The sequence below is a fragment of the Euleptes europaea genome, chromosome 15 (assembly GCF_029931775.1).
Source record: "Euleptes europaea isolate rEulEur1 chromosome 15, rEulEur1.hap1, whole genome shotgun sequence".
NCBI lineage: Eukaryota > Metazoa > Chordata > Lepidosauria > Squamata > Sphaerodactylidae > Euleptes > Euleptes europaea.
In genome coordinates this window covers 14,444,143-14,516,231 of record NC_079326.1, presented here as the reverse complement: position 1 = coordinate 14,516,231, position 72,089 = coordinate 14,444,143, and the positions used below count along the sequence as shown (strand labels likewise).

The following is a 72,089-nucleotide window of genomic DNA, read 5'->3' as shown; positions in this document are numbered from 1 at the left end:
TTCTTGGCAGTAGACCTGGACTCCGAGGAGGGGAAAAAGTCCCCCTTCAGAGGCCAGGTCTACCAATTGGCTTCTATAGGCCTCCGGAGGCCAGGTCTACTGCCAAGAAAGCCAATGGGTAGACTTGGCCTCCCAATGGGACTCAGCTGGAAGCCAGGTCTACCTATAGGCTTTTATGGCGGTAGGCCAGGCCTCCAGACGAGGATTTCAGACGGGGAGGGGGAAATGGCAGGGACTTACAATTTAATTTTTATCAATAAATAAGATCACTATTAAGTATGATATCAAGTTTTATTCAGTGTACCTATAGTTTAATTAAGACTTAAAACTTTAATTAAAATTTACTAAGTTAATAAACAGTGTACCTACCTATACAGTTTAAGTTTAAGAAATTTGGCTCTCAAAAGAAATCTCAATCGTTGTACTGTTGATATTTGGCTCTTTTGACTAATGAGTTTGCCGACCCCTGGCCCAGCCAATAAGTCCGGACTGCTCACTCCAGGCCCAGATGTTGTCCTCATCCAGCCGCGGCGGCATAACGTCCAATCCACAAATGATGCTGTCTGCAACTCATAAGCACAATTAAAGAAAACCCCGGTCAGGCAGGACATAATTTGTCCCCCTCCAGCCGCCATGGCATACCATCCGTTCCCAAAAACGATGCTGTACCACACGATCCACACCGTCCAACAGTGTCCTGAAACTCAAAAGCACAATTAAAGGAAATCCCGGTCAGGCAGGACATAATTAGACCCCATCCAGCTGCCGTGGCACACCGTCCGTTCCAAAACGATGCTGTAGCACACAATCCACGCCGTCCGACAGCGTCCTGAAACTCATAAGCACAATTAAAGGAAAACCCGGTCAGGCCGGACATAATTTTTTGAATGCCGCTGAACGCCTCTGGCCAATGGCTTGTATCCATTCCTTTGCCCGGCCAGCCCTGGCAGCTGTCAAGGCCGCTCCTATGTGGAAGGAGTGTCCCCCATATTCTGGTGCCGGGAACCCTATCCTGCTGCTTGTGGGTCAGAACTCCCTGACGAACTGGCATCTCTCCATTGTCGTGCGGTCTGCATGGATAAACAAATAGCCCTTGCATCTTGGGAGCACCTTTTAACTGCCATTTAACATTTGCACCTTCTTATCAATAGTGTTAATGCCGTGGCGGAAAAGTGAGTGTCCCCCAGTCTGAGTGCCCTCCCAGACCCAGCTAGCCAAGATTGGGCTAAAGTTATCCGGCCCTGAGAGCCCCAAAGAAGGCAATGGACCATGTTGCCTAAGACAAAATGGCCTCATAAAGTGATTTGCATGTCTAAGGAAGACAGAAGTCCAACTCAGCCAGCATGGATAAAGTGACAGGCCTCCTATCATCTCTGGCGGCTGGTGTGTTTCGCTGCCAGCTTGGAATGACTCGCATGTGTCATGAAAACCCTTGGGCTTTGGAAAAGAGCGATATGGCTGCCATGTACACCCCGATGGCCATGTGAACCCCGATGGTCCTGGCGATGAACCCCAAGTCCTATAGGTGGGCTAAGTAATGAAGTGCCATTGTTTCCGTGATTGACCATGCGCTGGGGCCCCCCGCACGTTGCAGAAAACCCTTGAATTGTGCTGCGGCTCTGTCATATGGCCGACGCATCAGCTAAGCAGTTGCCCAAACCCGGTACGTTCTGAGCTATATGGTGATGTTATTCGGCCAAACATGTAAAAAATAAATGCCAGATTAGTTGCATGACTCTTTTGGACCTGGATGTTTCCCTGTTAACGACCTTCACCGTGGCCTGATTGTCCCACCATAACCCGACCCGTTTTTTCTTGAATAGCTCCAGCACCCAGCCACCAATCGGGCCATCACTGGGTGCATCACTGCCCATTAAATGAAATGCCAAATCCGAAGCTGCCCCCTGCATCGGATTGGACCTGGCAGTCTTGGCCACTATTAAAACGGTACTGCCAGAGGGAGGTGCCATTGCATTTTTCAAGGAGTTGCAACCAAATTTTAATGTCCTCCTTGATGCTTTGGACACTCTGATGCGATGGCGTGGAACATTGACCCTGCAAGTGGCCCACATAAGCCGGGCGCAAAACGCTCACCCGGGGCAACAATCCGGCGGGCGAAGTTCAAGTGGCAAATAACGGACTGCATTTTCCGTAAGGTGCATTTTTCCTGTTGGCTGCCAAGGTGAGTAACACCCACAGCACCAGGAGGTTTTTCTTCTGTATCTAACTCACCCCGAGCATCCCATCGGCACCCTTTTTTTTTAAGCATGAGGACCCTTGAAACAGACAACGTAATAAACAGAAATCGTCCGGGTGCACGGGGAGTAACCTGAAGGCAGACTATCGCATTTTTTCCGGCCGGACCCTATGGCCACTGGCACTTACCAACTTAGCATATCTTACAGTGGTGAGCTCTGCCGGAATTCCATCAGTGACGGAAGCCCCTTTTGGACAGGACAGATGATGTAACACCATGAATTCCCCTGGGGCCTTCTGTGTCACCACCCCCACAGGGAAAACCTCAGGTTGGGAATAGGTGGTGAAGAGAAAGGGGGCCGACGTTCTGCCTAACACAAACTCCTTCCTGGTTTCTTGGAACCCACCTCTGGCAATTCTTTGCCTATTTGAGGTTATGTGCTTCCATGGGGACATGGGCATTGAAACAAGGGTGACGGAAACCGGCCATGCAGCCGTCCATTAAATATTGTGCTGCTGCCTTGTTGGGATGTTCAATCAATAGTGATCTTAATGCATCCTGCAATATTGGTGTGCGGGCCAGGCCCCCCCAACACCGGCTCCACATTTGTTGGTTGCATTAGTGTTGGTTGAAGGGCTGCTCTCTTTTTGCTATTGGAAAAGCCTGACCTGCCCCCTAGAAAGGGAGGCTGACTCGAATCGCCCCGTGATCAAGAAGTACGTGGACAGGGGCCAAAACAGACTTGCAGTCGTGTTCGAATCTGCATGCCTTGCGCTGGCATTTGCATGCCTTGCGCTGGCATTTACTTGGCCGAAGTCCGGCATATACGCCGGGTCCCCGCGGGGTTTATTAGCCCAGTGGACCTACTACCCTCCTATTTCCCCTTGATATGTGGACCCACTTTCAAGAGCCAGAGTCTATCATTGATGAGGTCCCAGCGGGTGCTCTCCCTCTGTCAGGCCCGTTTTCTAAAGGCCTTGTCGTATTTGACGTCGGCAGAGTCGCCTGCCAAAGCTGTGGCTCGTAAAAGGTTGGCCAAATGGTTGAGAAAATGCCACCTTCGCTCAAGGTAGGCCGAGGCAACGACCCCGCTAATATGTTGTAACCATGAATCATTTGTCAAATGACCAGTTTGAGATCCTAGATCTACGCCCCTCTTCCACTTCGTGTTTGCTAAGACTAAGTACATATATATATATATAGTACCCGTTGAGGAGATCCTCCCCTAGCCTGCTAGGGAGGTATATCCCAGGAGGATCTTCCTCCTCTTGGAATGTGGGAGGGGGAAAGAAGCCCTTGTCAAGATGTGCTGGAACTGACAAATCTCTGCCCACCCTTTTCCCACGCTGAGTTGCCTGGCGGCGCCTATGCCTGAGAGGCCAAGCAGGTAAACCGGGAACTGAAGCTGCTGCCAGCTAATAGTCGCCCCCATTGCTATGAGAGGAATCGCTAGAGGAAGACGTCTCACCATCAGAGGTTGAAGCGCCGGAATTAGCGGCCCTCGTCATTCAGACCACCCTTGCCCTGCCCCTCGTTTTGGCGGGTTGGCCCCTATGCTTAGCCCATCTCAGTTCATCGCTGGAATCTGCCTTGCGGCATCCCGCACGCAGGTGCAAGCCTTGCCCATGACCGCCTGTCCGCCCCAACCCTCCCCTTAGTATGAGGGTTGGAGCCACGTTTGCTGGGGTTGTTCAGCTTTTGGAGGCATGGTCCTAACCTGCCTGCTGTCACTAGACGTGCCCTGGTTGCTCTCATTCCATATTGGTGGTAACCTGCCTGCTGCCTCTATATGCGCCCTGCTTGCTCTCACTCAGTATATTTCATAAGACAGGGAGGAACCTGCAAAGTTACAAATTTGTTGGAGCTGGCACCCCTGAGCCTGGAGGCTGCCCTGAGTATCGCCTCCAACAGGAGGAGCGATGTGGCTAAGCCGCCTCCAACAGGAGGAGCGTTTTGCCCCTTGCGCAAGGAATACAAGAGGGTGGGGGTGAATAGCGCCTGCACGGCCCTTAAGGCAGACACACAGTAGTGTGTTAGAGGCACCGCAAGATGCCGCCGCCAAAGCCACGGCGGGGGTGATGCGAGCCTGCAAGGCCCTTGGTGCTGACACCCAGGCTGCAGTGCTAGCAGCGCCTCAAAAAGCCGTGCCGAAGCTGGCCGGTTGTTTGGCCCTGCGCCCGGATATGCCCCCCCACTCCCTCGCCCCCCTCAGTCTCTCTGTGCTTGTCTGCTCCTTAAACTTTGTCTCTCACTCGCTTGTCCGCTCGCTCTCTCGCTCGCTTCCATCTTCAAAAGAAAAGACAAAGTGAGCTGGAGGCGAGCGCGCCTCCTGTTATATACTGCCGGGGGGGCTAGCTCCGCCCCTCCTAGCTCCCGCCCACAGCCCCCATTGGCTATGAGCCCTGGGCTCCAACCAATGGGAGGCTGTTGCCAGGGAGAGCAGGACCGGCACGAGCCGACGAGTGCGCGCAAACGCACATGTCGGCCAGCCGGCTGTTTTATCTCCCGGCCCCCAGTGCTCTGGCTTCTCCCTCCCGCCACGGGCAGCAAACATGGCTCCCGTTGAGGCGGGAACCAGAGCTTATTTCAAAGAAAATAATGCTCAGTAAATCTCTATTTTGTATCCCATGAGAAACAGCCCTAAGTTGGAAATACTGAAACAGTGGCAACAACATCCATCCATTTTTCCTACTATCTCAGGATATGAGATTAGAATACAAGTCCAAAGATAAATAAATAAATGAATAAAATAGAAAAGCTGTATTGTTAATATGGGGTTAAAGTGTGTTAACCTATTAGAGCTCTTGAATGAGTGAACACCAGATTTATCATGTGATTTCTTGGCTGCTCATGTAGTATAATTTTTTTTCTCCTGCCATGTATTTGCATGCACTGTGTTTGTGGACATTACTTTTTGACCATTCCTTACTATACCCCACATGTCTAGAGGGCTGTCTGTAATAGTAATCCATGACTGGTGACATTGAATGGGGACTGCTTTCCCTTCCTCTACCAGACAAACTACACATCGGGCTTTATGAATTCGATTCGATTCCATGAATAACCTTTTAAGTTTGGGTTTTTTTTTTTACTCCGCCTCAAGAGAGCAGCAATTTTTTCAGTGAATAATTGGCCTATAAGTTTTCATGGAAAAGGTTTTGTTTCTTTTTCAAACAGTCAGCTTTCTGTGTTTTTCCAGCATTCTGTTCAGATTTAACATTTCAAATATTCAATATTTTTCTTTTTCTCATGGGCATGTTAATAGTTTCCTTTATTTAAAAAAAAAACACAAGAAGAAATAAACTAGAACAGCTAGATTCGAGTCCAGTAGCATCTTACAGCTCCCTTCATCAGATAAACTTCAGAAATATCAGAGAGCTCTGCATGGTGCCTTTTTCCTTGTGCTTTTGACGGACGAGAGAAATGAAGGCTGACATAGAAATCACCACAAAGTCATATAGAGTCCAAACAGATGGCTTTTACTGGTCAAATAGGCATACAGTGCAAACGAATAACATGACAGCTATGAGAGGCTCACTAGCTGGGAGATATTATAAGGCAGGAAAGGCGGGAGATTACACGCACAGGCTGAATACAGTTTCCCAGGAGCTGAGTTCCCAGGCCTAGGTATGCGACCTTGGGGGGCAGACAATACAGCGCAGAGACAGAGGCAATAACGAAACCGAGATAGCAGCCTGACATTCTGCTCCCCTCAAGGCCCCCTCCCAGTTCGCAAGGGGGCTGGCCTATCTGGGTAAGCAATGTGAAAGGCGTCGACGAGGTCGGGGGCGGAGACATCCCGTGCGCGTACCCATTCGTCATAGGCAGGGGGGAAATGTTTCCAACGGACTAAATATTGCAGGTTGCCATGGTGAACACGGGAGTCAAGGATCTTGGAGACTTCGAAGTGTTCCTCCCCCCCCACCATGATGGGTTGCGCAGGAGGTGGGTCCGGATGCCACTGTGGAGAAGCAACATGGGGTTTGAGGAGGCTAATGTGGAAAACAGGATGCACACGCCTCAAGGATTTGGGGAGAGCCAGTTCCACCGTGACAGGGTTTATGACCCGGGTGATGGGGAAAGGGCCAATGTATTTAGCACTGAGCTTATGGCACGGTTGGGTGGAACGGAGATTTTTGGTGGAAAGGTAAACCAAAGTACCCACTTGCAGATCACCCCCGGGGGAGCGATGTTTGTCAGCTTGCGCTTTGTATTTACGTTTGGCCCGGTCGAGGTTGCTAACGAGCCAGGGCCAAGTGGTACGGAGGGCGTGTGCCCAGGAGGCAATGTCGGGGTTCCCCTCCCCCTCTATATCATCTGTAGGAGCGATGGGACTGAAATCTTGTCCATACACAGCAAAAAATGGGCTAAAACCTGTGGATTGATGCATGGCATTATTGTAGGCATATTCTGCTAAAGGTAACAGTTCCACCCAGTTATCCTGGTGGTAGTTAACATAACAGCGTAAATAACATTCAAGTACAGCATTGACACGTTCAGTTTGACCATCAGTTTGAGGATGGTATGCACTAGACAACCCTTGTTCCACTCCCACCAACTTGAGGAAAGCTTTCCAAAACTTAGAAACGAAACCACTTCCGCGGTCACAAATTATCTTACGCGGAAACGAATGTAAACGAAAGATATGCGTCACGAAGAGGCGGGCCAGTTTCTGAGCAGAGGGGATCCCTGCGCATGGAATCAAATGTATTTGCTTAGAAAACAAATCAGTAACAACCCACAACACAGTTTTACCCCCACTGAGAGGGAGATCAGTCATGAAGTCCATAGCAATCACTTCCCAAGGTTTGCTGGGCGTTTCAAGAGGTTGTAGCAGTCCCGGGGGTTTGCCCTGCGATCGTTTCGCAGCGGCACAAACGGGACAGCTGCGGATGAAGGAGTCAATGTCGGAACGCATTCCCCCCCACCAGAACTGTCTGCGCAATAAGTGAAGGGTTTTCAGAAACCCAAAGTGCCCAGCTGTTTTGGCTCCATGGGCTAAATGTAAAACGTCCTTCCGGAGAGCCTTGGGGACATACAATTTTGAGTCCTTGTACCAGGATCCTCCTTGTTCCAAAACACCAGGAGGTAGGGTATGAGCGGAACGTTCTAAAAGGCACTGGTCCCGAAGGACAGTTAAAAAGGACTCGGAGATGGGGATTTTGGAGGGGGCCCCCCCGTCGGCCATGGAGATCTTAGAAACAGTTATGGGGCTAGTGCTTACGTGCGGCGGCGCGCAGACTGCAGGCGGCTGGGCGGTCGGAGGGGTAGGAAGGGCGGGAACTCCGGTTTGTTGCGGTGGCGGCTGGGCAGCCGGTTGGGCTGGCGGAGCTTGTACGTTGGGCAAGGTGTGCTGATGCTGGGATCGAGTTTGCACAGCCAGCATAGGTAGAGCCCCACGTTGCATAGGGGTGAACAGAGAGTTGGTGGGTCTTTCGAGTTTTACCGGATATTGTGGTAAACAGGAGAGGGCATCCGCAAGAACGTTCTGCTTCCCAGGGACGTGCTTCAGGGTGAAACGGAACTGCGCAAAGAACTCCGCCCACCGTTGTTGTTTCGCCGATAGCTTATGGGACCCCGTGAGGGCAGCTAGATTTTTGTGATCGGTCCAAACCTCAAAGGGGACTTTAGACCCTTCCAAGAATTGTCGCCATAGAGTCAGTGCATGATGAACTGCTGAGGCCTCTTTCTCCCAGATGGGCCAGTTTAATTGAGCGTGCGCAAATTTTTTTGAAAAGTAAGCGCAAGGGTGAAGAAGACCATCCGGTCCTTGCTGGAGGAGAGCCCCTCCCATGGCTACATCGGAAGCATCGACTTGCACAATGAACATTTGATTTGGGTCTGGGTGCTGTAGCACCGGCTCCGAAGTGAAGAGGCGTTTGAGGGCCAGAAAGGCGGCTTGGCATTGCTCAGTCCATAGGATTTTCGCGGAGGGCAAGTCAGCCGAGCTTACTTTTCCCTTAGTTTTCAGTAGGTCCGTAATGGGTAGAGCCACCTGGGCGAAGTTAGGGATGAATCCTCGATAGAAGTTTGCAAATCCCAGAAATTGCTGTACTTGCTTCCGGTTGGTGGGGGGAGTCCAATCGAGGACGGCTTGGACTTTGGCGGGGTCCATGCGAAGACCTTGGTGGGAGATGATGTATCCCAAAAACGTGAGTTTGCTTTGGTGAAATTCGCACTTAGCTAGTTTTGCGAAAAGTTGATGGTTACGCAGGCGTTGCAGAACTTCCCTGACCAGAGCCACATGCTCGTCCATAGTTTTCGAATAAATGAGAATGTCATCTAAGTAGACCACCACCCCACGATATAGAAGGTCATGTAGGATTTCATTGATGAGTTGCATGAAGACCCCCGGGGCCCCTTTTAATCCGAACGGCATCACAAGGAATTCATACATTCCGAAACAGCTAGAGAAGGCTGTGAGGTGCTCATCCCCTTCGCGGATACGGACTCGGTAGTAAGCTTCCACCAAGTCTAATTTAGAGAACACACGGCCTTCCTGTAATTGTCCCAAAATATCGGATATTAATGGGATAGGATAGGCGTTGGTCTGGGTAACCGCATTGAGCTTTCTGAAGTCAATGCACAGGCGAAGGTCGCCCTCTTTTTTCCGGACGAAAAACGCGGGGGCCGAGTTTGGGGCATTCGAAGGGCGAATGAACCCTCTGGCGAGGTTTTTGTCCAAAAAGTCCCGGAGGACAGTGCGCTCGGAAGCGCTCATAGGGTAAATCTTACTCTTGGTTAATGTGCAGTCCTTTACCACTTCAATCGCACAGTCTGAGGCCCGGTGGGGGGGTAAGGCATCACATTCCCTAAGGTCGAAAACATCTTCAAAGTCCCGGTATACAGCGGGTAGAGCCGGTGGTGCTGGGGCAGTAGAGGTTAATGCTGGAACGGGCGGATATAGCAGAGCAAAGTTTTGCCGATGCTGGTCGCAGGTGGGACTAGCGAAGGAGATAGTGTTTGTTTCCCAATCAATACTGGGACTATGTCCTTTAATCCAGTTAATTCCCAAGACCACTTCAAATCGGATAGGGGCTATAGTGAAGTCTATTTGTTCCCAGTGGGAACCAATTCCCATTGCCACCCCTATGGTGCGGTGATCAACTGGACCCCCCTGGAAATGGCTTCCGTCCATTTGGGCAAATTGGACGGGGGCGGGTAAAGCCTCAGAGTCGGCTCTGAGTGCAGCAAAAGTGGTTTCGCTTATGAGAGTGCGACAGCAACCGGAGTCAATTAGTGCTTTGACGGGGATTTGTGGGCCACCGTTAAGTTGCTGTAAAACTGCATCCACGTAGACGGTGGAGTCCACTTCTTTGATTTTGGTAGGAGCATTCGGTTTGATAGGAAGATCCTGAGAGGTCTGTGGAGACGCTCCATTCACCACAGACCGGAGCCGTTTTTTGACAAGTCGAGGGGAGATTCCAGGTTTAAGGCTGGAGAAATCCAAGGATTTTCCTCATCCGAAGAGGGAAAATCGTCCCCCAATGGGGCACTTGTAATCCGAGACCCGGCGGGGTCGTTGGTAGTAGGCAGGGAGGCTGGGTCCCCGGCATGGAGTGCAGAGGGTGTGGGTCTTCCCGGAGCTGCGCTGCGGGTGGCCGCGGTGCCTCTGCGTGGTGGACGACCTCGGGCGCGGGTTGTCGTGCTGGGACGAAATATTTCCTGGCGGCGTGGGCAAACGGCTGCAAAGTGGCCCATTTCTCCGCAAGTAAGACAGGCACCCCTCTGAAATCGGGCTTCACGTTCCTGGGGCGGACGTGGGGAATTTCGTGGGACGAGCAGTGGTGCCTTGGGTTGAGGCTTTTGGGTGCCTTTTTCCTTGTGCTTTTGACGGACGAGAGAAATGAAGCGTCGGCAGCTTTCCACTTCCTCGGCTAATAGGATCCAGTCTTCGAGGGTATCGGGATCGCCTCGCATGTAAGACCAGTTCAGAATGTCAGGATGCAAGGCTTCCCTGAAATGATGGATCAGGGTGGTCTCGGGCCAACCTACAATTTTACTTGCCAGTCGTTGAAATTCATCGGCAAATTCTCGAACTGTAGCAGAGCCTTGTTTTAATTGTAAGAGTTCCGTTTTGGCTCTTTCCCCCAGGAAGGGGTCCTCAAACCTCCTTCTCAGGGCAGTCATGAAGTTGTTGAGGGAACGAATAGCACGAGAGCGGGTGTCAAACTGGAGGACCATCCAGTCAGCCGCTTTACCTGTCAGAAGGGAAGCTACGTAACGCACCCGGCTGTCTTCCGTGGGGAAAAGTTGTCCTTGTTCTCGCATATAACTGTCCACTTGATGCAAGAAACAAGGCAAAGTCTCGAGAGATCCGTCATACGTAGTCCTCAATTTGAGTTGCTTCCAAGGGCCGGGCGCAGGTTGACCCGGTTGCACGGGTGGTCCGGGCGGAGGAGCAACAGGAGCTCCAGGAGGCAAGGGTGGAGCAGGCACATTGGCGGGTGGCTGTACGGGTACCCCCTGACCCGGTATCGGAATGGGCTGTCTCTGAGCTATCAGGGTTTGTTGTAATTGCCTGTTCTCTTGAAGCATAAGTTCCATTACTTCCTGGAGTTGATCAACACGGTCGGAGAGCTCCCGATTCTGGGCTCGTAAGAGATGAACCTCCTCACTTGGGCCACCAGTAAGATGAGGCTTACTGGTCCGGAAGCTTGTGGCCCATTGAGAGCTATCCCCATATAAATCCTCGTCTTCAGACTCTCCTGAGTCTCGACGTCGGTCAGCCAAACGGCGTGCGCGTTGGGTCGCGCGCGACGGGACAAACGCCTGGGAATAAGACAGACCCGATAGCCCTAGTACATTGTCCTTGGGGCGCGTGTCCACGTTCGCCAGATTCCTAATCCTTGCTGCAGCCGCCCTGGCTGCTTCTGCAGCCTCTCTCTCTCTTGCGACCTTAGCCGCTTCGGCGGCTTGCTGATCCGCAAGAACTTTGGCGTTCTCAAGTCTTAGGGCCGTCTCTGCCGTAATGCGCGGCAAAAGTTCTGTTTCCAGGAGTGCGAGTAGGGGGTCGGGTTCCCCGCCCAGCAGAGGTTGTACTCGAACCGCCAGTGCAGGTGCCTCGGCTCCAAAAGTCGAGGTCAAAACTTGAGCCAAGGTGGCTACCGGGGTGTCCTTTGTACATTCCACAAGGAGAAGAGCGGTGCTAATAGCGACTCGCTTGGCCTCAGCCTGACAGCTGGCTGCATCCGGGATCAGGGAAAAACCCTCCGGCGGGGCTCCCGCCATGGTAGAAAGAGTTTCTCGAGAAATAAGATTATCCAAAAGTCCAGTTAATATTTGTAAATCCTCAGTCGCCAATCGGGCATCGTCCAGTAATTGATCCAAGTCCTGAAGATCTAGACGAGCATCAGTATCCTCCGACGTTAACATCCAGAGACGTCCTTTAAGAGATTGCCACTGTTCCTGTACCAGTCCCCTCAAGCGGCAAACCTCTCGGGTCGTCCGGAAAAGTTCAGCGATTAAGTCTTGTAACAGAGTAGGATCCTCAGAGAAGGGCTCCAGGGTGTAGATCACCTGGAGAGCTGCACAGCTCCCATCCAAGTGGCAGGCGAACCCCCCTGGGCTCCAGCCTGGCTAGTAGAATGGTGAAGAGAAGTGATAGCTGTCATAATGTCAGCCCTTGGCCCACAGAACCAGAAATCACCACAAAGTCATATAGAGTCCAAACAGATGGCTTTTACTGGTCAAATAGGCATACAGTGCAAACGAATAAAATGACAGCTATGAGAGGCTCACTAGCTGGGAGATATTATAAGGCAGGAAAGGCGGGAGATTACACGCACAGGCTGAATACAGTTTCCCAGGAGCTGAGTTCCCAGGCCTAGGTATGCGACCTTGGGGGGCAGACAATACAGCGCAGAGACAGAGGCAATAACGAAACCGAGATAGCAGCCTGACAGGGGTGTGAATGTGCATGTGCATGCATACAAGAAGTCTTGGTGGGCTTACCATTTTTTGCAGATTCCAAGACTGGTGTATAAGTGTGTGTGTGTGTGTGTGTGTGTGTGTGTGTGTGTGTGTGTGTGTGTGTGTAAAGTGCCATCACGTCACAGCCAACTTATAGTGACCCCTGATGAGGTTTTCAAGGCAAGTGATTAAGCAGAGGTGGTTTGTCATTGCCTTCCTCTGCAGAGTCTTCCTGGGAGGTCTCTCTTCCAAGTACTGACCCAGCTTAGCTTCCAAGATCTGGTGAGATTAGGCCATACCATTCCGCATCCCGTATAAGTAAGTACAAGAACACAAATCATGGTGGAGACCCGAAAGGCTTCTTGCACCAGCAGGAGACGCTTCCATTCATGTAGCACAAGTACTGATTTACACCAAATCCCCCATGCACCACATTATATGAGAGAACCAGTACGGTATAGTAGTTAGAGTGTTGTGAAGAAAAAAATGGTTCATGCTATCCATGTAATCCACTCTGATTTCCTTGGAGGAATATAAATGTGGGAAATGAATGAAATCGTCCAAGAGGGTCTCCACCTTTCCCCTTAAGCAGCTTACGGGGGAAAGGGAGTTGAGGTGGGAAATGAGGTGGGAAAGCTCTGCTCACAGTTCTTAGGATCCAACCTGGACCGGTCGAGGTTTTGATTTTATTGAAAGGAATAAAAACTAAGGCAGAATCTACTCCACTCTGTATGTTCAGCAGTTGCATGCATAACCCCTCAAGGATCAAACACAATGTGTGTTTGTTTTAACATCTCTTCCTCACAGGCAGTGTGTTCATTACAAAACATTTTTTAAAGCCAGAATATATTAATATATTTATATGTGTGTGTGTGTGTGTGTGTGTGTATGTAATATAATTATTATAAAATTATATATTAATATATATTAATGAAAGGATTCTCCCCTTCCTTACCCACAAAAGTACAAGACAAATGTCTTATTGAAAATGTTACATTTATATTTGGAAACCATTGCAAACACCATTATCAGTATAAGTTAACTTTTTACACAGAGAACAGAATAAATCCCCTAGTTTCATAAATAAATAAAAAATAGGAAACGGGTGGAGCAAAACAGCAACGGCCTTGTCTGCAATGCAACACTTCAACACATAAACGTTAAAAAGGAGAAAACTTTACCGTGTGCTAAGCTTATTATCTGAATTCGCCCTGCAAGTAAGTTTCTTGGGGTTTGTCCGACCAAAGGAGAACAGGCTGGTGTTGGGAAATAGCTCTTTTAAGAGTGCTACTACTCCAGCAGGAGAATTTGTTATGCACCCACACACACTTCCAATTTTTTTGGGTGGGGGGAACTTATTGTCTTTCAGAGCAGCAGTGCCAATATGCTGGGAGGCAGCTGAGAGCTGACAGAGCAAAATTCCAAAGCTGGTGCACAGCTGTAATAATGTCATGCATTGCACCCAGAGTGCTTTCAGGGGGATGTCGCTGACACTGGCAAACAGTTCCATTTCCTCTGTTTTTTTGGACTGTGGATTATATTATTTCACAATACGCTCGGTTTGTTTTGTCCCAATTCTCTTCCACTGGACTTCCTAGGCTTCCCCCCCCCCCGCCCCATTACTGCCTCTCTCTCAAAAGACTAACCCATTTTACAGCTACAAAATGAGGGAGGCTTGTCTTCTTCATGCACTGCAATCGATTCCTTCTACGGCCTTGGGCAAGGCTCGTATTCTCTGCCTCCGCTCCCCCCGGATAAAACTGTGAGCCCTTAAACCTACTTTATCTTATCTGCTTAGGCTGTGATAAGCGCATTAGAACAGCTATAGAATCTAAGGGCTGCAAACCTGACTTCAGAAGTGAACTTCTTTCCCAACCCAGCTACTTTTATAACTAGAGAGCCTGCAACTTGGCACATGCCAAGCATGTGATCTTATCACTCACCTATGACCTAATCTACCATGTGATAACTGCCCCTGCCTACATGGACAAGTGGTGCCCGAGTATCCCTCTCAGAGCTCTTACTGGCACCCGGAAGCTTAAGCTGCTGAGTCAGCAGGGCAAAGTTTGGACTTTGGAAGCAACAAAACTTCATGGCCTGATAAAAAAGAATGTTTTTCCTTAAGATTTGCACGCTATCACACCTTTTGTTTGTCTGAAGCAGTAGCCACTTTAACAAATGACAAGCGTATGCAAAAGTTGACTGTCATCATTCCCGCAGTGCTTTTTTTGTGATGTAAGTGTCCGATCTGTAAATGCCAATAAAGGTTCTGTATTCTTCTGTATTCTTCTGTAAGTGTCCGATTGAAGAAGAAGAAATGGTTTTTATACCCCACTTTTTCTGGACCTTTAATGAGTCTCAAAGTGGCCCTCCTTTCCCCTCCCACAACAGGCGCCTTGTGAGGTAGGTGGGGCTGAGAGAGCTCTGCAAAAGAACTGGCTAGCTAGCCCAAGGTCACCCAGCAGGCTTCATGTGGAGGAGTGGGGAATCAAACTTGGTTCTCCAGATTACAGGGTGCCGCTCTTAACTACTACATCACTCTGAAAGTATATAAATAGTCAAAAACATTGTTTGAGACTTTTTGCGTATTCCCTGAGCTGAATAAGACTGTAGATTGAATCCTCTGAAATATACTCTTAAGAGTACATAAGAGGATCATCTTAATTGTTTATGTTAATCCAGATAGCTAGAAGCTTCTTTCAGAGAGAGATCTGACAATTTCTAATTTGTTGCACAGTGCAAAAGGAGCCTAGAAGGATTTTTAAAAAAAATAGTAATTCCACACTGCCAGCATATTACATCCCACCAACGTTGAGTCAGATGCCTCTGAACTTTGCTTAAATCAGAGTCATGTAGAGGAGGAAAAATAGAAAGGTCACCAAGTTTAAATGTGATAATCTGAATAAACACATGAATTATTGATTGCAAGGAGTAATATTTCATCAAACTGGTAATATGAGAAAATTAAGACTATGCCAACACTTAGATAGATCTTTACAATATTGTAAAGGCTGTTAAGGAACAACAAAAGTGGGGAGATAAGCAGCCCTGAATGAAGAGAACAGCACAAATAAATTGTGAGAAGGTAATGAAAAGAGATTTTAAGTCACAATTGCAAGACTATGTGGAAGTGAAAATAAATATGGCAATATTTCCAGTGTTCTGAAAATAATGTTTTGGAAAAGGAATTTTCCTAAAAAAGAAAAATTGCTATTAGAAAACTTGGTATACATATGTGTATATTAGCATGAAACTATGCTATCTTCCATTTTGTTTGAAACTTTAAATGTGAAAATAACAAACACACATAAAATGCTAGTCTGTAAATTATTATTAATTGTTAAGACACTCATCAGAAATGTATGACAGTTTAGAAAAATAAGACTTGCCTCTGTTGTCTTGAAAATGCAAAAAAAAATCACAGAAGAATCTCTAATGCCACAAAAGTGATGCTTGGGCTTAAATACTTTACACAACGTGTCCTCAACAGTGAATGAAAGTAAATAGGCTCCATTGTTTGAGTGTATGAGGGGGACTAGCCTTAAATATATCTCCTAAAATGCACAGGAAGTTTGTCAGATGGGCCTGACTGGGCATTTTGTTTGTGATGAACATCTCTCACTGGTCTCAGGTATGACAAATCTGAGCTGGTGATGGCTAGCCAAATGTCTTTGTCTGCTATAAGGATGTGGCATGAAACGGAGTGTCTTTAACAACACAGGAAAACAAGTAAAACTTCCCTAAAAATAAAATCAATAATCAGAAATGCCAGAACACTAACCACTTCACTAACGAATGAGTATAGGGTTGCCAACCTCCAGGTACTAGCTGGAGATCTCCTGCTATTACAACCGATCTCCAGCTGATAGAGATCAGTTCACCTTGAGAAAATGGCCACTTTGGCAATTGGACTCTATGGCATTGAAGTCCCTCCCCTCCCCAAACCCCGCCCTCCTCAGGCTCCACCCCAAAAACCTCCCGCCGATGGCGAAGAGGGACCTGGCAACCCTATGTATGGATGAAAAATGAAAGAAATACTGCTCGACTGGCAGTGTTCCTGCTAAAGCAGCTGGTAACAAGAGTCTAATAAAAAGTGCACTGGTAACAGAAGCTGATCGAATAGAAAATGGGCAAGCACTTTCACTTTCTTTCAAATCTCAAACTATGCTATGGAAGGCACATAGGTGCCTGGACAGAGTGTAACATTACTTTTCCATACTTAACTCTTTAATAATCTTATCAGTCAAACACAGATCAGCCACATGTTTGGCTAGCCTTAGATTCAAAAGACATAGATCTTCAACCAAAAACTGCAAGTAGCTTTATTGATCCATTAGTGGAGAGGGAAAGACCAGCTGATGAATTCAAAAGTTTGCTCATTCCTTTTTTTTCTTTTTTTGGTAACAACAATGATCTTCAATTATTTTCTCTATCCATAAGGAAGAGGATTAGGGGGGAAAAAGTAATGCTATAATCAGCCCTGAGGTTGAATGTGCACAGTTTGGCCCTCTTGCATGTATATTTTTGCAGATGTCTTTTTGCAGTGCATGGTTATGGCAGCTGTCTGTCAGGTTTCCTTCAGAGAGTTCTTTTTGGATTTTTGCAGCACACGCATTGCACCGGGACACCTGTCATCCATTGACATTTGCTGTGTTTCGCTTAAATGCAATTTAAAATGTGGTTACATTCAATTGTCAGAGAAACTGGCCCTGTGCTGAATTAACCACAGCATATTTTACCACTCTAGGTATGCGAACACAGTCCTAAGAGGGCAGCTGATTCCCATGCTGAGCTGTAGGATAGTGCTGCGGAAATTAGACCCCTACTATATCATCAGCCAAGAGCTATGGACTTCTGTGCCTTTGCTTTTTAATTATCATTTCTTCATACATACCTTTCCCCCTTAATATCCAGTCTGGAGAGCATTACAGATGAACTCTGAAGCTATCTCAGTGGGGGAGGGGGATTTTTCCATCCCTCCTCTGCCATTTACCTGATTTAAACTGCTGTCTCTCCCACCCACATGCCCATGGGGCAAACAATCCCAGGGGAGATTTAAACTGAGAAAACAGCATATGGGAAAGGGCTAAGCCTCTCCTCCCCACAGTGTCTTTTTACCATACAAAGTCCAAGAAAGCCTGATCTTGAATTTCTCACATATAATTGAGTTAAGCCTTAAGTTGTCTTTGATCCCAGGTCTGGCAAGCATAGCCTTGCTGAAAATAATTTTTACCTATCACAATACATACCCAGAGAGCTCCTGCTTAATTAATTATAGGCTTAGATCCAGCGGAGTTCTGTCAATGGGGGGGGGGGGTCTCTCTTCTGCAGCAGACCTCTGACTCCCCTCTAATCCTGTTCTTGGGGTCCCCTTGTCCCCCAGAAGCAGCATTTCAGGGAGCATTTGGGGCTGCAGCAGAAGGATGTGAGGGAATTCACACTCTGTGCATGGAAATCCTTTCCACTTGCAGAAATCACCAGTGGGTCCAAGCCATAGAATGGTTCTTCTGAGTCAATGTTGTGATCAGGGCCAAGGAAATGTTTAGGGGAGGGGCTTTTGACCGCATTTTAGTACCTGTCACTGTGCCGCTTAACTGATTTTTAACCAGCTTCTCTACATATGTAACCAAGTGTGTGAATGTAGAAAGGCCTCATGGGGCCATTTCCAAGCTTCCATGCAGGAATCATGTAACATGTGAAGTAGCCCCAGGGGCCTGGCCTGGCTGGGAGCATGTCATGAAAGATGATGCTAACATATGGAGGTGTGCATGTATCACCTTGATGGATGCCAAGGTCAACATTCCAAAAGAGATTCTGGCTGGCAGCTTCGATCCTAAAGGCGCTTTCCTGGTAGTAAGCCCCATTGAATAATATGGGACTAACTTCTGAGTAGACCTGCTTAATCTGTGCCTCAGCAGTGTACAAAAAGCTGTTCCCCATGAGCCGTGTCAAGACCTCCTCCATGTCAAGACCTCCCCATGAGCCGTGTGAAGACCTCCTCCCGTGGTTAAATGCTATACCACACTTGAGGAGGTGGTGAGATTGGGGTTTAAGTCTTCACCCAGCTTGGCTTTTTTTCCCCTTGCTTTTTTAATTTTATTTTATTTATTTATTTATTTATTTATTTTGCCATCAAGGCACAGCAAGGCTTGGCTTGACTACAAAAGCTTAAATCAGAGGTCGCCCACCCCTGCCACAAACAGCAGCAAGTGGGGGAGAAAATAGACACCACTGTACTATTATCAACCGATGAGGAAACTAGTACAGGAGCGAACCAGTATAATGAAGTGCAAAAAATATTTTTATGAGCTACTGTGTCTAACAATTACGCACAAACAATTGCACATACATATTAACAAGAAATCTTATACATCAACTATACAACCCATCTCATGGACGGTAAGACAAGGAATATATCTGAACAAGAGTGCAATGTCTCTCACTGTATGTGCACCAATCTTCTGTATAAGTATCATACAGGTAAATGAGTAGTTCTGACAATAATAGGTTCAAGGAGGATTTGCTTCAAACAGCAGCAAGGCAGATCCTTTTGCTTGGCACTCAGGGCCAGTTCTCCCCTCGAGCAACCGAAGCCAGCCTCTGACGTGCTGGCAATGTTGGAGAAGGCAACGGGCATGGCTTATGCTCATTGTTGCTTTCTGTCCCCCGTGCAGCCACCAGCGTGGTGTAGTGGTTAAGAGCGGTGGTTTGGAGCGGTGGACTCTGATCTGGAGAACCGGGTTTGATTCCCCACTCCTCCACATGAGCAGCGGAGGCTAATCTGGTGAACTGGATTTGTTTCCCCACTCCTCCACACGAAGCCAGCTGGGTGACATTGGGCTAGTCACAGCTCTCTCAGCCCCACCTATGTCACAGGGTGTCTGTCGTGGGGAGAGGAAGGGAAGGTGCTTGTAAGCCGGTTTGAGTCTCCCTTAAGTGGTAGACAAAGTCAGCATATAAAAACCAACTCTTCTTCTTCTTCTTCAAATCCAAAGCCAGCCCAGCTGAAGTGGCCTTGCTCCCAATGTGTCTGGCCAGCAAAAAAACAAAAGGAAGGAGACATCGTCACAGGTAGCTGTTAGATAGATTTATTATTACGGCACTAGCCAGAAAAGATGCAAACGTTGTCAATAAAACCGATTACACGACAAAATAATCTCTTTGTACAAAATACAGATAAAAGCATATCAATTAAAATTATCCTTATTAGCACTAATAACCTTTTCTGAGCGGATTTTAATTGCTGCAGAGCAATACTTGGCCACAGGTAGCTGTTGCATTTGGGAGGGCACTCAGGCCTACCCCAGTCAGTGAAGAATTGCAAAGATCCTGGAAGTTTGCCTGTGCGGCCGCCGACCAACCTTCCTCAGCTCTGCGCATCTCCCTGCCCATGACTTCTGTGCAAAACCGGTGGCAGAAGAATCCAGCACCGCTGCCCTTCCCTGGTGCCGGGATTCCCCCAGAGCACCACCTCGCCTCTCTCCTCTTCCCCCTCCTCCAGTTGCCGGCTCCAGCCGCTCTTGCCCGCCTGCCTCCTCCTCCCCTGAGCCGCTGGGCTGCTGACTCAGCCAGAGGGAAAACTCAAAGCGCACCAAGCATCTCTCTGCCTAGGATGTTGGCAGAGTGGCTGCTGCCTGCAGGACTCCTCTGGCCCTGAAGTACTGGGGGTGGAGGAGGAGGCTTGCCTGTCAGCACCAGAAACAAAGAAAATGCTAAGTTCCTCTCTGGAAGGAGCAGAAGTCAGCATGACAGCAATAGCAGTGCAGGTAATTGGGGGACAGGAGAGCCAGGAGCAGCTGTCAGGGTGGGGGGGAATCTCTGATCTGTTGAGAGAGATGTTTGTTTTTTTGCAATCCTGTAAGCTTGGAGCTGTTGTCCTTTGTTCTTCCATTGTAAGCAGCCTGGACATGTTTACTATGCGCCCTACAGGCAGAGCGGCTCCTCGCAGCCAGTTCAATCTGACTTTTCCCTACCTGTTGCTCTTTGTGTGTGTTTGTTTTTCCCCTTTGAAAAAAGGGAAAAGTTCTTCCAAAGGCAAACGATAGATCCTTGTTGCTTTTGCGTTTGCTTTGCTTTTTAAGCAGGCTGTCCATATCTGGGCATACCGTCGAGGGGGGAAATAATGGAAAGCAGAGCGAGGCCACTATCTTGCAAATGTAAATAGCCCCCCTCCCCACCCTCCAGAAATCAGAGTTTGGTTGCCTAATTTCTTCGCTTTACTTAAATCCACACACTGGATTGCAAACGGTAGTCTTTGAAACAGAGGATATAGTTAAGAAGTATTTCAGGATTTGGAAAAAGACAATAATGTCTGCAAAAAAAAGCCTTTGCTCAACTCTTTCACTGTGTGGATGTTGTCAACAAAGAATTCGGATACTGCGTTTTTCTTTCTGTCTTGGAACGCAGTGAGTGGTTTACAAAAATCAGGCAAAGATTTGATTCCCCCATGCTGCTAGTGATGTCTACGCAAAACGGACTCTCTTGCTTTCTCTCTCTGGCTATGGGAAGGGTTTTGTAGAACAGCATTGTATTTAAAAAATACAATGTATTGCGGGTGTTGCAGTTAAGAGAAGAGGAAATACAGGGTGATGGACAAGAAAGAAATGGTCGAAATGAACTGTTAGGCTGCAAATTGAGAAATGGAAATAGCATCATCCAGGAGACTGCCAACAAAATCATATGTTTCGTTTATAATATGATAATATTTAACATGTATATTACACTTCAGAGTCTTGAAAGTACTTGTTAGTACCAGGATATCTAAAGTGCTCTGAAGAGTGCGATATACATTTGAAAGTACTATTTAAATGCTAACCACTGCATTATTAAATGTTATGTAGAAGATTTTGTTGGAAGTCTGTCAGATGATGCATTGCTCTGTCCATTCCACAGTATTTTTGTTATTTTATTTTTTTTGTTAGTCTTTAAGGTGCTACTGGACTGTTGCCCTTTTTGACCATTCCACAGTAGATTAGTTGACAATGTAAGAAAGTTCATTGGGAGCATATTTTTCTTGTCTCACTCTGTTTTCCCTCTTTTCTTAACTTCCTATCTCTACAACAACCCCATAAAGTAGCCCAGTATTTATTACTGCAGTTCAAAGGCCAAGGCTGAGACACGGGGCTCTCCTATGGCCATCTAGTGAGCTCATATCTGAGTTGCATTTTGAACTGTGGGCTTCACAGTTCAGTCACTCCACTAGGGAATTATATCTACCTGTGTGTGTATCAATGCTGTATTGTCAGCAGAACCGCCTGACTGAATTTAGACTGACTTTTTCCCTTGTGGAATGTCAATATGTTGGTTAAAGTATCATCAACTATTTTGTGTTGAATTCCTAGTTGTCCACAGAAACGCTAGGAGGTAGTAATTCTTACCCATTGGGGCAGTTTGCCTATCCAAATTGGCTTGGGTGTGTGACTGCTGGGCTGCTTTATGCTGATGTGTTGGAAAAGTGGTTCAAAGGATGTGTCAGGAGATCCCTGGTTTAAATTATAGCTCAACCATAAAGTTTTGGGTGGCCTGAGGCAAAGCACCACCCACTGAATTTTGGCCTTAGCTTTCCCATCTGTAATGTGGTCACAATAATACCAGCATACTTTTTAATTTGGTTGTGAGGATTACTGAATTATTGTATGAGAAGTGCTTCAAGCATTGCTGTTTTTGAATATTCTTTCTAATCAGCCTCAGCACTTATAGTGATCTGTTTGGTAGCTGTGATCTAAGTATATCTTGCTTTGAAATTTAGAAGGCATGTTTTAACATTGTTTCTTCTGGGAACTTCTCTTTAAGGCGCAGCAGTTATTTGCTCACAGAAGACCCAAGAGATCATTCTTTGAGACGTTTATTAGGAGCCTAATTATCCTGTGTGTTGCAATAGCAATAGTACTGTCATCCATTTCAGTGTGTGATGGTCACTGGCTACTTACCAAAGGAAAACTCTTCGGATTGTGGCACTTCTGTGCCATCGGGAACAATAGTGCCCTGAAATGTACCACCAATCTTACACAGGCCAACATCAGTGGGCTCAACATTGGAATGACTCTTGCAAGAAGTATGGTCTCTTTTGCTGTTGTAGTAGCAATCTTTGGCCTGGAGCTTCTCATGGTCTCTCAAGTGTGCGAGGACATCAGCTCGAGAAAGAAGTGGTCAATGGGATCAGTCCTCATTCTTCTTTCATTTCTGCTCTCATCCAGTGGAGTTTTGAGCTTCTTGATCCTTCTAAGAGACTACATCACCTTCATGGGCTTTACATTAACCTACTGGTGCGAGTTCGTTGCTACCTTCCTTTTCTTCCTCAATGGAATCGGTGGGCTTCACCTTAACACCATAACATTTCCTTGGAACAGGATGAGAAAAAATTAAGAATGTTGGATGTCAATCCTGCTAAGTATAATGTGTCAGAACTCTGCAGTGCTCAAAAAAAGACAACAGCACACACCGAACATTTTGCGGCTCTATACCACATTCAGAGGATGTGTCCAAGATCAGTTGATAATGGATATTTGACCTTGGGAAGTTGGATATTAAGACCAGCTAGGGGGAGTGGTTAAAAAATGTAACTGTCAATGGTTATGAAATAACAAATGAATTATTTACTTAATTCAAAACTCAGTGCATAATCCTAAGAGTCCCAAGCCAGTTACAGTAAACCATGAGTAGCAGTGCAACCCTATGCAGTTACTAATGGAATTAGACTAGAGTAACTGTGCACAGGTCCTGTTGAGAATAATGTGATGTTTCCTATGATAAACAAATATCATTACTTTCAGTGAGACTTAAGTAACAAGTACCTTTTGATGTTTACACAAATCACACTGTATACATTTGTTTTATTCTTTTCCTAAATTTTGGATTGTTCATTCCTGCATTGCTGTAGTTAGAACTGGAAGAAACATGCAAGGCAGAGTATTGGATAACACAAGATCATCAACCCCTAATAAACTTAGATATTTTGAATTTTAGTACTGTCTAGATTAAAGGATTAATTGAACTTTGCTCCTTTTCAGTTCCTTCTCAACAGCATATAAACTTTATATACAATACCAATACTGTACTATACTAGTGATAACATTTTATTGTACACTATGGGGTATCTTTGGGGCCATTTCTTCAACTAAGGTTTTTACAGTGATAATGTTATTCCACTTAATGTGGAGATGGTCTCATCTCCTGCCATCTTCTGTGGCTCCTTGATGGTCATCCACTGCTTCATAGGCGAACATGTTCTCAGCACTCTTCAGCAGTAGCTCAGCCCTTTAGCCATTTTACCTGAAATTCCTTCCTTCAACATGGTGACTGCTTCCGTTTTCTTCAGAGGCAGGAGTCTGCAAAGCGAATGGTATTTTTAAAAGGAACCTGAGAAAAAAGCATCATACTAGAAGGTTGGCTTTAGTCATGACAAAGCTGTTGCAATGATTTTAATTGTGGCAGTAGCTTCACTCTAATAATATCTGTAGACATGCTTGCACTATGAAATAACCTCTGCAGTATTCATTTATGTATGTACTCTTTGACTGCATATATGTCATTGTACAAGGACCCCTTTGAATTCCCACCTTTATTTTCATATTGTTCTGGTTGATAAGACAGCAATCCACAGAGTCAAAATGCTTTCACTGGTTTCCATCAGTCCCCTACAGAACAGGATTCTGTGCTGTAGGCCCCAATATTGTCAAGCTTTGGTTATATCTGATTATTCCTTTTGGTCGGAAAGGCGGAAGGAGGAAAAGAGACACTTAACTGGTAGTTTGAAAAGCCAGTTGTAACTATTCCAGGATGCACTCATGAAACACTCTTCTTTCCCCCTCTCTCTCTTACAAATAGATTGTAAATCCAATTTTAAACATGTTTATATCTGTTAGCATGTTTGTCCTTCATTGTTCCATAGCAACCTTGTGTCCTTGGATAATTGTGGCTTCGGATTGTGTTTTATTATAGCAGTAATGCAGAGTTCAGTGACATGGGAGAAGATATTGATTCAGCACGGTGCAGGAGCATACTTTTAGTGCCATTATTTGTAAAAGCATGTCTGTGCCTGGGAATCTTGGGCATCCCATTCTTTTCAGCAAGAAATCTGGGATTCACAAAATATGTAGACAGTTTTAAATTGCCTATAAAGATATTGCACATTTCTTTAAGGTGCTGTTTGAAGTCACAAGAATTTGGTTGTTTCTTTAAAAGTACTAGATGTCCTCCAAAGTGTCCAATTGTTAAAAGCCTTGCTCAGGTCTTGCAAACTGAGGGCTGTGGCTTCCTTGATAGAGTCAATCCATCTCATGTTGGGTCTTCCTCTTTTCCGGCTGCCTTCAACTTTCCCTATCATTATTGTCTTTTCCATTGGCATAGTTTACTAAAATAAAAGATGGGTATTTTAATGTTTGGAGCTGTAATGTTCTTCCATATAGGAAACAGAGATAGCACACCACTAATTTTATCCAAGGGCAGCCCTACATGTGCCTAGGAAATGTGAAGTCCTTTTGAAAGAATGATATACTAGGGCAACTGTGCAAAGACATGTTTACTAAGGGCCTATCCAAATGATCTGCTTACAGCACAACAACTGTGCAGTTGTTACTTATTTGTTGTGTGAAATCCTGGGAACTTCCTTCAAAGAATCACTTCTGTTTGAGGGATTTTTTGCAATGTCCTGACATCAGCATTTCCCAGTTGTGTCTTGTCGATAGTCAGTTTCTGTTCTCATGAGAATGTGGTGGGAGCCAGCATGGTGTAGTGGTTAAGAGCAGTGGTTTGGAGCGGTGGAGTCTGATCTGGAGAACCAGGTTTGATTCCCCACTCCTCCACATGAGCATAATCTGGTGAACTGGATTTGTTTCCCCACTCCTACATACGAAGCCAGCTGGGTGACCTTGGGCTAGTCACACTCTCTCAGCCCAACCTACCTCACAGGGTATCTGTTGTGGGGAAGGGAAGGTGATTATAAACTGGTTTGATTCTTCCTTAAGTGGTAGAGAAAGTCGGCATATAAAAACCATCTCTTCTTCTTTTCAAAGAAGGGGTGGGGACTGCAGTAAGGCTATCTCTTGTGCATTAGATATGGGCTGGGTATCCCACCATTCCCTTTCAATAAAGGATTTCTCATCTATGACATGATGGCTGGAGTGTGTTGGCCCAAGTGGATTAGTTCCAAATGACATTCTATTGCTAACTCTTCTATTGGCTCATGATTCAATGCTTATTAAAGGTTATTTTGCCAGAAAATGCTGGAGAGCATTATAGCACAGGTGTCGATTTGCATAGGGTCCTTGTCTCCCATAATTTTTTGTTATATAATTTGTATCTTGTAGCATTTCTGTAAAAACTGAAGACATCTGCAACTTGAATGTAAAATGTTCAGCAAACTACCATTTGAATGGATATTCCTGATTATTTATAAAGTTTGAGATCACAACTTGGGGGCAGATGGTTTCTCATTTAATACAGGCATAAATATACAGATACTGAATGTTTCTTTTGCACAAAATAAAATAGAAAGGAGTTGGGGAAGAGATATGAGAGAGACTAATGATCTCAGGGGGTATTCTGTGCGAAAACTGTACAGAGACAGACTTTGTAAATTGCTACAGAACAACTGATTGTTAACATGTGAAAGTCCCTATGGCAGACTGCCACAAGATCAAACGTGCACTTAGAGTCCTCTGCTGGGAACTCGGTTCCCAGACACATGTGGCCCAATTCACATGGGGACTGTGGCACATGGGGGAAAAGAACTTAATCCTCCCCATCAGAACCGTTTTCTTACCTGAAACTGCCCTGCGGAGTTTGTTCCATTGGGGAAACTTGTATGTAACAGTCAGTGCATGTAAGTTTCCTGAATAGGCAAATAGTGGTTCCCTGGGTCCATTCCAGATTGGGGAAACCTGTGGGTGGGGGAGAGATTTAAGCTCTTTCTCCTTACTCACCATAGTCCTGATCTGAATCAGACCCGACCCCCACCCAGGCACCCGAGGATTAAGGTCTTAGTGGGGAAACTCCCGGAACATATCTGTCAGAGTGTACACAGACTTTGTAGTGTGTAAATGAAAGCCACAAAGAGTAGGGAAAGTGGCATTACTTTTCTTAATGTAAGGAAGGAAAATTTGGAAACTTTGGTAAAGGAAAAATGTCCAAAATGCAAAACAGGAACTTGCGAGGCAGTATGCGGCATATTTCAAGAACAGTAGCTATGTAGGGAAAGACAGAACGAGTGTACAAAGGCTCAGTTCCAACATAACATAAAACTATAGTTTATTATAATTATAGTTAGTTAAGGCAGCCAGGATTCAGCTCACAGAGGGTCACTTGGCAAATTTGCCTTGGTCACATTGAAGATCCCTCTGTAGCCTTAAGAGGGTATTGTCAGAGAACAAACCATGATGAAACCAGGAGGTACGTGTTCATTTAAAAAAAAAATGTCGTCAAGTCACAACTGACTTATGGTGACTCCATAGGGGTTTCAAGGCAAGAGATGTTTAGAGGTGGTTTGCCATTTCCTGCCTCCATGTCACAACCCTGGTATTCCTTGGTGGTCTCCCATCCAAGTACTAACCAGGGCCAATCCTGCTTCGCTTCTGAGATCTGACAAGATCAGGCTGGCCTGGGGCTATCCAGGTCAGGGCACAAAACTGTAGTTAGGGTTCCTGGTATGACAGAATCTTAACTGTAGTTGGTAGAGTGGCACATTCTTCCCATTTTACAAAATTTTCTGAACTTATATGTTTTTATAGAGGCTGATTTATTGTTTTAATGAATTTATATGTGTTTATATGTTGTTAGCCGCCCTGAGCCAGGTTTCAGTCGGGAATTGAGGGCGGGGTACAAATTGAATGAATTAATGAATAAATAAATAAATAAATAAATAAATTTAGGTGATCACACTAACCAGAGTTAGCTTAATTAAACTCTGACATCGTGTAATCTGAGCCAAGGTGTGTAGAGAAAACATCATGTTGCATAATATACGCATCGCAGAAAACCTTTCACTGAGCCTCAGTTTTAAAATCTAGACTTTTAAAAAAGTTCCTAAGTAGAAATTGAAATTTTTGGAACACAACCAAATACCTGTGCCCAGCACTGTATGGACAGTCACATATTTCTGGAACCAATATGATGGAGAACAACTTACTTTCAAGTAACTAGTCAATAGAGTGACTGGACTTGAACTCTAGAGGTATCTACAGCCCATGGCCCTAGGGGAATGCACATTTACATCCTGATCCAAGGTGGATAACAACAGAAAATTGTTGCTATGTAACCTTTATTTGGTTAATGTCCCCTCCATCCTAGTGTTTTTTTCCTACATTTTAGAACCTCAGCACGTAAACAAGCAATCACAGAGCAAACAGTGGTGATCTAGGAGAAGAATCAGAAAGGTGCATATGCATTCTGACTGTGCACAATGAACAGAATTGCTGTAACCATCTCACTGGGCTAGTAAGATTATCAGAGGCTTAAATTTGGCCTCTGTTGGAGACAGAATGCTATACTAAGTAGTCTGACGCTGTGTAGGCAGTTCTTAAGTTCTAAAACAACTCTGGCTAAAGGCAGTAGCATCTTGCATTAGCTTAGTCAGGAAAGGAGAATCTAAGGAAATATCTTTCCTTCCTACACACAGCTGGATCCAGCATGTGTTTGTGTGCCTGGAGTGCTGTAGGCATGCAAAACCTCTACCATGTGCCTGGCCATGTGCAGTTTTCTCCCATTTCCAGTTCCTCTTATGGGGGGAGAGGAACCAGCAATGTCAATGTTGGCTTGAATCTTCAGGCTAGATTTTTAGCTGTTCCATGGCTTGTTTGTCCCTGCTCAGTCTCACTCTTCTTGATCCTGCTTTCTAAAAAATAAAATGCATGGCATGAGGGGAAGCCCGGCCCCGACAGCAGCAGTGGTGGCACCTTTCTGCCCCCCGGTCCCCATGCCCTCTCTCTCCCTTGCCCTCGTGCCTTGACCGTCAGAAGAGCCTCCATTCGCTGGCAGCTTCCCCTCGCCTCCACGCAGGGAACTATGGAGCGGCAGCGGAGCCATCAACCAGTCGCCAACGCCTCATCCCACCAATAGCTTCCCCTCGCCTCTGCCATCCTCGGGGTGGAGGCGAGGGGAAGCCGGTAGCGGGTTGAGGTGGTGGTGACTGGTTGAAGGACCTGCTGCCACTCCTCTGTCCCCGGGGTGGAGGCGAGGGGAAACCGCCGGCGGGTGGAGGCTCCGTTTCCGACGGTCGAGACATGGGAGCGGGGGAGAGAGAGGGCATGGGGTCCAGTGGGAGCAGAAAGATGCAGCCGCTGCTACTGTTGGGGCCAGGAAGTGGCTTCTCCTGGCAGAGAGTTGACCCAGAAGCTTGCACGCACCGGTAAGCTCTCACGGTTGCTGCACGGCAGCAGTTAAAATCGGGACAAACCAGGAATGGGAAAAACAGGGGAAATTCTGGTAGTTGATGGGTTGAACACGCTGGTGGGAGATGGCCATGCGTATCAACAGGGGAGATTTGCTTCATTAATGGGAGAAGCGCAGGACAAAACAGCCATGCGTTTTTGATCATAGTCTCCTAGAGGATGTGAAGAAGGATCCAACACTGCAAAGATTTCAGAAGTTCTATGAAACACCTTACTTTTTGACATACTTTCTGTGATCCTTGAGTAGAGGTTAGTCAGCATAATGGGCAATGAGTAACAGCTGCTTCTTTGGTCTTTTTATTTAGGTCTAACTCCGTATCAGGAGTAAAAAATGGATATAAATGTTTAAATAAATAAACATCAACTCTCCTTGCAGGCTTTTAATGTAAACGAACAAGATAAAGATGATTCCTGTGATCCATCAGTGGAAATGCTGGCCCCTGCAGGTCTTCCCAGCTTTCCCTTCTCCCCAGCAGCCATTTATGACCACAAGGAAGTTTATTCCGGGAGTCGTAAGACCTCTGTGAAGTAACAACCATGTGGGTTGGAAAGCTGCAGGAGGAGATGGGAGACAGCAAAATCGCTCCTTTCTGCTTCTGGCATGAGTGGAATTCAATCTAACACATGGACTTCAGATCATAATGCCGGCCTAGGCTGCTTAAAATCCCATAAAACTCACTGGCATAGTATATAGAATTGCAGCTAAAAACTGTAAAGCATGTTATGTAGACGACGGGAAAGACAGAATATATAATGATTATATGCCATAGTTCGTTGCCATGTATTTTACTGCATGTCAGAATCAAGTCAGTTAATTTGACTGTGCTCCACAGAGAAGTATGATGAGATGTTCATCCATCTAACATTTAGTTTAGGCCTGTGTATTACAACACCTAGATGTCCAATAAAGAAATTATCCTGACTGGATCAGACAAAGCTACAGATTGTTAAAATTGGCGCACACACACACACACACACACACACACACTAATATTTATTTATTTAGAATATTTATATAGCCACTTTTGTCCCGAGTATCAAGGTAGGTAATAGCATTGTAAAACAATTTGATAAACATTAAAATAAAGATATAAAATACAGTCTAAAAACACCTTATGCCCCTCCACCTTCAACTTCATGAACATACCGTTTACTTCTTGCACACATCCAATGAGTAAAATGTAAGACAACAATAGAGAGTGTGGAGTTAATGCTAACCGTATCTGCCAAAATTCAATTTTTCTATCTTTGCTGTCATTAAGCTATTTTGGTTTGAAGTACTGCATTCCAGTGGCTTGATAGGATAATGTTTGTCGTAGAAAAGTACTATTGAACAATTGTTGTACAGATTCTCTAGAATGAGCTCTCTAGCCATTGCACATGTAGCTTTCTGCCCAGCTTTGACCTCATTGGGTTTAATGGATGGCAGACAGTGTGGTGTAATGGTTAAGAGCAGCGGACTCTAATCTGGAGAACTGGGGTTGATTCCCCACTTCTCCACATGAGTGGCAGACTCCAATCTGGTGACTGGGTTTGTTTCCCCGCTCCTGAACATGAAGCCTGCTGGGGGACCTTGGTCTAGTCACAGTTCTATCAGAATTCTTTCAGCCCCACCTACCTCACAAGATGCCTGTTATGGGGAAGGGAAGACAATTGTAAGCCGCTTTGGGACTCGTTAAAGGTAGAGCAAAAGTGGGGTATAACAACCAACTCTTCTTGTTCCTCCTGTCTTTTGTCTGTCTCTATATAATTTTAGGATGGAAGGGTCCATTTCACTTGGCAAAACCGCACAATGCATGGAAAAGTTAACCACAGTACAGTGGGGACACAGATATGCAGGCAATTGAGGCGTTCGATGCAGAGTTAGTCCACCAGGAATGGACTCTTTATTCAGTACTCTGGGTGGGCCTTCTGCTAAAGTGCAAATTTAATGATGCATCACTTAACATAATACACACACACAAAGAGAGAACATAGTAGAGGCTTGGCCACAGATGACACATATCACTCTTCATGTGATGCCATTTGTGCCCGGCCTAGTGTGAGTGGAGACATGGTGGTTCCTGATGTTCAGTTCATGGAGATCTTGATTTGCACATTTAGCAGCTCTGCCTATTTTTTTACTCTGCTCCATATGTGTAGATTTATAGTTAGGGGGAAAATCCTGGCACTTTGAGGTGTGACAACTTTCCCATCTTTGCCTTAAGGCTGGTTTACATCTGATCTCATTTGGATGTAACGGTCTCTTTACTCTGAACTTGCACAATTGAGCAAGCAAATGCTGCCTTCAGATTACAGAGAAGAGGTGGCCGTGTTGATCTGTTGCAGCAAAAACTACAAAAGGTCTTGTGGCGTCTTAAAGACTAACACATTTATTGTAGACAGAGAACACTCTTCATCAAATGCATGAAACAGACAACTAAGCAAGTACGTATTTGGACCCAGACTATGGCCAGGGTGGGAATGTGGTTTTAGTTGTTCGGTTTTTATGAAGTGAGGCCAAAAAAGCAATCGTCATGGGTGTGCCACAGAACTATACAGCGCTCTAATCAAGCACACTTTAGACTAATGGCCTCTGGGTATGAATAGCTAATGGCAAGATCAACAGTATAAATGGAAGGGCAATTACGTTCCACAGTCAGCAAGATAGTCTCATGATCCTTCAGTCAGCCATTGAGGGAGAAGTGTGTTTATTCCCACATACTCACAATGACACACGCCGCTTATGAAAGACAAAAATGTCTCATCTTCCACTAGGCTGCGGTTCCCAAACTTGTGTCAAATTTTATGTATTTTTTAAAATAGATTTTTACCTGTATGTTCGCCAAGGCATTCAGGGCAGGGCACATGATCCCTAGACCCTATTTTATCCACACAACAACCTTGAAAGGTAGGTTAGGCTGAAAGAGTGATAGGGCCAAGCTGAGCTTCGTGGCAGAACAGGCGCAGTTGTGTGGCACTAAACTAGGTTTACATGAGCTCCAGCAGAGATTTTACTAGTGTCACTTCACATAGGCGGCTACCAAAAAGATGTAATGAACACAGAGTCAGATGCAAAGAGACAACCACCCATGCCCGAGAGCTGGAATTGTATAAGCAGGGACCTACAACAAAATGGTGTGAATTTTTAAAAAGTTGCCCACGGATGGCTGCAAAGGTGAGAACAGTCCCACCTTTTCAGCCATCCTCAAGGCTGAAAAAGCACACCTGCTGGTGCAGTCCAAACAGGCGTCCTCCCAACCCCGATAATGGTTGGAAAGGGGGAACACCTTCTTCTGTTTTGGGTACCATTTTGAAGAAGAGTTGGTTTTTATATGCCAACTTTCTCTACCGCTTAAGGGAGACTCAAACCGGCTTACAAGCACCTTCCCTTCCCCTCCCCACAACAGACACCCTTGTGAGGTAGGAGGGGCTGAGAGAGCTCTAACAGAGCTGTAACTTGCCCAAGGTCACCCAGCTGGCTTCGTGTGTAGGAGTGGGGAAACAAATCCAGGTCACCAGATTAGCCTCCGCCTCTCATGGGGAGGAGTGTGGAATCAAACCTGGTTCTCCAGATCAGAACCCACCACTCCAAACCACAGCTCCTAACCACTACACCATGCTGGCCCTCTTTTGGTTGCTGTGGAAGTCCCAAATACCATCCATTCTCCTCCCTAACATCTGCTCATGGACAAATGTCACTGTTTCTTGGGGGAGGTTAACCCTACAAGTTTTCAGATATTTCGGCAAAACTGAGGGAGCCTATCCTAACCCAAGATGGCCCCATTATATTGGGTTTCCCCTCCCCCACTTGGGAATTACATATATGTTGATGGGATCATCTACAACAGACAGCCTAGCAGGATGCACTTATCCCACTTGGTCAGGATAAGATGCTGCTTTAGCTGTGTCAGCTGACCCCATTTGCATTTATCCACATTTATAATCGGTTTATAAAAATACAGAAATGAAAGCAATATACAGATAACAAGGTACCCATGAATACTTCTCATGATGATCAAACAAGTCTTATCACATCCAAAATATGTTCAGCTCAGTTTTTTGCATGTCTCCCAGGGAAGGGAGTTATCATAAATACATGTCTAAGTGTGCTGGATGTTCTGGTTTGATATAGTTAATAGGGTACGGTATGCTAAAAAGTAAGGAGAAATCAGTCTGTAAGGTATGCAGGACTCAAGATGTCTAGATGCATCCAGATGACACCTGGAAAGTAGATAGAGAATGGAACACAGGTATGGTATGCCTCAGTTAACCCTATCTGCATGCTATACCAGTTGAAGAAACCACTGGCAACGCTTCTCAAAGAACGTTGCTGTGGACTTGCCTCCAGATTACAGGATGAACAAAAATTGCAAGATCTGCATCCTCTGAAGGGATGATCATAGTTCTTAGTTTGCAGCTAGTTATTCATATTGATGAACTTTAGACATAAGGAAAAATAAGCAAGATCAGGGCAGCAATAATCTTCTTCCTCTAGGAAATGAATGTCGATGCAACTTCATCATAAAATACTTCAGGTGATAATAATATTCAGGCCTTAGGCCAAACTAGGCTCCAAGCAGAGCCAATTAAGAGTCGCATTTAGCTTTCATATCCTCCGTAATCACAGTGCCTGATGAGTCAAGTGAGAATCTACCTCCAAGCAAGCAATTAGCTCTTTTCTGCACTAGAAATGGTTACATTTCGCTCCGGTTTGAGGCATCCGTTCGTCTTTGCTCCTGAGGGCTGGGCTTCATCAGCTGCAGCACCTGTGTGAATCCACTTACTTCGTTATGAGATGAGGAACTGTGATGCTTGCGTAAGTGAATGTACTTCCTTAAGTGCCACTGCCGCCATTTTCTATGAATCTCCAGCTGCACCTAAATGAAAAGTTTCAAAGTACTTCAGGCACACAGAACTCCTAAGAAGAGCCAAAGGATTTGCTAGAGGGGCAGCCAGATTCTGGGGGTGTGAGCTGTATGGAGTTGGTCACCCAAGTACCTCCAGCCTCATCAATAACAGCATGATTCAGCTGGTCAGCAGGGCCACCTCAGAAGCTGCATATGGCTAACAGGAGCCAGGACAATGCAAGGCCAAAATGCCACCAGGGAGCACTGTGTGTGTGTTAAGTGCCGTCAAGTCGCTTCCGACTCATGGCAACCCTATGAATGAAAGTCCTCCAAAATGTCCTATCTTTGACAGCCTTGTTCAGATCTTGCAAACTGAAGACTGTGGCTTCCTTTATTGAGTCAATCCATCTCTTGTTGGGTCTTCCTCTTTTCCTGCTGCCCTCAACTTTTCCTTGCATGACTGTCTTTTCCAGTGACTCTTGTCGTCTCATGACATGACCAAAATGGGAGCACTAGGGAAGCCCAAGATTAACAGCAGGGCAACAAAGGCTAGGCCACGTGCCTTGGAGAGGATCTCTATGGAAACGGGACTCCTGCAAGGCATGGAAGCCTCATGGGGGCAGTGGGCAGTGGCAGGGCCTGTAGAGCCTGCCTAGAACTATATAAGCCCTTCCAACCAGGGCCAAGGAGGACAACATCAGGCTGACTCCTCTCCCAGGGCATGAGAAGTTGAGCTAAGGGAGGAGTAGGACACAGGTGAAGGCAGAGCCTCCTCCCCTCCCTATCAGCAGGATCAGTGGGTTAGGAAGTACCTTGAAGGGGCTCCCACCCCTCTGAACCTCCACATGGACCACAAAACAGAGAAACAACATATTTTATATTTCCCCTCCAACCAGTGCCACACAACTAATTGTGAGCATGATGTGTTAGACCCCCATCTGTGGGTATTGATTGGCACCACAGTAGGCAACCCATATTGTGCATTAGCCCTTTCTTTTAATATGTACTTCTCTAAAGTATACCACTGCCACCTTTTTACTACCCTCAGGACAATTCAGCTTTTTCTAACACTTACCTTGATTTCCAGGAAAATCTCACCTGTTATTTTTATATACTGCTTTTAAGTCTACAGACTATAAAATTAGTGGCAACACTACCAAAGAACCCTGAAACATGTCATGGGATTTTTTGTGTAGTATGCCACCAGACCCAATGGGCCTCAGCCAAGAACTCATTTTTATTCGGTCTGATTCATAAGGCTTACTACTCCCTTCCTCTGGAGTAAGAAGGGGGGGAGGCTCAGTCATATTTCTTCCCTCATTATAAGGACCATATGCAAATCAGCCCCAGTGGCTTAGCCATAGTGTAAGAAAAAACCTGGCATGGTTGAGATGGCAAGTTATTGATAAAATGGGGGAGAACACCTTTGGTTTTAGTAAATTTGTGTTTGTGGGAAACTTACCTCCCCATTAAGAAAGCAATAAATCACAGCCACAATAAAACCCTGAAACAAAGCAGAGACATATTGCCAGATATACAATTGAAAATAGCTAATTGGATTCCAGAATAACCATGGAAGCTCAAAACATAGACAGAGTGTTGTTCGTTGGTTGAATGCCAGTTGCTTCCAAAGACCAAGTGGCTTATACTTGGTGGGTGTTTCCACAGGGGTTATTTGCCCCAAGTTTGATGCTCTAGGAAATTTCCCCCCTGCTTCCACACAGTATCGGGATGCATTCTTGTAAGTCCTGGGGTTTCCCACAACTTCTCTCCTATCTTTCCCAAACCTGCTTTACTCTGAAGTTTTGGGAAAGATCACAACAAGGCCTGGATGGCTGCTGCGTGGGTGGGCAGGTTCATGTTTTCCAGGTCCCACCCACATTGCAGCCATTTCCCCCACAACAGCCATTTCCACTCCCTGTCACGGGGCATTTTTTCTTTTCCTTTCAACTGGCAATTGAATACCATTCCATCAATATACCAATATGTGTATCAGGTTCCCTTCTGCTGCAAAGATATAAGGGGAAAAGCTGTATATTTCCACAAGTAAAGGAGCTACAGACTTTACAAAAAAGTTTAAAGTTTTAAAAAGTTTTTTTAAATTCAGTAATTCAGAGAATCTGATACATATATTGGCATAATAGTATATCAATAGAACACTATTCAATCACAATTTCTTTAAACTGCCAGAGAAATGTGCTGTGTGGAAGACCTGGTCACTGCTGCGTTGTATTAGCACCAACAGAGAAACAACACAAGGCTGTCTTCCTGTGGGAAATGATACAGTTTGCTGAATAATACTAGTTCTGTTAAAGGATGCAGCGTTCCCCACCCCACAGACTCTTCTTGCAACACTGGGCGCTCTTCCAGAAAAGTAATATGAAACAAGATGAAACAGGTCCTAGTTAGGCTGCTGATCCCATAAGGTGCTTTGAGAACAATGGAATTTCTGGGCTGTTAACTAATCAGAATTCTTATGAGAAGATTTGCATGCCTCGCCCTAATGTGTATTTCTGAATTTTTTTCCGCATCATTCTATCCTTTTAAAGCAGGGGTGCACAACTCAAGCTACATGGGCCAGAACTGAGCTTGAATGGAACTACCTGGGAAGCACTGTGATATCACCAGGCCCCACCCCATGACATCACCAGGCCTTGCCCCATGAGTTTCAGGGTTTGGGATGCTGAAGATTTGTTAGTACCTAGGACTCAGACTAGAGGAAGACCATCATTTCATGCAGCCTTAATCTTCAGAGCCATGCAATGAAGAGAAGCGGGGTTTAGCCCTTCAACCTCCACTCAGTTGCACTATTTGAAACCTGGCTCCCTGCATTGTGGTTAGCATTTTAAGAGAAAAGGGTCCTGGGTGTCTGTGCCTCTCAGCAGCTTGCCTAAGACCAGCCATCCACCTCTTGTGGTCCTGCTTCATGGACACCCAGTTGCCCTGACACTGCTGAGTTGACCCCTGCTCAGAGCCACAGTCCATTGGGGTATGAAGTTCAGCAATGTCCACTAAGCCACCAAACCCGTGGTGGAAGCCAGGGGGTACATCACATGGGGGGTGGGCGTTTGCTGTGCACCTTGCTTTAAGGTGATGTGCTTTTAATTACCTTTATCTTCAGGATAAGACTTCTAATTCAGCCAGTGCTTCATTCCTAGAGCATCCTGTGTGACCTTATGGTTACATGTAATTGATATTGTTGTGTTCCACTACATTTTTGTTGTGAACACCCATGCCAGAAGAAAAGTCCTCACCCTTCAAGAATGTGCAGTTTCCTTCACTGACTCTACATTCATTGAGAAAGAAGAGCAAGAGCTTTTGACTCTGAAAGTGTTGCAAAGCTTTCAATACGAGAATTACCTGGAAAGATCCTAGGGCTAGTTCAAACAGAATCTGAATCTCCAGGATGCTGCTGCTGGCATCATCCGGGAAAAAAGCACAGATGATATAATGGACTCCAAAAAGAGGGATGAGGATGAGTGTTGATTTTGCAAGTCTCCTAGGAGGAAGAACAGAAAAGGGATGTCGACAGAGGGCGAGTGTCATGTTACCCTCAATGTATAGTGAGACCTTATTTCAGGTTGCAGCAACAGCCGCTCAAGCAGAGGACAGTTCAACAGTTTCAAGGGCAGCAGCAAATGCAAGGCAGAGCATAGCTGCCTCTCCAAATCAGCCCTCCTTGCTATGTATTTTGGTGGAGCCACCAGAAGTTATAAGAAAGTTGGCCCTCAAGTCCACCCCTTGTTCTCTCTTTCCCCTCCAAACATCTTTACATAGTATTCCTGCATTGCTAATATGCTTGTCCTGCCACAGAAGGCAGGAGAAGCGCCCAGTGTTTCAGCATGAAAGAGACATCTCAGAAAGCAATTGTAAGCAGGTCTACTCAGAATGCTACTCACATCTATTTGATGGGGCTTACTCCCTGATAGGTGTTGTTAGGAAAATACAGTTAGTTGGAAAAAAAAACCCAATAAAAACAAGATTACCACCCCTGCTTCCGGGGAAGAAACAAATTTTCATCCTGTGTCTATAGTTCGCACTTCTGCAACAGTACAACACCGCTTGTTTGGTTTTTTTTTTAAGACTCAAAATTATAAACAATAAATATTGCAAAGGAACCCATTTTCTTCACTACTGTTCCTGGGGGAACATGTGTGTACTTGCTGCTATCAGCGCATGTGTGCCAACAAAACAAGCTGCAGGTAAACCCTCGGGAAAAGGTGAGCTTTTCCCCAAGCATTTTTCCAGAAAACCTATTAATGCTGAGACCATTCCAAACCGAGCAGAAGAGAGTTTATCTGTAACACACTGTAGGCTTTTTTGTACTTGTGTAAAGAAGTTAACTTACTTATATTGATTTGCATCATTACCCCTTCCGTCTGGCCATCTAAGCTTTCCCATTAAAATTCTTAAAGTATTGATAAAGAGAACGAAATTTATCTGCAAAAATAACAAGTTGGTATTATATTTTAAAAATGCATTTTTTGGCATTTTCCACATTTCAACCTACAGTACAGAAAGCAGTTGTGAAATTTACTTACAACAATAGATACCAAAACAGGGCCTCGAATGATCCACCAGATGTTTGTTGGATTAGTATCCCAACATCTGTAAAGACAGCAAAATTAGTGAAGTTTTGATCATTGAAGGGTAACAGAATTATAGTACCTGTTGACATGATTTCATGGTGTTAGAAATTTTAAAATCTGTTTATTATCCCAGAGCAAAATGCCCCCCAGATACAGCTTGACCATGTTTTTGAAAATTATTTGGAAGTTATACCTAGGGTTACCAACTAATCTCCAGGCAACTAATTTCCAGGTGGTAGCTGCAGATCTCCCCAACTGATCTCCAGGCGACAGAGATCAGTTCCCCTGGAGAAAATAGCTGCTTTGGCAATTGGACTCTATGGCATTGAAGTCCCCCCTCTCCAAACCCCGCCCTCCCCAGGCTCCATTCCCAAAATCTCCAGGTATTTCCCAACCTGGAGCTGGCAACCCTAGTTATACCAGTGGCAGATAACTCAGAGGAAACTAAATTGTTCATTACAAGCAGGGAAAGCAGAAGAATAAGTTCCTGTTGTATATTGTTATGAGAAGGGTCATGATTCCAGAAGAGCTCAAGACATTTTCAAGTCCCTAGTCATATGATACAGTGGAAGTAAGGAATCATATGTAAGGACCATTCGCACTTCTGTTTTCTACACTGTTCTGCATGACAAACTACTGCCCCATATTTTCTTCCCTCGCCTTAAGATCCTCCCTGGAGTCCCCATTCTGGGTGGCTTCACCAAAGGTTGTGTCCCAAGGAATTATGAATATTTCTTCCTAGGGAGGGTCTCTTGGCGCATCCTAGTTTTTAAGTTGTGAGCCAAGGCAGTTCTCTCTGCCAAAGAGTTTTTGGAATGCCGTGGTTGTTTTCAACCCGCCACTAAGTGCTGCAACTGTGCGTTATATTTGGTTTTTACAGACTTATGTCCAACCAGTGATGGAGGCACTTCTGTCATTGGAGGAGTGGGACAATTCTGCTGATTGCCAACTCACACTGCAGACCTTATTTACCCCCTATGCTGTTCTTGAGCAGCCACTGATCCCTCAGGAAAAAAAATTGGTGGGTGCTGCAGCACAAGGTCATATTCCTCACAGATCTTTTAGGCTATGGCCTAGTGTTTCAGTAGCCTTGTTGCTACAATTTTTTTAATGTGCTTTCAATGTGCATTTTTGGTTTTTACGCGATTTTTTTTTTTGTTAGTCACCTTGGAGATTTGTATTAAAAATACTGGTCAGAAACATTTGGGAAAATGTAAACAATTTATGTCTAAAGGCTGATTCACACGTGCACATTCATCTTTGTCATGATCACTGCAATACTATAATAATTTGCATGTGTGAAAATGACACCATAGATCAAACTTCACTGTCAGAGCTGCATCAGCCACTTCAGTTCACCCATTCAGCTGTGAGTCACCCAGAGATTGTCCCTATTATAAGATCACAGACAGAGTCTTAGACTTGGAAAATCTGGGTCCAAATCCTTCCATAACCACTAGTGACTGTTTCTCAAACTTTACCTGAAGTAGAAAAGAGTAGGAGTCCAGTAGCATCTTAAAGACTAACAAAATTTCTGGCAGGGTATGACCTCACGAAAGCTCATACCCTGCCAGAAATTTTGTTAGTCTTTAAGGTGCTAGGAGCCCAGTGGCGCAGAGTGTTAAGCTGCAGTACTGCAGTCAAAAGCTCTGCTCACGACCTGAGTTCGATCCCAATGGAAGTCGGTTTTAGGTAGCCGGCTCAAGGTTGACTCAGCCTTCCATCCTTCCCAGGTCGGTGAAATGAGTACCCAGCTTGCTGGGGGTAAAGGGAAGATGACTGGGGAAGGCACTGGCAAACCACCCCGCAAACAAAGTCTGACTTGGAAACGTCGGGATGAGACGTCACCCCATGGGTCAGGAATGACTCGGTGCTTGCACAGGGGACCTTTACCTTTTTTTTACCTTAAGGTGCTACTGGACTCCTGCTCTTTTCTACTGCTAGTGACAGACTAGCACGGCTACCCATCGTGATTTACCTGAAAGGATTGCTATGAAGATATAAAAACATGTCATTTATGTCTCTGCTTCGCTTTTCTCCTGTGGTCTCATCAACTCTCTGAAGTCTTTACTATAAAATACGTATATGACTAGCCTAAGGCATGATTACTTCTGAAGTCTTATTCTCATATAGTTCTTGAGCCCAAATTTCACCTTTCATCTTTTGACCTGAGGCTCTTAATCCAGTTTTTTTTTCTTGTTCTTTTTAGTGACTGATGACATTTGTGCTAACAGTTCCACCTGGTGAATGGGAAAAATATCATACTACAAAGACTTATGCAACAATAAATGTGTGAATTGTCAAGATGCTACAACAGAATAACATGACTATCCCTCTGAAAAGCATAAGAACTGCAGTTATACATCTGCAAGTGCAATTTGAATTCAGAGGGTTCATGGTCTGGGAGGGCTTTTTAAAAGGTCTTGTTTCTGTGGTGTTCAGATGAGAATCACTTTTGTAAAGCTACTTCCAGACTTAAAACTCACATGGCTGGTGATGGAAATGTGGTCTGAAACCAGATGTATTGACATGAGGCTGGATCCTGCCAGTTTTTCTGCTAGTGCTAGATAGAGAGGTGGAATGATCTCACTAGATTCCCTTCCTCACTACAATCCCTTTCCACGCTTCTACAATCCCTGGCATAGACTTCACCATGGTCAAAAGAGGTCCTTCCTACCACAGTGAAAAAAGCTCATAGTATCCAACCCATGCTGTTGATCCTTGTCAACTGCATTTTGGTGACGATCTTGAGTACTGGGAATGTTAGTTCTCTTAATGCTCCTTCAGAACAGTCCTTAGGATTCTCTGACTAAGAGTTATGATAGTTAAGCAGATTTGAAACTGAGCAAGGAGAACAAAAGCATGTATGTGTTCATATCATTCATCTAATTTCATAATTATATTTTTGTCTCAAAAACTCTACATATTGCAGGATAATAAGATTACAGCTGTTTGAAACCAACTGTAAAAAGCTTATTAGTAAACACACAGATGAGGCAACACTTGTTTTCTCAGTATAAAATGTGGGGAAAAGTTAATAAAATTGTGGCTTACCCAATATTTTCATGGAATTCTCTGACTAGGGCCCATGTCGTAACAAACAGGATTGGGGTGCCTGTGGTGGTGAGTTAATTTTTTTCATTAGTCCTTACTCATGCAAAAGAAGTCACAAGCAAACTGAATATTTTGATTGAAAACAAAAGTTGTCCTTACCCCATCCCAAAACCACAAACCACCAGAAGTACTTTCTTTCTGTGAAGAAAGAAATCACTAGCAAAGTCTGAAGGTACAGCCCTTCCATGAGAAGCCAACTGTAGTTAGACATAATACAAAAATGGAAGAAGACCATGGCAATCTTACATCTTACCTGAAGAAATAAAAAGAGAATATGACATATGACTTATCTCTCTCATTCTGTCTCTTACACAGACTTCATCACAAGCACAAATCCTAATTTTCTTACAAGATTGTCAATAGATCTGAAATAAAATGCATTCTTGTAAGTCACGAACAATACCCACATTTACAAATTTTACAGTTTCTCCCAGATTCACATTTACTTCCTTATAAAATCAGCAAGTTTTGAATAATGTAGCTTGATTCATTCTGTGGAACAGGTTCACGACATCACATTACATCACATGACAGTCAACCAGAATTGTGTTTAAATCTGTTTAGTGTTTTAATTTATTTTACTTTGTATGGCCCTGTGTTAGTTTCATTTGATTAGTTTGGCCATTCCCCCCCCCCACACACACACACACATACACTTGTAATTGTCCTTATAAATCAAAGTAGGGATGCCAGCCTCCAGGTGGGACCTGGAGATACCCTGGAATTACAGCTCATCTCCAGAGTACAGATATCAGTTCTCCTGGAGATGATGGATACTTTGGAGGGTGAACTCTATGGCATTGTACCTCACTGGGGGCCCTGTCCTCCCCAGGCTCCATCCCCAAATCTCCTGGAGCTTCCCGGCCTGGATCTAGCAACCCTAACCCCATCCTCCACCAGTGGCCAAGGGGGAGCTGGCGATCCTAAAACAAAGAGGACTGGATATATGAGCTCAGTTTGTCCAAGCTAGAATCCTCAAATGTAGATAGAAGGCTCTTGTTGCTGATGCGTGCCCTTCATGAGCAGATGGTGCTAAGAGTTAGGTGTACCAGAAATGGGCATCTCACTGATCCTATAAACACCTATAGAGGAGTTAGACAGGGTTGTCTTCTTGCTCCTATGCTTTTCACCTTCTATATAAACAACTTGGTTAGTTCCCTTAATGCACCAGAACTTCATCCACCTAAACTGGCGAATAGGCACATCTCTGTTTTGCTTTATGCGGAAGATGCTGTGATCTTATCTAGGATACCAGTGGGATTAAGGAGAGCGCTTACAAGAGTGGCAGTGTTCTGTGAAAACCAGCAATTAACAATCAACTATGAACTCAGTTCACTCAGACTTGGGGGGGGTGGTAGACTAGGCCTTTACTATGGTTATTTGGTTCAGTTCTTCATGAACGAATGGAATGTATCCACCTAGGATCATGTTCAGTCTTTTTTTTCCCTAAAGCTGTTTCCAGACTCCCCTTCCTTACCATGAATAATCCACAGTAGGCAGCATCATCAATCTCTTCAGACAGGACAGCATCTTTGATGAAATTTGCCATGGCTCTCAAAATGAATGATGCAAACAGATGCATATGGATGTAATTCCTTGTACAGCGAAGTCTTCTGTGCTCCAAAAACAAAAAACAGTGCCGGTCTCTAAACTGGGAATTTCTCAGTTATCTCATCATTCATATGAACACACGCATTTGCCCAATACAAGGATCCAAAGCTAGCCCAATATTGGTTTCCAACAGTTTAAGATTTTTTACTTTAACTGGAAGCTGATCTCCAGGGTTTTAGGCTTAGCCAGCCAAGACCCTTTAACTGGAGCTGCCAGAGATTAAACCTGGGACTCTCTGCATGCACAGGAGGTGCTCTTCTTTGCCCTTCAAGTCAGACTGAACCCTTAAGTACTCTTAAGTACCTCCATCAACAATGATCTCATGCTAGTGCCTAATCTGATTACAAGTTAATATCATGATAAAAATTGAGAGATTCCAAAAGTTGTTACCCATTACTATGAACCAATTGTCACATTATCTATAAGATCAGTTAAACTAACAACATTTGGGCCTGGCCATTATCTCTGTCTATAGCATCTTGAGCCCACCTTTCCTCCAATGTTCTTATGATGGCATACATGGTTCTCCTGTCCATCCGATTTCAAAGTCATGTAAAGACCATCACATGTTTCACAATAAGCATAGGCATTGTTTTTCAAGCTATACATTTGAAATAGTATTTTGACTAGTGATAAGTGTCTATATTTGCTATCAACGTGAAAGCTTTTGTCAAAAAAGAAAGGAATGGAAACTGTTTTAACTAAGAATACTGACACGCTTTTTAAGGACACAAAGAGTTCCTTATTTGATTCCTATCTCTTAAGATGACTTCTTGCTATTTCTTCAATATATTTAAAAACTTACACAGAATAACAATCCACAAAACACAGCATTGGCTCTGAAGTCATCTGCTAATTAAAGGGTGTCTCCACTAACAGAAGGGGGACTCCTGCTGATTCCCCCTCCTATTGCAGAATCCCATATTGCAGTTCCATGTGATTCTTGAGATTCCCCCCAGCCTCCATGGGTAGCGTTTGAAGGGGCAGAGGGAAGGGGAAGGAGAAAAAGTTCTTGCCTACCCATGGTGAGAATGGCCCAAAGAACAACAATGATTTACAGGAGGAAGGATGTCTTGATGGAAAGGGGGGCGCGGGAGGGGAGATTTCATGCCAATGTATTTTGAAGATTAAGGAATTATATATTAATTATTCAGCTTTCCCAGGAATTGCCTATTTGACTTTGAGCAGATTCCCAGGTTTTGGTATTCGGTCGATCCGAAAACCAAATATTGCCGAAACAGCTAATTTTGGGTTTATTTTCGGTTCGGGTATATCGATATGCACATCCCTAATTTAGACTATTAAAGGAATAACCAGGGAATGAGAACAAATGAAAGAAAGGATGAAGAATTTTTCCTCACCTGAAAGAAGCCAAAATGCCTAAGGCAACTGTCAGAGCCACCAGGGAGAAACTGTATCCAACTGTGTACACGATATTTAACTTCATAATATAAGATTGCTGTGAAAAGACATCCAAAAGCACTTAGTTCAGACGGAATCGTGTTCATGCTAGCAATTCACCCAGTTCATCAACTTGTGGTCACCAATGTTGTTTTACAACATGTAATGCCATTATTTCTTCTAAAGCTGCCACTACCATAAATTAATTGGACAATACTATGTTCTGATTGGACAATACTATGTTCTGTCACCAGGTGCTGCTAGTTTCCTTGGTTTTCCAGGTCACTGTAATGCTGTCTGCCAAATAAACAAATTAGAGATTAGAGATGCAAAACAATTGATTTTGAGAGACATATCGCTAAACACATCAAGACCAACAATAAGATTTTTTTGTAAGTACATTAGGAGCAGGAAACCAGATGGGGAAGCAGTGGGACCATTGGATGACGATGAGAGTAAAGGAAATCAACTACTGAGAAACTAAATGAATTCTTTTCATCTGTCTTCACTGTTGAACATAAAGGGCAGATACCTTTTCCAGAACAGATGTTTTGGGGAGGGGAAAATGAGGAACTGAGGCAAATAGTGGTAACAAGGCAGGAAGTCCTAGAACGTCTAGACAAACTGCAAACTAACAAGTCACAGGGACCAGACGGTATCCATCCTAGAGTTCTTCAAGAACTCAAATGGGAAATGGCTGAACTTCTAACAATGATATGTAACATGCCCTTAGATCAGCCTCTGTACCAGAGGACTGGAGAATGGCCAATGTAACACCCATTTATAAAATGGGTTCCAGGGGGAACCCAGGAAATTACAGGCCAGTTAGCTTAACATCTGTTCCAGGTAAACTGATGGAAAGCATTATTAAAGATATAGATTGTCAAGCATATAGAAGGGCATGCCATGCTGAGCAAAAACCAACATGGCTTCTGCAATGGTAAGTCCTGTCTCACTAACCTTTTAGACCAGTGGTTCTCAACCTTCCTAATGCCGCGATCCTTGAATACAGTTCCTCATGTTGTGGTGACCCCCAACCATAAAATTATTTTCGTTGCTACTTCATACCTGTAATTTTACAGGTACACTGTTTATTAACTAACTAAACTTAATAATACACACGCTGACTTGGATCATTTATCCCCCCCTTTCCTCAACGCCTTTTAACAACCATTCATGCACGGGAGGTTTTGCCTTGGATTTGCCGCTCTCTAGATGCACATTTTCCCCATCTGCATTCTCAAAACTCTGCAGGGGGGCTTATTGTTGAGTTTTGAGAATCTGGATGGGGAAAATGTGCATCTGAGTGGCAAATCCAAGGCAAAACCTCCCATTCATAAATGGCCAATAACCCCCCATGCAGAGTTTGGAGAATTTGGCTGGGGAAAATGTGCATCTGAGTGGCAAATCCAAGGCAAAACCTCCCATTCATAAATGGCCAATAACCCCCTGTCCCGGGTCGCCCTCCCGCCTGGGCTCCCGAGCCCAGGACCAACCCCGACCCCAGCGCCCCAGGCAGGGGAACAGGGAAGAGCCCTCGAGCCTCCACTCACCAGGAGAGCAGTCGGGAGAGGCGGTGAATGGCAGCCGGCTAGAGCCTCCTCCCAGCATCCGGGGGGGCGGGCCAGAAGCCCCCACAACCGCCGACAGGCCCGCTCGTCAGCTGGCGAGCGGGAGAACCGGCCTGGGCAGACCACGCCCGGCCAACAGGGCGCTGCAGCGGCCGCGACGTTCCCCGGCCCCCTGGCTGGCCAGCCAGCCGGGTCCCCGGGGAGAGGCCAAACAGCCCGCCCATCAGCTGGCCGGTGGAGGGGGGAGCACGCTGGGAGAGGGAGGCGCCAGAGCTGCGGGCGGTTCTGCGCGGCTCCAGCTCTGGCGCTCCCCAAAGCAGGCCCGCCAGCATCAGCAGCACGTGGTTGTTCCTTCAACACGCTAGCGCCTCCTGCGCAGACTCTCTCCCGCCCTCCTGCGCAGACTCTCTTCTGCCCCCTTTCGGAAACCTTTTGGTAACCTTTCGGTACTGCCGTGCTGGTATTCGTCTCGTCCCCCCCCCGTCTCGACCAGCAATCGTCTCGAGTCGACCGACCCCCCCACATGTGCCTGCACTCGAGGGGCCAAAGAGCGATTCGCCGACCCCTGGTCTTAGGCGACCCCTGTGAAAGGGTCGTTCGACCCCCAAAGGGGTCGCGACCCACAGGTTGAGAACCGCTGTTTTAGACCAATGTCAGCCATACTATCTCAGGTTCATACTCCTGCTCATCTTCTAATGTGATTTATGCCATCACATGCCAGCAATGCCCTTCCACAATCTACATTGGACAAACAGGTCAGTCTCTTAGACAAAGATTAAATGGACTTAAGTCTGACATCAGAAACCACAATATTCAAAAACCAGTGGGAGAACATTTCAACCTTCCAAGACATTCTGTTGCAGATTTCAGAGTAGCAGTTCTCTTACAAAGGAATTTCAAAGGGAGATTGGAAAGAGAAACTGCTGAATTACAGTTGATATTCAAACTAAAGACAATGCATTTACCTGGGCTGAATAAAGACCTTCCATTCATGGCTCATTACCAATGCTGATTTCTCCACACCCATCTCTCCCCTGGACATCACAGACTCTTCTGCATACCACACCTAATCCCATCACGCCTGCTATTCACATTTACATACTGTTAACATTTACATACTAATGCTTGTCTGAATTCACTCTCCTCTACTTAAAGACAGATGGATTCCCATTCTAGCTATTTCTGAAGAAGTGAGCTGTGGCTCACGAAAGCTCATACCCTGCCAGAAAATATTTTTGTTAGTCTTTAAGGTGCTACTGGACTCTTGCTCTTTTCTAACCTTTTAGAGTTTTTTTAAAGTGTTAGTAAGCATGTGGACAGGAATGAGCCTGTGGACATTGTGTATTTGAATTTCCAAAAGGCTTTTGACAAAGTCCTCCACCAAAGACCACTAAGCAAACTTTATAGTCATGGGATAAGAGGACAAGACCTCTTATGGATTGAGAGATGGCTTTAAAAAAAGAAGCAGAGGGTAGGAATCAATGGTCAGTTCTCACAATGGAGGGATGTGAGCAATGGGGTTCCTCAGGGATCTGTGTTTGGACCGGTGCTTTTCAACTGGTTCATCAATGGCCTGGAGCTTGGGGTAAACAGCAAAGTGGCCACAGCAAAGTGGGCTTCCTAGAGGCACCTGGTTGGCCACTGTGTGAACAGACTGCTGGACTTGATAGGGCTTGGTCTGATCCAGCATGGCTTTTCTTATGTTCTTAAGTAACCAACCATAGGAAAGGTGGACCTGGCATTCTAAATGTAGTGGAAGGATCTTGGGATGCTTCCACACAATAATGATTAACTGCATTGCTTTTATCACTACTGTAAATGCAGAGGTATGCGAATTGGGGGTGAAGCTTCCACACATGGGAGTGTTTTCTGCCCACTTTCCTCCATCCTTTTTCCACCTTTTCCCTTCCACATGTGTTCAGCAGCAACTTTGCATTGGCTCTCTGGGACATGGTCATAATGGCCGCTATGACAACTCACCACCTCTTTTTTTTGTTCTTTTCTTCATGCTCTCACTATAGTATACCCCATAACAATTAGATGAATATTTGAAATAGATAAGTGGCAATAGATTGTAATAGAGCCATAGTACAACAGCAGAATAACACTATAGAAATTACTGATTTAAAAAAAATTAAAAGCCCTCCAGTGGCATGATGGGGGGGGGTGGAACGCTGGAAGCATGGTGTTCACAAGAGACTGACCACAGCAAATGGCATGGACTTTTGCGGAGCAGTTTTGGGCACCACAATTTAAGAAAGATGTAGACAAGCTAGAACGTGTCCAGAGGAGGGCAACAAAGATGGTGAGGGGTCTGGAGACCAAGTCCTATGAGGAGCTGGGTATGTTTAGCCTGAAGAGGAGAAGACTAAGAGGGGATATGATAACCATCTTTAAGTATCTGAAGGGCTGTCATATAGAGGATGGTGCCGAGTGGTTTTCTGTTGCCCCAGAAAGTTGGACCAGAACCAACGGGTTGAAATTAAATCAAAAGACATTTTGATTGATTAATGTCCACCTAGACATTAGGAAAAAATTTTAACAGAGCGGCTCCTCAGTGGAACAGGCTTCCCTGGGAGGTGGTAAGTGCTCCTTCCCTGGAGGTTTTTAAGCAAAGGCTAGATGGCCAGCTGCCAGCAATGCTGATTCTATGACCTTAGGCAGTTCATGAGAGGGAGGGCATCTTGGCCATCTTCTGGGCAGGGAGTAGGGGTCACTGGGTGTGTGTGGAGGAGGTAGTTGTGAATTTCCTGCATTGTGCAGGGGGTTAGACTAGATGACCCTGGTGGTCCCTTCCAACTCTATGATTCTAAATATGCCCCATTCCTTCCACATGGCATGTCAGCATGCAGGCCAATTACAGAGCAACATCACGTGGAAGCCTCCAGTTTTGAAGCCAAGGTGAAGAGAAACCTCTGTGCGGAAGCATTCTTCAGCAGCAGCCAACGGGAAAGACTGACTCCCTGCCTGAGAGTCCAGAGAGTCACAGAGGAGACAATACTGAGCTTGATGGACCAATGGTCAGGATAAGGCAGGTGCCCTGAAAACAAATGCCTCAGAATACAGCAGTGTGTTGATTCAAACCACCAAGACCATAAGCTTGTGCCCTATGTGTGGTGGTTCTTCCATGTTTAATTACTTGGGTTTGGGAGCAGGCAATAGTGTTTGCATGCAGCATTACAAAGCTCTCCTGATTAAAGGTTTGAAAACAAAAGTACCTATCGACAGAACAGAACATTAGCCAATCGATATCGTTGTCGTCACCTAGATTTTATTTATTTAAAAAGTTTTTTAAAACTTGCTTTTCAGCAGGCAGTGCTCTCGAGCAAATCACATAAAAACAGAAACAAAACCCTGACGTTACTGAACAAACATGAGCAAAAAACCCCCAATGGATCCTCAGTCAACAAAGCACCAAACATTCTAACTACTGAAAGTATGGATGAACAACTAACTTACAAACACCAAGTTCTCCCCTCTGATGAAGCCCAGAAATAAGTCAATTCCGTAATCTGAGGTCCATCATTGAAAAAGTACTGGTGGTGTTGGCCACCGACCTGACACAAGGTGGGACCACCAAAAGATTGTACTTGATTTCAGTGGGAAGATACATCTTGAGAAAAAGCTTCCTCTGATATTAAACATTTGAACTCACCCGTGGTCTCTGTGAAATTAAAGTAGCATTCACTTCTTTTAGGTCATAGTTGCAAGCAATGTGTGTTCTAGGGAATCGCTTTGACCAGCCTTCCTTGGTGCAGTTACGATACATATACCCTGGACAGCAATTGACAGCAATAAAATAAATCATATGATTATGCAATGCAGAATGCAGTGGGAAATGATCCTATATCAATACAGTCACATCTTATTTGAATCTGCTTTACATTATTGTAAAAAGAACTGAGAAAGGTGCAGGAAAGGGCCCCCAAATTATGAGCAGTGGACTCTGATCTGGAGAACTAGGTTTGATTTCCCATTCCTCCACATGAAACCTGCTGGGTGATCTTGGGCTAGTCACAGTTCTCTCATAACTCTCTCAGCTCCTCCTACCTCACAAGGTGCCTGTTGTGAAGGGGGGAAGGGAAGGTTATTGTAAGCCGCTTTGAGACTCCTTATGGTGGAGGAAAGTGGGGTATAAAAACTTACTCTTCTTCTTAAGAGCAATGCCTTCTTTTGGATGCATGGGAAATCCTGCATATGTTACTCTATAAAGTGCAATGTACATTCCAAAATGTACTGATCTTGTCAGATCTCAGAAGCTAAGCAGGGTCAGCCCTGGTTAGTATTGGGATGGGGGACCACCAAGGAAGTCCAGGGTTGCTATACAGAGGAAAGCACTGGCAAACCACCTCTGTTAGTTTCTTGCCTTGAAAACCCCATAAGGGGTCGCCATAAGTCGGCTGCGACTTGACTGCACTTTACACACACACACACACACACACACATTCTAAAATAGTAGAACTACTATGATTGCTACATAGTGCTATATACCATACAGCATTAAGATAGTTAGCACTCCCATTTAACTATTGCAGAAAATATTTCCACTGTAACAGCCTGGTAAGAATGTGCTTATTTAAAATGACTTAAAAATCCAATGCATGGTTATATTGTTCCAGTATTATCAGCTCCCTCTAGTGGCTGAATTTAGTTTTTGTCCTCTGGGAGCTATAAAACAAAGTCCTTCACAGATGATTTTTAAAGATATAATTTTGGGCATGACAATTGCACTAGCTCTGATTTGGGTTTGACAGGAGGATACTTTTGCTGTAGGGGACAACCTCACTCAGCTTCACTACACATTTTGTTAAAGTTAGGGGAGACAGATGCGGTAGTGCTGAAGGAGGAAAGAATACACAGTTGAAAGAACTAAATTAAAGGCTGCACAAGCACATGAGAGGTACATAGAGGGAGGACAGGCTCTTCGAATCTTAAACATAATGACAAAATACAGAAAACTTTTAATATTCATAGAATAATAGAATCATAGAGTTGGAAGGGATCACCAGGGTCATCTAGTCCAACCCCCTGCACAATACAGGAAATTCCAAACTACCTCCTCCCCAAACCCCCAGTGACTCCTGCTCCATGCCAAGATGCCTTCCCTCTCATCATCTGCCTAAGGTCATAAAGTCAGCATTGCTGACAGATGGCCATCTAGCCTCTTCTTAAAAACCTCCAGGGAAAGAGAGTTTACCACCTCTCGAGGAAGCCTGTTCCACTGAGGAGCCACTCTAACAGTTAGAAAATTCTTCCTAGTGTCCAGACGGAAACGCTTTTGACTTCAGTACAATCTCCTTTATTGGCATAAATTCAAAACATGGGGTGTCTACATAGTAACATAGAATTGTTGCAGTTGAGCATTTCTGACTCTTTTGATTTAATTTCCACCCGTTGGTTCCGGTCCGACCTTCTGGAGCAACAGAAAACAACTCGGCACCATCCTCTACATGACCGCCCTTCAAGTACTTGAAGATATTTGCAAAATGGCCCAGGCATGGGGGGGATGCTGTGCCAATAACATCATAGATACTATCTTTACATATCTGAAACGCTTGTGAAATAAACATTTCACACATGCTTCCAGTATGCATATCTGTGGACCAGAATTATTAGATGCAGGTGATTGGTCTAATCGGGCTCTTGAAGCAGGTGAGATTATTGATCCTTGTAATTCACCTGCTCACTTGGAGTGAGCAGCAGTCATCCAAGAGACAGAAGCCAGCAGGCCAACGCAGAAGGAAGCCTGCTACACCTCCCACTGTCCACTGAGTGTTACCATAGTGCTGAGCTGTGTCTCCTCAACCCAAGCAACCACAGAGCAGGGGGCTCTCTGGCTGTGCACTCACTTTCCAAAGCAGTGATAGGAACATTGGTCCCACCCTAGACCTTTAAAGGAGGCAGTAATTAGAACTTTGCTTTTAAAAACCTTCATTGGCTTAAGGATGAGGTGGCCAATTATAAGCAAGTGAGGAAGGTGACAGAGCACGTGGTGGCACAGCAGCTCCAGGGGTTCCTAGATGACACATCTACCTGGCCCATTTTAATCCAATTTCAGGCCTGGGTACGGGATCGTCTTTTTAAAATGGACACGGGACCGTCATCCCTGTTAATACTGTTAGATAGGGTTGCCAACCTCCAGGCGGGGCCTGGAATTCTCTTGGAATTATAACTGATCTCCAGACTATAGAGATCCGTTCCCCTGGAGAAAGTGGCAGCTTCATAGGGCAGAGACTATGGGGTTACCACATTATGTATTCCCAGCGATGTATTAAGAGTTTGAAAATGTTATAAAAAACATTGCTTTAAAAGGGTTTTTGGGTTACCGCATTATGTATTCCCAGCGATGTATTAAGAGTTTGAAAACGTTATAAAAAATACTGTTCGCCCTTTCTATATATTCCCACCGATGTATTAAGAGTTTGAAACTGTTATAAAAAATACTGTTCACACTTTGGGGGTTACCACACTTGTATTCCCAGCGATGTATTAAGAGTTTGAAAACGTTATAAAAAATACTGTTCGCACTTTGTTTGGCCCCTTTCGCTGTGAAGACGTCTTCCAACCATTTATAAGCCGTGGTATCCAAAAACCCTTTTAAAGCAATGTTTTTTACAACATTTTCAAAATCTTAATACATCGCTGGGAATACAAAGTGTGGTAACCGTTTGGCCCCTTTAGCTGTGAAGACATCTTCCATCCATTTTTTAGCCGTGGCATCCAAAAACCCTTTTAAAGCGATGTTTTTTATAACATTTTCAAACTCTTAATACATCGCTGGGAATACATAATGCGGTAACCCAGTTACCGCATTATGTATTCCCAGCGATGTATTAAGAGTTTGAAAATGTGGTTGGAAGACGTCTTCACAGCTAAAGGGGCCAAACAAAGTGCGAACAGTATTTATTATAACGTTTTCAAACTCTTAATACATCGCTGGGAATACATAGAAAGTGCGAACAGTATTTTTTATAACATTTTCAAACTCTTAATACATCGCTGGGAATACAAGTGCAGTAACCCCCAAAGTGCGAACAGTATTTTTTATAACAGTTTCAAACTCTTAATACATCGGTGGGAATACATAGAAAGTGCGAACAGTATTTTTTAATAACGTTTTCAAACTCGTTAATACATTGCTGGGAATACATAATGCGGTAACCCCCTATGGCATCACATCCCCACTGAGCTTCCTCTCCTCCCCAGACCCTCACACTGCCCTCCAATCTGTAGAAATTTCCCAAGCTGGAGTTAGTAACCCTATTGTTAGATCTGTCAGTGGCCTTTGACACAGTTGATGACCACTCCATTCTAATCCATCAGTTGGAATATGAAGTTGGTGTTAAGTGAGTAGCCCTTTGGTAGTTTCAGTATTTTCTGTCTGATCAGACAAAGAGTTTCTCCATCTGAGAAGCAGAAACAGCTGTGTGGGATTTGTCTAATGGAATGCCAAAGGGTTATGTTCTATCACTCATGTTCTTCAGTATCAATATGAGGCTGCTTAAATCATAAGGATTTTCAAAGGAAGGTACTATCATCAATGTCATCAGCGGTGTCACAGCACCCCCTTTATTTTTTTTAAATGGCCCTAAAATAGCAATATAACGATGTAATGTTGCAACAATAGTTTAAGTAGGTGCTCTGAATTTCCAGCTTTCATTTCAAAAAAGTAAGTCTCTAGCCCTTTCCCTCACAGAGATATATCCTTTTCTTTATATCTCCTTGAGAAAAGGCATGAAAGACCAATTTTTTAAAAGAATGGAAGCTGGGTATTCAGAGAAGCTGCTTAAACTATCATTGTACCACTACAGGGTTATATTGCTATTTTAGGTCATTTAAAAAAATTGAAATCACTCATCAGGAGTGAGAGGGAGTGGTTTAATTATGATGACAGTCTAATAATTGAACAGTGGGCTGGAGGTGGGTGGGACAAAGAAAACTGATAAAAACATTATGTACTATGAAAAAGCCGATTCAAAATTGGCTTCCAGAAAAACATCGGGGTAAAAGAGGTCTTAAAAGAACCGGGGGAAAACCAGGGGGAAAACAAACAAACAAAATGAAGTGAAAATAAAAGGCATTAAAATGTATGCGGAAATCAGAAGATAAACCAAAGCAATATGGGGCCAGAACCAATGAAAAAACAGCACACGGAAAAGCCCCATGTCTCTTTAAAGTCATCTCATTTTTAGCTTTACCTTTTTTCCCCGTTATGATCTGGAAGACTTTGGGGCAAGGAGCTCTAATGGTCTGCCCAACTGAAGAGGACAGCCAACACGTTATATTATCCCACATTCCATGGCATCCACCTAAAATTCAAGATTAAAAACACAATTGTTTAAATTCCACCCGTTGGGATGAAATGCATCCAGAAAATGCAAAGTTTAGGAGATCCAGGGTTGGATATGTGGCCACCTAGGAGCTACGGGAGAGCTACAACAGCCTCACACAAAATGTGACTGTCAAGCACAGGGCAGTTGTGCGCACGGGCCTCTATATGACAGTCATATTCTTTCCTCTCTAATGCTGCTATTTCCCAGGTGCTGGAAAAATACAAAGGACTTCTTTTATTTACACTGTCTCACACAATAAAATGCTTTGGTTTAGATAATTTAGGCCTGATTCCTGCACAACCCAAACATCACAGGAATTGGCTGTATACAACCCTCCATTAACGAATCCTAATGGATATTAATCATGGACTTGTAGAAGGATTTGTTAAAGAAACCGTGATAAATGCGCTGGGAAAGGGAGGGCAGCTGACCCTGTTGTACAGCCTACCTCTGTTTCACCCGCCAATGCTGACTCATTCCAGATGTATTGAATATGCATAACTGAGGGTCCCTGACAGCAACAGTTTACTGAGCCCAGGCTCAAGGGGGAACAGACAGCCAACACACAAGGCCATTACTGTCAAAGGTTCCCCCAGACCAATGGTTGCACGTTGGATGGATATAATCTGAATTCAACTCACTGATAAACTGGTTGGGCAAGGCCACTGGGTTTTGTTTATATAAGACACAAGGGTATCAATAAAATATCATTAATCAAGACCAGGAAGCAGCAAATATTACTCCTCAATCAGCCATTGTTCTGAAATCTCTTTCCCAGAAGGCAGACCCTTCCCTAGCCCCAGGAACATATGTCACCCACAATAATTTACCAAAAAAAATACCATAAAGAAAGGCATAAATCACTCTGTGTACCAATAACACCAGTCTAAACACGCCAGATGTGATTACCGCATGCAGTGTTTCTTCTGTAATGGAGGAAACAGGAGAGATTTTGGAGATAATGTTTGTGAGTCCCATTTTTCAAACAGTACTGAACAGGTGCAAAAACAGAAAGGTAAGTCATAAAGTGAAACTTATTTTAAGTGCCAATAGGAACATCCCCCTGAAGATTGCTAAAATGGGATTCTGTATCCATTTGAACATGGCAACTATTCATGGAAGGTTTTTAGTAATGTGTAGGATGTTACTGTTAAGAGGTGATAAGAAAGAAAAGTGCAGTGATACTGGAAGCAGTGTTTATTCACCGCATTCATTTTCCAAAGAGAATCTCATCTCCCATCCACCAGACACAAACTGACACACAGCTTCTGAGAGATAATGCCCTGGTTTGATAAGAGTTCCTTCTTGGTGTGTGGCACATTCCTTCCTTCTAGAGGAGGTGAGGATGTCAGAAGGTTCAATGTGACCAAGGAACAGGAGAGGCAATGTGTCTTTGGTAGCCGAACCCATAGGAAGGTCAAGGGCTTCGTCATCTGCCCACTGCCCACTTCATCATCTGCCCACTTTATTCCAGGGCAGTGGTGGCAGCTTCACTGGGAGAAGAGCTCTGTAAGCTATAATGCTGACCCGGTTAAGAGAAAAGAGGTGGATCTGTCTTCCTCCTGTCCGCCATGTGCAGAAAGGTCTTCCAGAATGCAGTCACATTTGACTAGTGTTGGGTAGTAATACCAAGAGGATATAGCGAAGAATGGGATTGCACAGATTGGTCCCACCACCAGATTCCGCACATTCAGATGAACATCTGCAAGAAGCCTTATGTATGTACAAGTGCATGCACCTAGACATTCACCAGGACCTGAGTAAGCTTACATCAAGCAACCAGTGTCAGAGCTTCATACTTAAGGGGCATAGAATCTCTTTGCATGCCACCCTGGGTTCTGTGGAGGGAAGGTGGGATAAAAGTATGAAAATCACAGAAAGAGAGAGGGGGAAGACCTCTTATTTAAGAGAATAATCGAGAATGGAATTATTTTTCCTATAGAGTTGGTAATTTTACCTGAACTTCCAAGCCGCTCATTTTCAGCTGTCCTATTCTCTTCTTCCTGGGACAGGATCATTGTGCAGAGTTCTTCTTCCCTTTTCATAATTTTCAGTACTTCACATGATGTAATCATGGCTCCAATCTGTTATTTTTTTAGAAAGTAACTGCTTTATTATTTTGCCAATAGCTAAACATATTATCTACACAATATAACATCTACATAAAGTTGTCTGTGACACATACATGACCCTTAAAGTGCAGGGTTTTACAATGAGATAATGGTTTTTAATATTATGCTTGCCTTTCTGGGTTTACTTGGAGCCAGAAATCCCTAGAGTTTAGAATTAGGACCTGTTCAGTGTAGCAAAACAGTTAATGTGTTGGACTTGGTTTGGGGAGACGCTGGTTCAAATCCCTACGGTCACTGGGTGATCTTGCTCTAATCAGCCTTTCTTTGATTAACCTACCACACAAGGGTGTGAGGAGGATAAAATAGAGGATGGGAGTACCATGTACATTGTCCTGAACTAATTGGAGAAAAGTCTGGGATAAAAATGTGATAGATTTTCAAAGCGAGCTTCAGCCACGGGAAGTATGAAGCAATCATAAAGAGAGACTTTGAGCTTGTACAGATTTCCTCTCCTTCATCAATGCACAAGAAACACATGCCCTTACAGAATGGGATAGAGAGATGGGGTTCTGGTCCATGCCTGGTAGTCTTCAGCTCTGATATTTCACATGTAAAAATTAAGCACCAATTAAGCACTAATCAGAAAGAATAATGTTAAGTATGAATACAGGTGCTCTTTCAAATACATCCTTTATACATCTGCCCTGATCGACACCAGGAAATACACAATAGGTTTCAAGAAATCGTTTACACAACTTTTGACCTACCTGCCATGCATTGCCATCTGCGATCTGGACAATCTTAATGGGCTGCACTCCCAAGCAGGCCATTGTGAAAGTCCCTGGTGAACTTCCATATACAGCTAGGGGACTGTGCTCAGCTCAGTGAACACTTTCATTCGTACAGACCTCTGCCAGTACACATGACACACAGGGCAGCAGCTGAACAGAACTGGCTGCAGCTTGGTCTAAGTATCACATGTGTGAGTCAATGGACTTGGGTCAGCTTCTTCCACTGAAAAGAGCATGTTTCTGAACTAGTGGGACTTTATGCCAAAGATGCCACACCACTGAGTGTGACATCGTTTAGCAGGGCATGATCTGTAGTGCATGTCGTTAAAAGCATGCTGCAACTTTGTTCTGGAGCCCCCGTTACAGTAGGTACAGATGCGATTTGCATTGCTTACAGTGCTATTTCCTTGCCATCTGCCCCCTTATCTATTACCATTTTTTATCTAATGTACATTTCCCCCTCTTGCATTCACATGTCAGACTATGCCAAGGTAACCAAACCGCCTCTCGAAACAGGTTGGCAGAGTTTTCTTGTCAATTCCATCTTAGATTGCCTTTCGTTATTTTTTTATTTTTTTAATCACTCCAAATGGCTCGGCTCTTTCCTTTTGCAATACGCACAATATTGGAACTGGATAACTATGCAAAAAGAAGCTAGAGGGGGAAATCCCTCACTACTAGCAACGGAGGACATAAGGAAAGACCACAGGATATGGTCCTCTCTGCCCACCGGCAACAGGTCAAAAGTATATGGGATTTCTATCCGCACCTTTTCTTTAACGGTAGTAAATTGAAGTGGGGTTTTTCAAGCCAACTTTGACCAAAATCACACGTTTATTATAACCTGCAGAAAAGATGAAATGTGATTAAAAATCAAACTTCCTACCCAGCCATCAATTAACTCAGAAACTATGAACACATTTAAAGCCAGCTTTCTGTTCTCCCCATGCTAGAATCTGATGCTCATACAACTGAAGGACCACCTCTCCTGCTATCAACACACGTGCCAGCTTAGATCCTACCAGCAGTCCCTCCTGTTCATAAAGTCCTGTTCATGCTAATCAAATTTGCAGATGACACCAAGTTAGGAGGGGTAGTTAATATCCTGGAGGACAGGGTCAGAGTTCAGAATGACCTCGATAGACTGGAGAGCTGGTACTTCACCTAGGCAGAAGTAACATAAGGCACAGGTACAAGATGGAAGATACTGTAGTTGGCTTGACAACAGTACATGTGAAAGAGATCTGGGAGTCTTAGTGGACCACAAACTAAATATGAGTCAACAGTGTGGAACTTCAACTGGAAAAACTTAAAGGTTACTCATTGAGCTAATCCATTTTTCAAAGATATTGTTGAAGAAATGTGATACATTAATTCTGGTTTTAGTTTTTAAATAACTTCTTTATTACTATATACAATGCTTAATAATTAAAATTTATAATTGTTATATTATATGTGGTTCAAAAGAATGAAATAAGCATCTCTGGCTTGAAATATCTTTTAACTATAGCTGAACGGATAACGAGCAAAGTAATTATGTTTAGTTATACAAAACATATTAGGATTAGAATCTTTAATACAAAAGAGCAAATAAGTTTATAACAAGATGGAGGAAGATGAGGGGGAGTTTTTTATATTTACTTAATAACTAAGATGCATTTTCAACAATAATGTATTCTCTTTCTTTTTCTTATTGACAAATTGTATATATTGTTGAAATGTTTGTTTATAAAGTTATAGAAAATAATAGAAAATGTTTTATTAAAAAAACACAACAGTGTGATATGGCGGCTAAGAAGGCCAATGCAATTCTGGGCTGCATTAATAGGAGTATTGTGTCTAGATCAAGGGAAGTAATACTACCACTGTATTCTGCATTGGTCAGACCTCACTTGGAACACTGTGTTCAGTTTTGGGCTCCACAATTTAAGAAGGATGTTGACAAGTTGGAGCGTGTCCAGAGGAGGGCGACCAGAATGGTCAAAGGTCTGGAATCCATGCCCTATGAGGAGTGACTTAGGGAGTTGGGTTTGCTTAGTCTGGAGAAGAGAAGGTTGAGGGGAGACATGATAGCCATGTTTAAATATTTGAAGGGATGCCATGTTAATGAGGGAACAAGCTTGTTCTCTGTTGCTTCAGAGACTAAGACATGGAGTAATGGATTTAAACTAAGAGAAAAACGATTCCACCTAAACATTAGGAAGAACTTTCTGACGGTGAGGGCTGTTCGACGGTGGAATGCGCTGCCTCGGAGGGTGGTGGAGTCCCCGTCTTCGGAGGTCTTTAAGCAGAGGTTGGATGGCCATCTGTCGGGAGCGCTTTGATTCTGGGATCCTGCATGGCAGGGGGTTGGACTCGATGGCCCTTGTGGTCTCTTCCAAACTTGTGTGATTTTATGATCTCTCCTGCAAGGATGACTTGTACATCCTCAGAGAGGCACTTTTTGCTGTTGCTCCTGTATTTTGGAATGGCTTGCTGGGGGGGTGTAGGCAAAGCCCCTTTTTGCCAGCCTTTAGAAGAGCGTGCAAGTCAGTCCAGTTTCAACGGGATTTTGCCAGTTTTTGTAATCAATGGCTTTACTGATGCATACACAGGATAGCTGGGATTTGTGTGTTTTAGAGCAATATGTTTCCTTTCTTTGCTCCAACATGAAGGGGAACAGGCACCAGCAGCAGGCAGAGCCTCAGTGTGAAAGTTCTGCCTGCAGACAATCTATGACAGGGCAGAGCTTAGTGGCACATTCAAAATAGCCGTGGTCAGCTGTGGCATCCCCACCTTTTGTTTTCTAACAAGGATTTTTAAAAAAAAAAAACCAAGTCTCCTCTATGAGCCATAGCTCAGCTATTGGGGGGTGGGGAGCTGGCAAGCTTGTCATCAGGTTGCCACATCTGTGTGTACTAGGAAGCAGGTGGTGAAGGGGGGTACCAACAGTGAGCGGTGCAGAAATAGGACGTGTGAATGCTGTTCCCATGCGCTTCAATCCCACTGGCCACTGCTAGCATAGCAGGCATGGCTTTTCCTGCCCCATGTGAAAGCCGCCATAGTGCATCTCTTCATCTCCATGAGCAGTTTTAAATCAAACAAATAAGGAATAATTCCTTGAAAGAAGGAACAGGTGGCAAATCTAAAACCGGCCCTAATAGAGTCTTGCTTCTGGAAGAGAAGAGGTCCAGTCAATCCATCCTGGCTGGCAAGCAGTGGAAGACAACTCCCTCCAGCATGGTGAAGTGGTTAAGAGCGGCAGACTCTAATCTGTTGAACCAGGTTTGTTTCCCCACTCCTCCACATGAAGCCTGCTGGGTGATCTTGGGCTAGTCACAGTTCTCTCAGAACTCTCTCAGCCCCACCTACCTCACAAGGTGCCTGTTGTGTGGTGGGGAAGGGAAGGCGATTGTAAGCCACTTTGAGACTCCTTAAAGGTAGAGCAAAGGTAAAAGGTAAAGGTCCCTTGTGCAAGCACCGGGTCATTCTTGACCCATGGGGTGATGTCACATCTTGACATTTTCTAGGCAGACTTTGTTTATGGGGTGGTTTGCCAGTGCCTTCCCCAGTCATCTTCCCTTTACCCCCAAGTAAGCTGGGTCCCCATTTTACTGATCTCGGAAGGATGGAAGGCTGAGTCAACCTTGAGCCGGCTACCTGAAACCAACTTCCGTTGGGATCGAACCCAGGTTGTGAGCAGAGCACAGGGGGGTAGTATAAAAACCAACTCTTCTTCTTTTTCCTCCTCTGGCCTGCAAATGCTCTGCTGGAAAGAATGGAGGCTGAAGCCTGCCTTTCTTAACCCCTTTCAACACTCTGTGCACCTTTAGCAGGGAACTGCCGAACATTTTGAGAATCACCAATTCAGGCGCCTACATTTCATAACAAACCAGAATTATTTAAATCAAGCTGTGACTTCATGGCAAACCTGCTTATTTTGGAACTGGATATTTTTCCATTCCAAAAACCTTAAAACCCTTAGCTCATCTTGTCGGATGTAAAAATGTCGGAAAAGGTAAACACTATATAACATTTCTAGATGTTATTCAAGGGGTTGAAGTGGTGTCCTTGTTTACCTCTTTAAATACTTCAAGTTGTTGTTTTTACAAACACAGATCAAGAAAAACTACTTTTAAAAGCCCAGACTGTGAAACTATGCTCTGCTGCCCAGTATCGCCATACAGTAGGACTAGGCACAGATACCGTCTTGTAAGAACATAGAATTCCTTTGCTCCAGCGCTAGGACAGCATTTGACACCAGCGCTGCTGCACCAGCACTGGGGAGCAGCATCGGTGGAAGAGAGATGTTGGCACTAGCTCCGTGGCAGAAAAGGTGCAATGCCGGATTGCCTCTTCTTGGGTATCAGAGCTGGGCAGGAATGGCAAAGCTGCTACCAGACAAAACAGGTCATACTGGGCTTAGTGGACCGATGATTTCATTAAATATAAAGCAGATCCTTACAGCCTAATATCACCTTACATGCAAGGAGCTTTTTCCAGGTCAGACAGAAGTAGAATGCTCATGGACTTCATCACGAAAGCATAGTAGCTAGGGGAGTGTCTCCATACACTTAGTTTGCTTCATTTAATGTGTCATGTTAACACTTATGCTTTGCTTCAGTTCTGTTTTTTGATTTCTGGGTGGTTCTACAACCCAAATCCTATTTCATGGTTTACTGAATGTCCCATCCTGTGGATTGTATTGACTCACTCTGTGTAATCCGCCTTGAGTCCCATTGAGAAAGGCAGACTATAAATAACGCAAATAAATAAAATAAAATATCTGATACAATCTATCCAGGGGAAGGAGTGTTCTTGTCTAGGAAAATCACACACACACCAACATGTTTATAGAATCATAGAATGATAAACAGAAGAAAATCTTATATCACCGCTGTGAAAGTCATTGCTACAAGTTGCTGCCGTAGCCGGATGTTTAACTGAGGTTTTTAAAAGGAACTAGGCAAAATTAATGGAATGGGAAGGATACAAACTAGCTTCCTGGTTTACTTTGCTAAATGGGCTGACAGAAATGTGTGATAGCAAAGAGTCTGCACAGATCAAAATATTTTTGTTTCCATGCTAACAGTTTGGAAAGTGCTGTAATTTAATTTTACCCAAGTCTTTTATATAACTTTCAGGATATTTTGTCAGTTTTTAAACATTAGAATGTCGAATAATTTTCTGCAAGGGGTACATATTTTAATCACATTTCCTGCTTGTTTTATATGCTTTGTCCATCTGTTAATGCTATCTGTTCCTCAATTTGTACTAATAACCAAGCCCAAATTGAACAATACTGTATCATGAAAGAAAGCAAACAAGAAGCTTTCGAACAGATGCACATCAACAGTCATAGCCAGTAATTTGACAGAAAACTGGCTGTTATCTATTACAATCAATAATTATTATGTTAAAGATAATAAAATATTTATTTTTGTCAACTTTCTCAATCTGCTTGATGAAGATGAACAAACAGCAATTATATATTTTAAGGCTTTAAGAAACCGACAGTGCACTCCTATGCAGAGTTACTCTAGACCATCAACGCATAGCTAGGATGTCATTGGTTTATCCCTCTCATGTCTCTCATTTTTCTAAACCAAGATCAAAAAAACTGAACGCATGAGAGGGACAGAGAATGAGAAGAGACAGGCGGCAGGGAGAAGAAGGCACCAAAAACCCCGTGGCATGCGCGCACACCCACCCACACACCCCAACCCCCAGCAGGCAAGGGCTGGCTTACTTCCTCCTCACATTCACTCCGCCTTGCCTGGTACTGGAAGCGGGGCAGGAGGTGTCGGCTGGCAACGGGCATGAGCTTTCCCCCCCACTGGTTGTGGTGCTGGTAGTGGCCGCCGCCGCCACAGAAGGGTCCTCCTCGGTGCATTGGGGCCCCAGCAGATGACTGTCTTCAGGGAGAAGGGGAAAGATCTGGCTCAGCAGAGGAGGAGGGAGAGGAACGAAGCTTGTGTGATGCCAGACTCACTCGAGGCTCCCTCTCAGTGCAATTTTTGTCCTACATTTTGCAGGACAATGATTTAGCTCAAACCCAACCCCTTTCTGACTATATATTACTCTTCCTACACATTTGACACTGAGAGACACTGTCCTTCAGTGTTACTCCTCTGAAGATGCCTGCCACAGCTGCTGGCAAAACGTCAGGAAAGAAAATACCAAGACCACGGTCACACAGCCTGGATAACCTACAAGAACCTAAGTCTATGTAATTACACAGCATTGCTAATCATCAGCCTGAGTGCTTTATTGCACTTTTTTCTGGCAATATAAGACACAGTTAATTCTCCCTTTTTTAAAAAAAAGCAAGTTTAAACCCCAAAGGTAGACCTGCATCTCGCTTCAGGAAATGAAACCCAGATTCCTCCAGCCTTGGTGTAAACCAAACTTTCCCTTATATGTTCTTTCCCCTCCTGATTGCGCTCTGATGGAAATGAGTTCATTTCTGTGCCCAAAGATATACTACAAGCCTCTTTTGTTACTTACAGTTAGTGATGAAGTTGCAAAGATAATAATTAGGATGGTCCACATGATCAGCTGCAGACCCTTTCTTGCATTCTCAGGCACAGGACAGGAGGTCACTTCAACAGGTTTCTGAGCGCTCTCCAGCAGGTTCTCATAGTCCCTTTCATTCGCTTCCCTGCTCTCTCTCCGATTCCTTAGCTCTTCTCATCCCGTGCCTGTGCTGTTGCATCTGCTGCTGAGAACTTGCAGGTCCCTCAGCGTCTCTGGGCAGCAAGATGCTTTCCTACCATCCCCAAAGACACAAGTACCTCTACGGTCCACGTCCCAGATATCTTCATCTCTCTTCCATTACTCATTGTTATCACCCGCACGTCAGTGAGGAATGATCATGCTTTATGCTCCCACAATAAGGGAACAAAGATTGCTGCCGCCTCCGTTTCAGAAAAGCAAAGACTAATCCATCAAAGGGAAGACCATTATTATTATTATTATTATGGGTCCTAGAAGGAGCGGGGCAGGCATGGGCTATTTCCAGCTGAGGAACGAGAGCTTTGCAGAGTGCAATTCAAACTGACCATCTGTTGAAGTCAGCTCAGATTGGGCTTTCCCGGGAGTGCACGTGAGCTGACAGCAAAAACGGATAGACTAATTTCTACATGAACTATAGAAGTATATGCTCCCAGCCAACAAAAGAATCAAGTATGTAGGGAGCAGTTTTAGGGCACAGTTCTGGAGAAATGTAGGCAGGAGCATGGGTATGACATATGATCCACTGTCTACCAACTACACCTGCATCAATAAACAACACTGTAAGAGCAGGAATACTGTAAAAGCACTGTAAGAGCATGTGTGTGTTCCTGTGATTATTTTCCCTAACATTTTATAACTGAGACCCCACTACTGGTGCTGCGATATAAAGAAAGAGAGAAGAATGCAGGCAGGAGGAGTTATTTAACTATAACTCTTGCAGCATTTTCCCCTTGCAGCATTTTCCCACTGAAAATCACCAAACTTATGCGGTTTTTAAAATTTATTAATACCCATATATTTTCCCTCTGTGGCGGTAAAAGTAGTTTGGGATACTGAAGGGGGCAAGTGGCAGTGGTTCGAGGGGTTCTCCCCCACCCCCCATGATGCTTACTCCAAGCTTCCGTTAATCCAGGTAGAGAAAACAAGGCAAAGAGAGAATGCTCCTTTTTTTTCCTTACTTGGACTAAAGGCTGAAGAATCCTGGCTAGACACTAACTCTGGTTACCCATGACGTATGAACACAGGTACACAGGCTAATCAGAGAATGTTCCCCTACCCACAAATCAGGATGCTAAACCAGAATTTAATCCAGTTCATGAAAGGAAAAAAAGATGTGGCTAACATTTGCGCCTACATTTGTACACAAGAGGTTACAGTGCAATATTAAGCACAGTTACACCCTTCTAAGCCCATTGATTTTAAATGGACTTAGAAGTGTATAACTCTGTTTAGGATTGCACTGTTACGTGTGAAGCATTCCTATGGTCACTTTACTCAGAAGCCTATGCAAGATTCTAACACCAGTTTAGCCACACCCTGAACCCATAAGCAAGTGTCCTACAGATATCCTATACAGAAGCCTTAATACAATGTTTTCAAAATCTAGTTTGATGAAATGTTGTGGAATATTCAGAAGTTTGCACACTGTTTGGTGTCATTTTGATTGGTCCTAATAATAGGTATTATGGGACTACACACATAATGTAATGCTTACAGAAATGTGTAATAGCTATCTTTGATTAAAGATCTTTAATCTTTCTCAGGTTGGACAGACCCGAGTTGACTCAGGCTCGAAGTGGACTGGCTGACCTTAGTCCAGTCACTTTCTCTGTTTATCTCACAGGGCATAAGAATTTAGGGGGTTAGGCAGTATCCCCTGTTTCAAATACACAGTGCCAGAGGGTTAAGGTTGCCAGGTCCCTTTTCGCCACTGGCAGGATATTTGGGGGTGGAGCCTGAGGAGGGTGGGGTTTGGGGAGGGACTTCAATGCCATAGAGTCCAATTGCCAAAGCGGCCATTTTCTCCAGGTGAACTGATCTCTATCAGTTGGAGATCAGTTATAATAGCAGGAGATCTCCAGCTAGTACCTGGAGGTTGGCAACCCTATTCAAAAAGAAAGCAAGGCATGAAAGAGGAACAATTTGGACGGTTGCTGCCAACACTGTTTTGCTGTATTTGATCTGGAAGTACTTTGTTTGGGGTGGAATAATGTGAACATTTAAAAGATTGCCAGAAATATTCACAAATTTCTGCAAAACAAGATAGGAATTTTTAAACAAAGTCAGAACATACTTATGATTTCTATTGGCTGGAGATCAGTTGTAGTAGCAGGAGATCTCCAGCTATTACCTGGAGGTTGGCAACCCTACAGAGAGTGTGATACATCTTTTGATGATTAGCATAAACTGTGGCCTGTAAACACTTGAAAGGAATGTAGGAGATATATGCAGATGGCTAAATTAACAGATTCCCTGCACGGGAAGGATGTGGAAGATTTTAAAACTATGTGGTCAAAAGCATTCGCATATTGGGATAAACTGGAAAAAAACGAATTTTATTAGTATAGTGAACAAGTTGTAGATTCAGTTTTGTAATTCAAATTATTGATAAAATGATTTATTAATAAACTGTTTAGACACTTCTCCGGAAGTTCAACACGGTGGTGGGTGGGATTAAGGGTACACTGGTGGAGGGAGGTGGGAATATAACGGATAAGATAATTGTAATAAGAATGTAACAACTGTAGGTTTGGTAATTTTTCTGCGAACCTTTTTATAGATATATCATTCTTATTATGTAGCTATCTATATTGTTACTTTTTTTCTTTTTTATATCCTTTGTTGTTTGTATTTTGTTTTTTTCTGTTCGTTTGAAAAATTATTAAAAATCTTTAATTAAAAAAAAAAGGGAATGCAGGAGAGAAAACCCCACTCCACATCCACCCATCAGAAGCATCTTCCAGGATCCCTGAGAGCGACGCTCCAAACCCCCCCAACCAGTAAGCCCTCCCTCCCAGTCCACAAATGGTACAGTCCCATTGGGATGATTCGACCAGCCCCCACAATTTAAAAACGGCAGCAAATTTATTTATTTTTTTGAAGCTACCAGCACACCCACCCAGCTGTCAACACGGGACGTGCTTTTGCACAGGACCCGTGGGAAGAAAAGGAAGCGCAAACTTTGTTGCCAACTTTGCAGCTCCCCCCCTACGCGCACCATGGTACGGCCCGATGCCGGCTTTGTGCCTCGGAACGGTGAGCCTAGCAACCGGGGCAGCTGCAAGCCCGGGCAGCCTGCGGAGGGGAGGTGGGGGGCAGCCTGCTTACGACCCTCTCTCTCCACCCCCTACCCCATTGACACCTTTCCTTCTTAGCCCCCCCACCCCCAGCTCCATTGGCTCCCACAAGGGCTGCGTGGAGCAAACTGCACACCTGCACGGTAGGATCAACAGTGAGCCAAAAGATGGGGTGGGGGGAGACGTTGTGGTTTCCACTGGAGGACCTTTTGCTGATGGTCCATTGCCGGGGGGGGGGGCATTGATGCATGGGAGGGATTTGCCTTGGATTTGCCCCATCTCTATTTTTTTTAAATATAATTTTATTGATTTTTTCCCCCCAAATATATAAAGCGCTCTTTAACCACAATTAGGAAAAAATAATTCACAGTGCTCTAGAAAAAATAGACCGTAGCAGTAAAGAGAAAACCAAAAGTTATTGTTGGAAATATAAATTAATTAACTGATGGGTTGACTTCCCCATCACCTCCTTCTACCTCAAAATAAAATTATATGTTCCATCGTCGATTGTTTTCTGATCCTAATATTATCATTACATCCATGTTACCTTTAAATACTTAATAATATATCTAGTTTTTCTTTCAATCAATTATATAGATATTACATTGAGGATCAGATCAAAGAGTAACCTTCCATTTTCCCCATGTGCAGGATTTGCCCCATCTCTAGATGCACATTTATGTGGCTGTAAATAAAAGCATATATATCACTGGTTCCCAACCGGGGGTCCGTGGACCCCCAGGGGTCCGCGAGAACTAAATTAAGGTCCACGAAACAAAGTTATAAACCCATAATAAATTAATATTTTCGATTAAAAGTTCTCTATTATAAAAACATATATTCAAATATTATTCTAAGTTTAATGTTTAACTAACAGTTATGATTAAAGTTTATTTTCAAATTCTCCGAATTTTTATTTTGAACCTTGGGTCCCTGCTCCGAACAAAAAAGTCCTAGTGGTCCCTGGCCAAAAAAAGGTTGGGAACCACTGATATATATAGATGCACATTTTCCCCATCCAAATTCTCAAAACTCTGCATGGGGGCTCATTGTTGGGTTTTAAGAATCTGGGCGGGGAGGATGTGCCTCTAGAGCAGTGGTTCCCAAAGTGGGCAGTACCACCCCCCTGGGGGACGATGGGATCACCTAGGGGGGCACTAAGAGGCAAGGGGGCAGCAGGGGGGGTGTTAGAGGTGGGCCCCTTCAGCTGTGTGGTTCACTAATTTACAATAGATCAAGCTGTGGCACCGTGCCGGCGAATTGGGTGGAAACTATCAGAATTTTATTCCAGACTTCAAAGAGCTGGTACCACTGGATCAAGTTCATCACTTTTGTTGAATAAACTTCAACTAAGAAGTTTTGGGTTGATTTTGAATAGATGTGCAATTAATTGTTACTGTTTTGAAATGTTATTATCTTCTTTAGTGAGTCATGCAAACCCCTATTTTGAATCACGCTTTTTTATAGGATAGTGGGCGCTGAGGTTGAGTTTGTGGAACCAAGGGGGCGGTGGCCCAAAAAGTTTGGGAACCACTGATCCAGAGAGTGGTATATTCAAGGCAAAACCTCCCATGCGTAACTGGCTGTTTGGTTAGGAAAGGGGGATTCACTTCGAAGCAGATCTTGCCATGTCGGGGGTGGGGTGGGGGCGGGCAGATATATTATGTGTGTAGAATTTGTGCCCTGGTATCTGAGCTGGCTTGCTGGGGAGGGCAGGTTATAAGTCTAATAAATAAATAAATATGTATAAACATATAGGAAGGGCATTGCAAGCCCCTTTTATATAATACAGCCCACTTTATTTTTCAAAAAGATATTCGACACTTGGGCTTTGTACCTTCAGATAGGTGCAAAGAGAATGGTAACCCCTGTTTCAAACAACCATTTCTAGAGTATGGATGGCCAAACTATGGTGAAAGTGGTACATGAGTAGGTATTTGTGATGCCCCTGGACAAGAACAGGAGGGCAGCTAGGCTTGGCTATGGCACAGGACCAGAACTACTCTTACATGTACCGTATATGTATTTGGCCAGTTATCATACTTCGAATTTCCAATAGTACACGTGCCCCAAATGGCTATGACTATTCTAGAAGCACCACAGGAAGGACATCCTATGTTTAACTTTTCTCTGGAAATGCCACGTTAATTACCGTTTCTTGCATTTTAACATAGATGGGATTCCCAGGAATGCCGTTGTGTCTTTTTCCAAGTCATACGGGATACAACTATTAGCGTTGTCACCAGTGTTGGATTAAGATACGCTGAAGCCCTAAACTATGTCAAGTTTAAGAGGCCCCTTAGCATTACCAGTAAATAAATAAATAGTTAACTTGGAAATGTTTAGTATTTTTTTGAATTTACAGGCCCCTCTTAATCTGAGGAGCCCCGTGGCGCAGAGGGGTAAGCTGAAGTACTGCAGTCCAAGCTCTGCTCATGACCTGAGTTCGATCCCGACAGAAGTTGGTTTCAGGTAGCCAGCTCAAGGTTGACTCAGCCTTCCATCCTTCCGAGGTTGGTAAAATGAGTACCCAGCTTGCTGGGGGTAAAGGGAAGATGACTGGGGAAGGCAGTGGCAAACCACCCCATAAATAAAGTCTGCCTAGAAAACGTCGGGATGTGACGTCACCCCATGGGTCAGGAATGACCCGGTGCTTGCACAGGGGACCTTTACCTTTTTACTTAAATCTGAGGTCTTAAATTCTAGTTTACTTAGCTTGTGAATAAACCCATCTCTGGCTGTCATTACCAGGCTAGTTGGGATGGGGTTGTACTCCTTAAGAATTAGGTTTGCAGCCTGGAAGGGCTTCTCCTAGATCCAGCACTGCTCCTGAATGCTCTGTGGGCAGTTACAGCTGGGGCATTTTTGCTCCGTTTATGTTGGTGCATCAGCTGGACTCTTTCTGATCTTGCTGTTGTTACGCATATCTTGGTTGGTTCTATGTTAGACAAATGGAACGTGTTTCACATAAGGCTGCCTCTGAACAGTGTTCAAAACTGATAGCTGCAGCAGTACAGAACGGAGGCCAATTTATCTTATCATATACTTAGGATATTGTACCCTCTTCACTGGCTCCCGATTTGTTTCTGAGCCCAGTTCAAAGCCCAGTTCAAACCTTTAAAGCCCTAAATGGCATGGGATCAGGATATGTGAAGCTGATTTCTTCCTTTTTAGGTCAAGCCCTGTCTATTCCATCACAGTCTGAGGCGCAGTTGGTTTGCACGCAAGACAGGGCCTTCTCGCTGGCGGCACCAAAGTTGTGGAATTCTCTGCCTTGAAAACTATTGGGCTGATCTCATGTTCAGGTGACAGGTTGAGATGCTATTGTAACCAGGGGTAACCTGCTGCAAATATCCAGCACTACGAGTGTGGTTAGGCGCCATTTGAAATTTTGTAATTTTGTGTTTTTAATTTTGGCTGGGATTTTATTATTTTAAATTTAGATTTTTATATTGATGTAGTAACGCGTTTATATGATGTTACCCACTCTGAGCTGGCTTCAGCCGGGGAGGGCGGGTTATAAATCACAAAATAAATAAACTTACTATTTAAAAAATGTAGGGCTTTTTTGTATTACATGATATGATTGCTTCTTAGTATTAACATAATAATTGATAGCCACTTTGAGGGTTCTTTGGGGTTGGAAATGCAGGGTAAATATACTTTAATTAAATAAACTACAAAACAAACACAGCTCTGGAAAAGGGCTCCTAATGTATTTATTTACTATACGCAGCTCCTCATAGTAGCAATAGTCTGTTAGTGTATTGTGTTAGTTGTGTGTCTAGAAAATCTGTTTCTAAATTTTATCATTTATTTATAAATGTGGATTTTCATTGTAAGCCACCTCAGGCAAGACTCTGAAGAGGAGGCATAGAAATATAATTAATTAATTAATTGTGCAATGTGTGTTTTGCCCATTGTGCCAGGCATAACCAGAGACAAGGAAGGTGTAGAGAGAAGAAGTGGAACAACGCTTTGCGTAAGGCTGCTGCCAAAAACTGCATCCCCATGTCGAGCTGTCCCGTTAATAGGATTATTGTTTCGATGGCCTATAATGTTATCCAATAGTGCGTTATGCAGTTTTTGCCACCAGCAGCCAACTATCTGGAGCAGGATTAGGGCAAAAATTTTAAAGTCATCAAGATGCAGGGTGACTGATGCTACCTGGGGAGGGGGGAGGAGATAAGGAAAACTATGTGTGTAGGATCTCACTTTCAGCAGCAACTCCTTGTTGAGTGTAATGGATGGTTAGAGTTGCCAACCACCTGGAGAAAAAAAGTGTCCTGTCTCTTTGACAGAGGTTTAATGGGATGTAATTTACCTCCATGCCATGAAAAGCTTTGGCGGCCCATGTCCACATGCTAAGCTTCTATTAAAGGTATAGGATGTTTTACTCCAGGCCTGTAGACAATCCTACTGGTTGTTCCACCCAAGACAACTTCAGAGGTTCATTTGGTCCTTTTTGACATTGTGAAGGACACAGCAGTGACAGCCCAACTGACTAGGTTTTGTGAATAGAGCAGACAGTTTATTGCTTAATATTCTGTGGCGAGCCTCGAGATGTATTTACATTTAGATAACTGTGCTTACTTCAACTGGCCCTGTAATCCCTCTGAGCCCTGGCTGTGTTATGCATTTGTCTTCATTCAATAAACAAGTCATCCTAAAATTATTCAAAGAACTGAAATGCTATGTCTGTAACTCCGTCCATTAATATTTAGCAACTGAAGAATCTGGAAAGATACCTTTGAAGGTTGCCAGAGAAGGTCTAGTTTTCCAGATTCTGAAAAAACAATATTCCCTTTCCCTGGGGGATAAAACTGGGGAAAGAAAATTCTGTGCATGTACATTTATTTAGGAGCCCTGTGGCGCAGAGTAGTATACTGCAGTACTGCAGTCCAAGCTCTGCTCACGACCTGTGTTCGATCCCGATGGAAGTTGGTTTCAGGTAGCCAGCTCAAGGTTGACTCAGCCTTCCATCCTTCCGAGGTCGGTAAAATGAGTACCCGGCTTGCTGGGGGTAAAGGGAAGACAACTGGGGAAGGCACTGGCAAACCACCCAGTAAACAAAAGTCTGCCTAGTAAACGTCGGGATGTGACGTCACCCCATGGGTCAGGAATGACCCGGTGCTTGCACAGGGGACCTTTACCTTTACATTTATTTAGTCTTGTTTCTTAGGCATAAATATAATGAGAGTTATGCTGAACTGTGATCCGTTCCTACAACAGAAATGTATAATGTTGCATGGGTGAGTGTTCTGGCCATTTTGAAGTTCTTAAGAATAACTCAGCTTTGCTGTTAGGATTTATAAGATAAACCTGGATGTGTACTAATATGTCAGATAGTTGGCTGGCAAGTGAGTTTTAGCTCATCTCTAGAAGACCGAAAGAGTTCCTGCCCAAAAGAAGATGTAAATGTCACTATACCTAAAACCAGTTATCTCTTTTTACCGACTTATTGAATGTAGTTAATAGTGAGACGCCACCCGT

General features: G+C 44.3%; 2 protein-coding genes across 2 annotated transcripts; one reads left to right on the top strand and one right to left on the bottom strand.

Moving 5' to 3' along the window:
- Positions 1 to 19,782: 19,782 nt before the first annotated feature.
- TMEM37 (transmembrane protein 37) lies at positions 19,783 to 22,507 on the top strand. Its single transcript, XM_056861418.1, has 2 exons — positions 19,783 to 19,875; positions 21,902 to 22,507. Exons 1-2 carry the CDS (start codon positions 19,819 to 19,821, stop codon positions 22,472 to 22,474), a joined length of 630 nt encoding a protein of 209 aa, XP_056717396.1. The 5' UTR covers positions 19,783 to 19,818; the 3' UTR covers positions 22,475 to 22,507.
- Positions 22,508 to 33,170: 10,663 nt separating this feature from the next.
- On the bottom strand, positions 33,171 to 62,677 carry SCTR (secretin receptor). Its single transcript, XM_056861160.1, has 13 exons — positions 62,534 to 62,677; positions 55,900 to 56,026; positions 53,808 to 53,918; positions 49,265 to 49,383; positions 43,999 to 44,096; positions 42,504 to 42,639; positions 41,126 to 41,279; positions 40,967 to 41,027; positions 37,865 to 37,931; positions 37,672 to 37,763; positions 36,684 to 36,822; positions 34,786 to 34,827; positions 33,171 to 33,353 (listed from the first exon to the last, which is right to left on the bottom strand). Exons 1-13 carry the CDS (start codon positions 62,675 to 62,677, stop codon positions 33,171 to 33,173), a joined length of 1,473 nt encoding a protein of 490 aa, XP_056717138.1.
- Between the last annotated feature and the right edge of the window lie 9,412 nt (positions 62,678 to 72,089).

Bases quoted from the DNA above. Each gene is read 5' to 3' on its own strand.
- TMEM37 (XM_056861418.1), top strand. From the start codon at position 19,819: ATGCTAAGTTCCTCTCTGGAAGGAGCAGAAGTCAGCATGACAGCAATA. The intron at 19,876-21,901 runs GTAATTGGGGGA...CTTCTCTTTAAG, and splicing joins TGACAGCAATAGCAGTGCAG to GCGCAGCAGTTATTTGCTCA.
- SCTR (XM_056861160.1), bottom strand. From the start codon at position 62,677: ATGCACCGAGGAGGACCCTTCTGTGGCGGCGGCGGCCACTACCAGCAC. The intron at 44,097-49,264 runs GTGAGTTCAAAT...GTCTTTTCACAG, and splicing joins TAATTTCACAGAGACCACGG to CAATCTTATATTATGAAGTT. The intron at 34,828-36,683 runs GTAATTCTCGTA...GCTTTGTTTCAG, and splicing joins TAGCCCTAGGATCTTTCCAG to GGTTTTATTGTGGCTGTGAT.